The sequence below is a fragment of the Anastrepha obliqua genome, chromosome 6 (genome assembly GCF_027943255.1).
Source record: "Anastrepha obliqua isolate idAnaObli1 chromosome 6, idAnaObli1_1.0, whole genome shotgun sequence".
NCBI lineage: Eukaryota > Metazoa > Arthropoda > Insecta > Diptera > Tephritidae > Anastrepha > Anastrepha obliqua.
In genome coordinates this window covers 53,065,991-53,117,848 of record NC_072897.1, presented here as the reverse complement: position 1 = coordinate 53,117,848, position 51,858 = coordinate 53,065,991, and the positions used below count along the sequence as shown (strand labels likewise).

Here is a 51,858-nt window from a genome sequence, read left to right as displayed (position 1 = left end):
GTTTTTTTTTATTAAAACGATTTTTTTTTAAGATTTTTTTATTTTATATTTTTCTTAATTTGAAAATTAAAGATATTTTAGGAAAATAAAATTGATTTCAACTGAAAATATTTTTTTTTGCTTTTTTAAGATTTTTTTTTTTTAATTTTTTTATATTTTTATATTTTTTTTATGATTTACTTTTTTTTATCTCTTTTGAGGAGTGGCCGTTACTCTTCACTTCGCGGAACCTCTGGTAATGCGAGTAATGCAATTACTGCAGATGGAAGAGGCAATTTTTTTCGTTTTTGTAGTCGTGAACTCAAGCTATGAGACGCTATTAGTGGATCTGAGGAATCCATAGAACGCAAGAACATATCTTGCATTGTAGCTTCTCGACTACATTTCCGACTGTGCCGCTCACGGTAACACTTATAATTTTTATTGCGGGCTTCAGAAGCTTCTTCTGCAAACATTCCTACAGGTAAAATACTATTTTCTATAATCGCAGAGCCGTGAATTAATATTTTATGAACCGTCGCAGGCATAAAATACCAATTGTAGTTCGCAACATAAATTCTTGCAGTCTGATGGCACAGTATATTGAATTTATTAGGATCTATCGGCAGATGGCAGGATAAAGCCATTAATATTATTGAAAAGTTGGTTACTAATTCTGTATTCAACTCTAAACAATTTGCAAAGACTTCTGAATTTTGAAAAGCCCGACGAGCTGAATTGCCATCATTACTGTTTCCGCAACCTCTATCCTTGGGCATGTCCACTTTCAATCCCAATTTCTTCCACAAAATATCTTGTATTTCTGCTTTTCTGCGCGAATATTCTTTTTTATCAACTTCGTTTGAGACTCTCCACTTTCTTATATTTTTCCTGTATGAAATATTTAAACAGCATTCCAAAATTTTAATCCAAGCGTGCAATGGACTTATGCCATGCTGCAGGGAGCCAGTAATTGGTAAGAAAACATCTGTCGCAATATTGGAAAGACCATTGAATTGTTTTGGTGTCGCGTGGCAAATTGGACATGACTGTGATGATGTTGTGTCAGTAAGTGCATTTAAAACTTTACCATCTATTAGAGTCATATGCAAAGAAAAATGTAAACGTATACGAAAATGTTGTACCTCAATTTCCAAGCACTCGAGCTTATTAATTTGTTCGTCCATTATTTGCTTTTGTGATTTAATAATTTCAGTAGTTTCTTTTATCCATTTAAGTGAAATTGGGCGACAAAATTTTTCAGATTGAGAAATAGCGTTGTTCCACAAAATGGTCCCATTTGACGTTACTAATCTTAAAGGAATGCATGTACAAGCAAGTAAATTTGTATCAACTTTTTCTACACTTGATTCAGAATAAGGTTGTTTGAATGATGGAAATCCACTGGTTCCATCAAACCCCCAAGAAAAAATAAAAACAGCTTCAATGTCGCAAAAATTAGACTTCTGTGCATATAAAAGTACTACTTCTTGCTGCAACTCGGCAATTCTTCTGGCAGTATGATTTAAAAGCGCTTGAAGATCGCACTTAGCTTCATTCTCATTTATTTGAATGAATTCTTTTAGAGGTCTACATTGCTCTTTAGCTTCCTTTAATCGATCGTAAGGAGGCCAAACATCAGCTCCGCTTAATTTTGTTGCTAACCTTATATTTGTATAAACTGATTTTGAAAGCCCATTATCGATCAAAAAAGCCAGAGCTTCTTCAGGAGATTTCACAATAAGTGAAAGCGTGGCTTTACTGGATTGCTTTATTTTCACGCAATACTCTGGGTTTTCTATGATTTTCTTCAAAACCGAACTTAATTCGCACTCCTGAGACTTTATTGCAGCTTGTCGTGCCGCCAATAATATTTTTAGAGGATCGTTTTCACATTGCTGGCTTATTTTTGCAATTGCCCGCCGCTTCGATCGATCTGACATTTTTTCAAATTCAACACATGGGCGACCACGTTTCAAGGAAGAAGAATCGGAACTAGACTTTATTCTTAATTCTGGAATGAGAAACTGTGAATTAATCCATTCGACATTTTTCTCTGTAAATGATTTATTATTTTTTTTGGTTTTTTTGTATTTAACCTTTCTTTTAGAAATAAGAGACGCAACCATCTTAACTAAACGCTTAAGATCCTCAGAATGTACCTTATTTTCTTCAATTAGTAATTTATTTAAAATATATTTTACACCGCTTCCTTTTTCAGCATCATTGGCATCTAAAATTTCCTTCTTCGTGAATGTCGCCATTATAATGAAACAGCTTTGATTAAATTGCATTTAACAATGAGCCGACCAACTAAGTTTCGAATTTTCTGAAATTTATTTTTGATTTAATGCCTACTATGTTGTTAGAAGCAAAATTCTAGACATTTAAAAAAACCTTCCCCCAATCAGAATTACGTTCTCCCAACGATTTTTTTAATTTATCATGGCTACTTTGTTACTTTTGTAATGTAAACAAAAAAAACATTTCTATTGGCTGTGTAACGATTTTTTAAAAATATTTTTAATATATCAAAAATGACTCAAATCTGTCAATTCAGTAAAACGTTATGGGCATTTGAACATAGACACAGTACAAAAGCTGTTCAGAGCGCACATACGTTTTTACCGTTATCTCTGAAAATACTAAAAAGCGCACATTTGCGCATTAATAGGTAATAATAGATACTTCAAAGAATATTTTCATATTGAAATTTTGTTAATATCATGGAGTGCCAAAAGTTGCCAGCATTCGACGGCTAAAACTTTTTGGTAAAAAACAACATTTTAAGAATAAAATTAATTTTTTTTCGTCAAGTTCCTTTATTTCAAAGCTTTTTCAGTATAATCTGTGTTGGAATATTCTAACTGAATACAAAAACGTAAAATTTACCAAAAATATTTTGAGCGATATTCGAATTTCGCACTGTTTTTAACTATATGACCAAGTGCAAAAAAAGCCGAAGTATGAATGGTTATCGCCCTTTAATGGCAAAACTACTAAACGAAATTCTCTGAAATTTTGCTCATAGCTGCTCTAAAGTGTATAGATATCAAAAATATACTCCATTGGTCCCAGTTCCAAAACCGACTTTTGGCCACCTTTCTTGATGCCAGCCCATAGTGCTCTGGTTTCAAAGTAAATTTCTAACTTCACAGCTAAATTAGTTATTTCGTACATTTTTGTTAATTGGATAATCCCATACGTGATTAAGCTAACGGCAGCTTTTGTTTACATCATTAGTGTATTCTTCTGCGGGCACTTGACACGATTCGCTACGTCTGTCGCCATTCTGTAGCGCATTTATAAAGTATACATATACATACATACATATGTATGTAAGTGAATAAAACTCTTAATCCTTTTATTAATATTAATATATATAAATTTATTAATCAAATATAATATATTGGTGTCGCTACTTCACGTTGTACGACCTGCGTAGTCCAATTGCAACCATACACTAATTGGAAAAACGATCCAACAAGAATAATCATACCGCCTACTCAATCTCCGCTGTTATCCGCAACAGTAATTACTTATTCAATTCCAATAAGAATCCGGTGATCGTTTGCTTGCTCTACCAGAGTAACTCAGAAGTTAAGTTCTCTGACTCTGCTCAACCAGAGAATGTTAATGCAATGAGAAGGTGCAAATGTTACTGTGAGCTTTTTTTAGTACAATTGAGATTTGAAAGATTTGAAGTAAGGGAATTTAGCACACCGAGTTTATAGACACCTCACTGACTTTTGCCCACACAAAAATTAGAAACACCACACATCTTTCACCTCAACACACAACACATTTCTCACCTCGACATTAAACCAATTAAATTTTTACTATTATCGTATTTTTGGAATAATAAGCGAATACGTAAAATTTATTACATAATTTTTTTTTTCAATTACATTAAAAAAAACGATTTAAAAAAAAAAAAATTTATAAAAAAAAGTTTGCGCTGGGAATTGAACTCGAGTCTAACATGTGACGAGGAAAAATAGGCGGTGCGTTTATTTCTTCGACTGCTTATTTTTTACCATTTTGTTACTTTTGAAATGATAAGCGGATACATAAAATTGATTACAAATTTTTTTACGATTACATTAAAAAAAAAAAAATTAAAAACGAAAAAAAAAAAAAAAATTTCCACCGAGAATTGATGGCGAGTCACGTGGGGAGGATAAATACGCAGAGCGTTATTTCTGCGCCTGCGTTGTGAACAAAAGGTTTTGTGCATGCGCGCGACGCTAATAAATTTTAATAAAGTTCTGAAAGTAATTCATGAAGTTTTTCATTACACACATATGTACATAAATGAACGTATACTTTATATGTAAACTAGCGTACCCTCGCCCGCTTCGCTAGACGATAAATTCAATGATTTGATGAAAGAGAATAAAATTAATACGAAACAAAGCAAATCTTTGATACAATTTCATTCGAACTTTATTGTAACACTTTTTGGTAGACAACGTTTTTGGTTTTTTCATCTTTCGCGTGAATAATGACGATGGTTTGCCAACTCGTGAGCAAGCTACATACAATTGTCCATGAGAAAAAATTGGGTATTCTAAATTAATACCGCACATTTGTAAAGACTGTCCTTGCGCCTTATTAATTCTCATAGCGAAGGCAAGGCGAATAGGGAACTGCAAACGTTTGAAATCGAATGGTAAATCCGCCGGAATCAGCGGAATTCAGGGTATCAAAATGTCTTCTCCTTTGTACTTCCCTTTCAAAATTGTTGCTTCGATAACGTTACCCATTAGCTTCTTCACAGCGAGTCTGGTACCGTTGCAAAGTCGGGGCAGCATAATAATCGGTGCTCCAATTTTTAATCGTAAATTATGAGGTGGTAAGCCTGGCAAATCGAGTGAGTTTTAGTTGGATAATTTACGACCTCATCTTGATCAGTGATAGTGTCCATTGACTTATACGCAACTATGTCACCAGGTATTTGATCCTTATTTTCCCCAGCTAAAATTGCTCTTTCGCTGAATCAATCATGGTTTTTGTAATGTTGAACTATGTTTGGAAATACACTCTGTATCAATGCCTCTTTAGACTGTGCAAAAGTGCAGAAATTGTTAGGCAATACTATCATTCCTGTTGTTTTTGAAAAAAGGTTTATTTTTTTTGGTTAAAAAGTGTTTTTTGAAGTTTTGAAAAACACTTCGCTCGAACAAATTTCTTCTCAGTTAATTGCTGAAAATTAAATATTTTGAAATAACTATTTTTTTTAAATTTAACGTTTTTGAGAAAATTTTGTTCTTGAAAAAACTTCATACTTTTGTAAAAGTTTAAATGGATTTGTTAAAAAAGATTTTTTTCCGCTTTGAAAAACACCCCCTCGAAAAAATGTATTCTCTATTAATAGTGGAATATGAAATGCTTTGAAAACACCATTTTTTTTTTAATTTTGTTTGGTTTTCAGAAAATTTTGTTTTGAAAAAATGTCATAGCCTTGAAAAAGTTTTATTTTATCTTATTTGTTTAAAATTTTTGAAATTTTTTTTTTTTGTATTTTTAGAAAAACACCTCTTCGAAGAAATTTCTTTTATCTTTTTGAGGAAAATTTGGTTTTGAAAAAATTTCATGCTTTCGAAATTTTTTTATTTTACTTTATTTCTTCAAAATTTTTGAAAACAATTTTTTTATAATTTTCGAAAAACAGCCCTTTGAAAAAATGTTTTCTATGTGTCATAGTGGTATTCCATTAACTTTTAGGATTATAGTCAAATACTTAAAAATATCTACGCTTTCACAAATAGCAACAATAAACAAATTTCCTCAAAACCAAAAAATTTACTTTTTTTCTAAAAAAATTCTAAACAAACAACGTAATTAATTTAGAATTTTGTGTTCACGAAAAAACAGTATTGTTTTTATTGTATATTATTAACTGAAAACCAAAATGTTGCAAAAAATCAAAACAAAACTAAATTATTTTTTTGTGTTCATTTGGTCCATATGTTCCATAAAAAGTTGATATGGTAAATAATATGCAGGGTCTGATACACGCAAATTTCCATTGACCATTATAGTGACAAAATTATCGATCACCAATTCCAACAGGATTTCAAAATCAGAGTTGGAATGAGTTGTTGTGTGGTGTACTTCTGAAAAAATTAGAAATAAACAAAATAAATCTAAAAATTCGAATTCTAACTTTATCTTGTGTATGTTCTTATTACCTTTGAATTTTTCCAATGAAGCACCATTCATTTTAAATTTTCCAAGAATTTTTTTAATCATTTCGCGTTTCTTTCCTTTTTCATTCGATTCCAACATTTGTTCATAGCCGAAAACATCGTTTGCAAACGCATTCATTTCCATATAGAATTGGTCAAAGAAAGCATTACTCAATTGAATTGAAACATTATTTTCATAAATACTTAGGACCTTAACTAATGCTCCTTGGTACATACCTAACGCAGATATTCATCGCGACCTTGACATCGATACTATTGATAAAACAATACAAAGCGCTAGCAGAAGACACATAAATAGACTATTAACGCATACAAATCCTATGATGAGAAGACTACCAAATAAAGAAAAATCTACCCAAAGTCGGCTTAACCGTCAAACACCAACAGATCTTGCAAAATCCTTGTAATCAATTGTCAACTAATCGTATATGTCATTGTTTGTTAACCACTTGTTTTTAAATAATATGTATATATTTCTTCTAAATGAGCTTGGGGGCATTGGCCCTTCAATATCTCTCTCATTTCATCTTTTTGTAAATCAAATTACTTATTGTCTAACGACAGGTGTAATATTTTATGGAAGAAATAAAAAAAAAAAAAAAAAATTTCATTCGAATCATTTGAAATTTCGTTTACAATAACGAAAAATTCAAAAAAAGTTGTACACATAAAATGAATGTCGATTCGAAACTTACTTTAATCTAAGAATCGAGCAAGTTTTGTTTTGTACAATATTTTGATTTTTTCTTTTTTTTATATGAAGAAAATATTTAAAAGAAATTTTTTTTGCTAAAAACCTTCCCCTAGTGGATCCCTATAATATGAAAAAAGAACGAATAAAATTGGCCTCGTATCGGCCCAAAAAAATGCGTACAAACGAACATCATTTCATATTTATATATATAGATAAATGATGGTATATGATAATATACATACATAAGTACATAATATGTGTGTACATGTCAATAGGAGGTATTTGCATTCAGAAAAAAAAGAGGTTGTCTGTAAAGTCGGTTTACTGACGATAGCTTAACGTGATAACGTCATAAGAAAATACTGATTGAATGGTTGCATTTTCAAAAGAAAATTTTAATTTTATTTGTTTGATAGATATTTTGTATGGATATAGAGAATGAGTTAACATTAACATAACATAATATACTTTAACATAACATAACATAACATAACATAACATAACATAACACAACACAACACAACATAACATAACATAACATAACATAACATAACATAACATAACATAACATAACATAACATAACATAACATAACAAAACATAACATAACATAACATAACATAACATAACATAACATAACATAACATAACATAACATAACATAACATAACATAACATAACATAACATAACATAACATAACATAACATAACATAACATAACATAACATAACATAACATAACATAACATAACATAACATAACATAACATAACATAACATAACATAACATAACATAACATAACATAACACAACACAACACAACATAACATAACATAACATAACATAACATAACATAACATAACATAACATAACATAACATAACATAACATAACATAACATAACATAACATAACATAACATAACATAACATAACATAACATAACATAACATAACATAACATAACATAACATAACATAACATAACATAACATAACATAACATAACATAACATAACATAACATAACATAACATAACATAACATAACATAACATAACATAACATAACATAACATAACATAACATAACATAACATAACATAACATAACATAACATAACATAACATAACATAACATAACATAACATAACATAACATAACATAACATAACATAACATAACATAACATAACATAACATAACATAACATAACATAACATAACATAACATAACATTACATTACATTACATTACATAACATAACAAATTACCCCGTATTAAAGCACTTATCAACAGCTTTCATTTGATACCCATATTGTACATACACAAGCAAAGGTTACCCGGGTCCACGTTTTGACCTATATCTCGAGACCCCAGTCACGGAGCGGCATGAAAAATACTCTGTACTAAAGCATTCACCAACAGCTTTCATTTGATACCCATATTGTACATACACGTCCGAAGGTTACCCGGGTCCACGTTTTCACCTATATCTTGAGACCCTATCTACCAATAGGTATTCAAACTATACGGAAATCATCTTCAATACCTACTTAACAATGTGTGTAAGTTTGGTTTAATTCGGTTCAAAGACACGGCGGGTCCACGTTTTGGCATATATTTCGAGACCCTAGTCATCAATAGGTATGAAAACTACCCCGTATTAAAGCACTTATCAACAGCTTTCATTTGATACCCATATTGTACATACACAACCAAAGGTTACCCGGGTCCACGTTTTGACCTATATCTCGAGACCCCAGTCACGGAACGGCATGAAAAATACTCTGTACTAAAGCATTCACCAACAGCTTCAATTTGATATCCATATTGTACAAACACATTCTAGGGTCCACGTTTTGGTCTCTATCTCGAGACCCTAGTCACGGAGCAGCATGAAACATACTCTGGACTAAAGCATTCACCAACAGCTTCCATTTGATACCCATATTGTACATACACATCCGAAGGTTACCCGGGTCCACGTTTTGACCTATATCTCGAGCCCTATTTCCAAAATAAAATATAATCCATGTTACTCGTGGATGATGTAGCTTTCGAATGGTGAAAGAATTTTTAAAATCGGTCCAGTAGTTTTGAGCCTATTCACTACAAACAAACAAAGTTTTCCTCTTTATAATATTAGTATAGACAACATATCTTATAAGGTATATGGTAAATATTACCATACATTTTTTCCTTCATATATAATAAAAAAATTAATAATTATAACATTAAAACAACAGGTATTATTAACAAACTTGGTTTTATTTTAAATTCTTCAAGTGAATCAAATTAATAAAAATCAATAAGAAGGCATATGCAAATACAAATACGTGAATTTATATATGTACATTTGCGCATATACATACATACATATATACGCTCACTTAAGTAGGAGAGAGAAAGATATCGAACGTTGCCGTTCGTTTGCTTTGTTTGCTTTGTTTGCTTTGTCGTTCGTTCCGCCCTTTCGCTTGCAGTTCATTCAATGCAATGAGCAAGGTAACGGCAATGAGCAAGGTAACACTAATATGAGCAAGGTAACACTAATGAGCAAGGTAACACTAATATGAGCAAGGTAACGGCAATGAGCAAGGTAACACTAATATGAGCAAGGTAACGGCAATGAGCAAGGTAACACTAATATGAGCAAGGTAACTACATATGAACAGTAATGAGCAAGGTAACACTAATATGAGCAAGGTAACGGCAATGAGCAAGGTAACTACAGATGAACAGTAATGAGCAAGGTAACGACACATTTTTTCGTGCGTGCAGCCTGTTAAATCGAATTATAAGACGTTATCACGTCAAAAAGAACGGTTTAAGATAAATCAACACTTATTTTATATTGTATGTCAATTTATAGTTTATGGATTCGACAGCATTTACATACATATGTATGTATGTACATTTGTATATGAAAAACAATAATGCAAGTTAACACGCGCTACACTTATTTTCTCTTTTTCCTTTGCTTTTGCTACTTTTACTTAATTGTTAATTTAATAACACATACAAGTCGTAGACATTAGGTAAGCAATTTATTTCTAAAGCGTGCCGGAAATGCAAATAACAGAACAATGACCTGCAGGTATTAATTGAGCAATTCTTTCCAAAGAATAAAAAATGCAATACTTGCATTAAGATTGTAAATTTTCCAAAGAATAAAAAATGCAATACTTGCATTAAGATTGTAAATTTATCCAAAGAATAAAAATGCAATACTTGCATTAAGATTGTAAAACTTATTATAATTAATAGAATTGTGAAAATAAACCTTTAGTCTTAATCTGGAGTCCAATAAAGCGGTGCATTAGCTCCGACCCTTTTTAAAAAACAAAATTCGACTTTCGAATTAAAAACTTGCACAAGCGCAAGAACATCATATCACATATGCAAGTATGCCCAAATAACCTTGACTTATGTATGTACACATGTCACAGCACATCACATTCTTACAAGAAATCAAATACATATACGCACTAGTGAACGAGTTTCTTCCTAACAAGTGCAAAAACAATTCTGCTCTATGTATGTATATATACCCACTTTATGTCCAAGCATATATATGTACATACATATACGAGTATACCTACTTGCCTTCTAAACTTCCTACAAAATAATTGTATTCATATGTTACTACATTCATGCACGTTCATACATTCATGCATATATGCCCGATCACAGCGCTCCCTTCTTGCTTCCGTGTACTTTTGTCTTTCACCAGTCGACATTCCTAATATTGTACTTACAAAAACACAATACTTTGATAGACGCAAAAGCAATAGCAAGCGCAACGCGATGGCCGCTTTGCCACCACACATTCTAAAATGTTCTAGAACACAACAAAAACACATACCTCACATGCGCATGTCGCCCAAAGCTAAAATCTAAACCTAGCGACTACAAAAACAAAATACATTCGTAGACGCAGTCGCAGCGGCCATGATTCTATCAGCGACGGCGCTGAACAATTTAGAACAAAAACAAAAAGTTCATTCATAAGTTAGAGCTCATATTTCAATTTCATTCATAAAACGAGCCGCCCATATGCCAATTTTCGCGACCATTCGAAAATAGTCAATATTGGAATATTTCGCGTGGAATTATTTGCCAATATTTGATAAATCTTAAATTTTTGTCATGTCGAGTGGCCGCGGCTCCGTATGTATGTATGCACCCTTATATGTATGTAAATATGTCTTCTAACTGTGCGACAGTCGCGAGTTAATGCGACTTCCAGCGAATCACACATTGCTGTCCGCAAAGCCGCATATATGTACCTTATGATCAGAAAGTACCGGGAATGTTTAAATTAAACAAAACAGAGTTAAATTTAAGGAAAATTTATATTATCTCCTTCAAAATATGACCCGTCTGAAGCAACACACATGTGCCAACGCTTAACCCAGTCCTCCAAACACTCCCGGCAGGCCGATTTGTATTCTCTTTGATCAGTGCGATGGCGCGTTATCATCATACAAGATCTGAGAATTGTTTGCTCACATTTCCGGCGGTTTGCAACACACAGCATCTCTCTAAGGTTTCAAAACGGATAAATAATATTCTCTATTGACTGTCTGGCCCGATGGAAGGTACTCATGGTGGACTATGCCTTGGCAATCGAAGGAAACAGTCAACATCACCTTCCCGGTTCTTTTTACTCATAGGGTATACATATCCCATCTTTTCACTGACGGACAAGAAGACGGTCGCAGTTGTTTTTTGTATGCACACATTTTGCGTTCGTTGAAGGTTTGTATGTATATATTTATATATATTTATATACATATGCGTGTATGCGCGTTTGGCTTTCTGGAGGCATCCATGGATATTAGAATATTTTCTCATCAATATGTGTATGTAAGTAGTTCAGATTTGACTGAAGAGATAAAATATAGGAATGCATATTCATATGATTGCCTTTATGGCTGTTTTACATATAAATTAATTCAAAAGAAGTATGAATAATGTTATATAGAAAATAAATTTCTAAATAACAGGTATTAGAAAAACCTTAATAAACTATTTTAAATCAATTCTAATTAAACCAAATATAAAAAATGAAATAAAAATATCGAACAAAGAAAACTGTGTACAGGACTTGAACCTGAGTCAAATATGGGACGATGTACTGCATACACGACACGTCTTTCACGATTGCGATAAACTACAATTACTAATAAACTTTTCTAAATCACTCATTTATTCGATTCGCAGTTTTATATGCACATATTCTGCGTTAGTTGAAAGTTTGTATGCGTAATTATATGCATATGTATGTGTGTATGCGCGTTTGGCTTTCTGGACGGATATTAGAATGATATTTTCTCATCAATATAATTTGGATTTGATGAAATAGATTATAGACATATGTACATATTTTCTGTTTTGATTGATTTATATAAAAATTAGGTCATATCCAGTATGAACTATTTTATACCGAAAAGAAATTTCCATTTATGAAATACAAAAAAAATAGTATTTTAAAGAAATTTTAATCAAAAAAAAACTCAACAATTTTACCAAACTTTCCTGGTTTGAATTGTAAAAAAAAAATGTGCAAGAAAAAAAATATGACTTCAGGACTTGAACCCGAATTAAATACATGCCAAAAAACAAAACGAATAATTCCGCCGACTTTAGCTTCTGCACCACAAATTAACTGCCGCGCGGCTTTCTTAATCGCAAATTTATTCGCTTCGCTGTGGGCATGAAATAAGTCGATTTCCTTAGTAGTGTGCCAAAAAATCTTATGAACTTCCTCAGTAGTTTGGTAAACGCAGAAAAAATCTGAATTGCTGTCCTAGCGTGGTAAGTAAATATAGAAACCCTCCACTCGCGTCACTCGCGTGGTAAATATCTGCAATTCCCCACTCGTTGAAAGTTGAATTTGAAATTACCTTATTATGAATCTACAAATTAGAACTCGAAAAAAGCTCATTTAACATTTGCTCCTTCTCATTGCATTAACATTCTCTGGCTCAACATACCAGCCAAACAACTCTCTCGCTTGCAAGTGTTGGCGATGCTGCTAGGTGTTAATGAGTACAGAAATAATTACGAGGGTGGCTGCTGGACTATTGTGGCTTAACTCCTCCCCTTCTTAAAGAGGGACGTCCTCGGTCCTGGATATCTTGTGTGTTGATTTGTCTTTACAAATAATATATTTATTGCGACATAGTTAAATTGCGTTACAAAAATTTAAATCTACAATCTGATAGAACATGTTGCCTCCAATGCGTATGAGGGAGTAGCAGCTCAATGTGGCCAATAAAACTGAATGCAGAGTAATAATTTACGATGCAGCAAACAAAGTTTCCTACGTCAAACCGTAAGACCTCTTAATGATATACCCGTATGCATTGGGTATATTGATTTAAATCATTAGTGAGTGGAGTAAGCGGTAGAGGTTTCATACAATTTTCCTTACTTACTAGATTACTTATCGCTTACACTATTCTTTGAAGAACTGAATTTTTGAGTACCAAATGTGTATTAAACTTTTTTACTAAATGATTTTTAAATGAAAACAAAAATGTGAGATGCTCAGCTTAGGGCCGTTGATTTGAAATTTTTTCTTTATGGTTTCAGACCGGATAAAGCACACTTATCTTAATAATTTAATTATAAGGACAAATTTTGTGTTTCTGATTCAGGAAAAACTATACCTATTTCAAATTATCCTTGTGAACCACCCTCCCTTTAATAAGAACTGTAGTTCCCAAGTCTTTTTCTATTATCTGTTCATCGTAAAGGGGGGTTAATTTATTACCAAGTATGGTGTTTCTTTTTACCAGTACCTTGTCACCTGCATGAAATTTACGTTCTATTCTGTTTTTGTTATGAGTATTTAACTTTAGTTGCTGTGCGTGTTTCAAACGTGCCGGTATTTCCGTGCTTATATTTGTATTTTCGGTCATAGTTCGAAATATATCAATTGGCCTTTTGTTGGTTACCGAATGAATTGTTTTATTGTATTCGATAGTCGCCAATAAAATTAAATCCCGCGTGTCCTCAATGCTCCTTTCCAATTTAATGCATCTAGCAATCTCTATCAATGTGCTGTGGAACCGTTCCACCTGCCCGTTAGATGCACTGTGGAGGGGTGGGGCATTAACAATTTCAATACCAAAACTGTTGGCAAGGAGATATCTGACAGTATTGGAATTAAATGATTTCCCATTATCACAATAAATGGTTTTAGCATTAGCGAATATGTTCAAAAGTTGCATGAGCTGAGGCTTTATATCTACAATAGTTCTAGATTGTACAGTTTGCACAACTGCAAATTTCGAAAATTTGTCCAAACATGTTAAAAAAAATGTTGAATCCGTTGAAAATACATCAATGTGCAATATTTCTTCTAAATATGAGGGGATTGGTGTTTCAGCTATTTTATGCCGTTGATGATGTCTATTATATTTTGATTTTGAACAGATTTTGCAGTTTCCTACCGCTTCTTTTGCTTTTGGAAAAAAGTAATCGTTTAAGGAGCTCCCTTTCGTTTGTTGCAAAATTGAGCTCATTACCTTTCAAGGTTCTAGATATCATGGTGATTGGCCTGCCATCCTGAGACAGAACAGCGCCCAGACCATGGTTAGAGGCATCGGTAGTCAAATCAAAATGTTTTTTGAAATCAGGGTAAGCGAGCATAACATCTTCGGATATTAAAATACGTTTCAAAGTATCAAAAGCTTGGTATTTCATTGAATGTAATGTTATTTTTACTTTCTTCGACTGATTAGCGCTGACTTTTCGATTCTCACCTTTTAGAATGTCAACCAAAGGTTTGGCTATGCTGGCAAAGTCTTTGATGAAGCATCTGTAATAGCTTGCCAGTCCCAAAAATGATCTTAGAGAGTATAAATTTTCGGGGGCTGGGAAGTTCAGCATTGTATGTACCTTGTCTGGGCACATTTTAATACCTCCTCTTGAAACGATAAACCCGAGATACTCGATTTCGTTTTTAAAGAACTGAGACTTTCCTACTGAAACCCTCATATTGGCATCATATAAGCTCTTTAAAACCCAGTTTACGTCCTCAACATGTTTCTCTTTTGTTTGCGAAAATATTATGACGTCGTCTACGTAAACATAACAGCTTTTGCCTATTCGTTCCCGTAGCACGTCGTCTATGGCCCTCTGGAATACGCTTGGAGCGTTTTTTAAACCGAATGGCAGTCTGCAAAATTCATATTTGCCATTGCTTACGGAAAATGCTGTTTTCTCCCTATATCGCTCTGCGAGTTCGATTTGGTGAAAGCCCGATTTTAAGTCAAGTGTTGAAAAATATTGCGACTGACCCATGATAGACAAGATCGATGTTACATTTGGTATTGGATACTTGTCATCGATGGTAACTTCATTTAACTTTCGGAAATCTACCACCAAGCGCTTTTTCCTGTTCCCTAACTCATCGAAGCCTTTTTTGTCCACCACCCAAATTGGATTATTATATGTAGATCTAGAGGGTCTGATAATGACATTATGCAAAAGTTCTTTTATTTCATTTTTCACAAAATCTGCTACGCCTAATGGATAAGGGCATAACTTAGAGGATATGGGCTCTTCGTGTTTTGTACGAATGGTTGCGACTATATTAGTGTTATATGGTAAAGACTCATTTGGATCAGCAAACGCGTTTGATCGTTTACGTATCATTTTTGAAAACTCATCTTTCACTGCGAGCGGTACGCTTTCATGTTTAATTTGTATAATGTTTATGTTTTCACATTCAGTAAATAATAACTTTTCTATACCAAAGTCGTGGGTAACAATACCTTTTTTAGGTCCACAATGGCATTAACCTGCCTTAGCAAGTCAAGCCCAATTATCGCATCAAAATTTATTAAAGTTGGCAAAATAACAAAATCAGAACTTATCCCAAATAAATGTAGATACTTTACATTTTTCACTTACTTTAGTTTCGCCATGAATTGACTTAACTAAAAATGGTTTGGCTAAAGGTACGATTCCTTTTAGCTCCTTAAAGGGTCTTATATAACTTTTTGAGGCCCCTGTATCTATTAACATTTTTATAATTCTTTTCTCATCTCCTGTTGTTCTGCTAACCCAAGGCAGCAGTGACCTTTCCCTAAAAAATTTATCTCTTCCTCAATATCCTCAACTTCACTCTTTACCAAGTCGTCGTAAGAAATTTTTCCAGCCCTATCTTGGGTAATATGGTTAATTCTTTGCAATTTAGGCCCGGTACTCCTCTCAAAATCAGAACGACGCTTAGTTTGTTGTCCTGGGTTACCAGTATTTTGAGGAAATTGTCTTTGCCTAGACCTTTGAAAATTTTTGGCTTTGGTTTGATCTAAGGTATCGTTCGGCGAATTTTCGAGCTCAAAGTTTGATGGACGACGAAAGCGAGACGTTGACGGATCTATTTCCATCGGTTCAGGACCTTCCTGCGTACCGTTTTGAGTAAAACTACGTTTTTGTTGCCTATTGTAATTATGCTGGAAATGTGGATTCTTATGGGTATTCAAATATTCCGACTGACCATTGTTGTTTTCAAGAGACCTTCTGTCAGAAGGTTGGCTTCTGCTATTATCATCAAAACGCTGCGAAAAAAGTGTCGCGAAGGTGTAACATTCATGATTCGCTTCTAGTTCCTGAGCAAGTGCCAAAGCAGACGTAGAAAATAAAATGTCGCAAAGGGGTTTTCTGAGGCCAGAAATAAAAACGCGTAACGCATCCGTTCTGTATTTTTCATTTATGGAATTCGCTAAATTGCCCTTGTAGGGCATTATGGTTTTATTTGTAAGAAGTGTGAGCTTTCTCTCCACTTCATCATAAAATTGTATAATCCTCAGATTCCCCTGCCGTAAAGTACTAAGCTCCTGCTCAATCAAATAAATTGGCCGTTTATTGGCATAGGTAAAATCTAACCTGGCTATAATGGCCTTGAAATTTAGCACAGTATTGAATGAAGCTAGAACATTGTCTGCCGGACCCCTAATTTTGTTCCGAATTAGTGCCACCGCTTGGTAGTGCTTTGCGCTTCCCTCATACCTCTCATAAAGTTTGTAAGCCGTGTGCGCAGCCTGCCTCCATGAAACATAATCCTCTTGTTTGCCGTTAAACTCGGGTAACGATTTGACAAGGTCAAAGGTTTCGTCACATTGCACATTTCCTACAATTCTAACCTCTTCAAATGGTTCTACGTTTCCAGGCAATGTAGTAGCAAACTTTTTTGTGATTTGTTCTAATTTTTTATCAAACTCTTCTTTCTGCGATTTTAGTGCAGCCGAAATCGCTGCAGTAATTATAGCCGTCAACTCATTAGAGTTCATACTTACTTCGCTTTTGTCCTCTAAAATTAACGTGTCAAAAAGGTTAGCTAATTCAAGGTCGGACATAAACTTTTAAGTATAACACGCGGTTTTAAAAGGGATTCTTTTGCATAAGCGAATGCTTTAATAGAAAAACTGGGAAAAGAGTTCGAGAAGGGAAAAAGTTCCCCAAAAATTCACAAAGATAATTTTTCGAAATAAGCTAATGCCTCCTTGAATTATTTTAGTATTTCGTAAAATAACTGAGCATATCACTTACATATGTAATCTCCTTTTTTAAATTAATTATTCTTTTGTTTGTTAATGTTGTACTCAATTAAACGTGATATTCCATGTGAGTAGTTATTATGCCCTTTAGATATCAACCAAGGTTACACCGTTCAATCTCAAGTTAAAGTGCTGTACTCCACCGATTTTACTTGCAGTAGCACAAAAATATGTAGTAATAATTTTCGTTGTTTAAGCTTTGTTCTTCAATGTTGTATTTAGTAGACGTGTTGATTAATTAACCACCGTTGCTTGGCGGTTCTATTAAGTCCCTTTTTTCCAATGTCAGTAAAGGACAGCAGCTATTATTTCATTTAAGTTTTGCAGTGCTCCGTCTGATTGAATAAGTTCTTGGATGTTTTTTTTTGACGAGGATATTAATTTCAATTATTCTTAAACTTCCCATACCCCACGTTGGGCGCCAGTGAATAAAACTCTTAATCCTTTTATTAATATTATATAAATTTATTAATCAAATATACTGGTGTCGCTACTTCACGTTGTACGACCTGCGTAGTCCAATTGCAACCATACTCTAATTGGAAAAACGATCCAACAAGAATAATCATACCGCCTACTCAATCTCCGCTGTTATCCGCAACAGTAATTACTTATTCAATTCCAATAAGAATCCGGTGATCGTTTGCTTGCTCTACCAGAGTAACTCAGAAGTTAAGTTCTCTGACTCTGCTCAACATACCAGCCAAACAACTCTCTCGCTTGCAAGTGTTGGCGATGCTGCTAGGTGTTAATGAGTACAGAAATAATTACGAGGGTGGCTGCTGGACTATTGTGGCTTAACTTGTATATATGGGCTCATCTTGTGAATTTTCAAGCCTTGCTTTGAAATATGCGCTTGCGTTATAGAATGGTGTTTCTCCACTTATGAAAGTATTTAGTTTTCGTAAGTAAGCAAAATTGCATTAAGTAAATAATAAATAAAAAGCATATAATTTTATTAAACTTAATAGATAAATTCAAATATGTACATGTATACATATGTGCATGTATGTACATCTATAAATCAATATTAAGTTAAATCTTTGATCTCTTGATATATACGATTCTCTGTCTCCTAGTTGGAGCACAGAACGTTTAATAGGTTTAATAGGTATACAAAAAATCCTACAAAGATCAAAAATAGGCAAATCAAAATTTTGCCATAGCGTCAAATATGATACATTAGTGCGTATATACAAATGCATGCATGAATATATATATGTATATATGTTTACCGTACGCTTGCTCAGAGCTTATTGTTCTCACACTCGCCAAGGTAAACGTACGTTCTGTGTCAGCTGACACAATGAAACTAATGGAAGCCCCATGTAATTGATCATCCATAGTATCGTAGATGAAATGAAAAGATTTAAAATGTTCCGTAAAAACGTATCAGCTGATTGCTCTTTCACCTCACAGTGTTGCCAATCAGCACATTTCGAACTGATTAACAAAAAAAAACTTTATTTATAATTTTTATTAAAATAAGTTAAAAACAATGTTCAATAATGTTAATTATATAATAGATAAATAAAGTATTTGCATTTGTTGGTTTTTGGCTTTGATTTATTAAACAATGAAAAAGTATAACTGACGACGGGATGACGCCCGTGAAGAGGGAACTCTCATGAGTACTGCTATACCGGTATATATACAACTACAGGGTTGGCCATATTAAACTGACCCATTGAGTAACCCTATAACTTTTTACTGTAATTTGAAATCTAAGGTTTACGTCAACAAGCCAAAGACACTAGGCGCACTCAAGGCCAATATCCGACGGGAAATAGCCGCCATATCGGCCGAGACGCTGGCCAAAACTATGGAAAACGCCGAAAAACGGGCACATTACGCTATACGAGCTAAGGGCGACCACTTGCGCGATATCATATTCAAAAAGTGATGTAAACGAATCTCCTTGAACTAAATTAAATGTTTTTCACAATGAAACACAAAAAAATGTTTCTTTTTCCATATTTTTTTAATAATCACATGGGTCAGTTTAATATGGCCAACCCTGTACTTACTAAACACCTCTCCACTATCTACCACTCTCCCCGCGGGACTGCCCAAAAAGGAATTACCTCACGGGGCTGGTTAGCTCATAGGCTGCTACTTATTTCGTTTACGAACCTCCGCACGTCTTAGATCATTGTGGATATATTTTACATGCGCGCAGATTCGCTTCCAGTTATCACTCGATTTCGGGAGCATAGCGTATCCCTATACGTACAGATTGGGCAGTATGGGGAACTGTCATAGCCGAATCTATGGAAATATTTTCGAAATACTCCGTGCCCTGAAAGGAATTGGGTTAGCAAAAGATGATAATATGTTGCAAATAATACTCTCAAGAATTTTTCCCATTGTAGTCTAGTAGAAATATTGGTCGGTAACACTCGGCCTCGACAGGCTTTTTGTTGCCCTTGGGTAAATCACAAGTGTTTGTTTCTTCCACCTCTTTGGGAAATTGCCTTCATTAAGGCAGGTTTGGAATACTGCTAGAAATATGTCTGGACGTTTGGAAATCGCTAATTTCAGGGCTCTATTTGGTTTACCATCTGGAGCTGGATCTTTCTTAGACTTTATTTTGAGTTCTTGTTCGGTGACACGAGCGATGCCTACTGCTTCGTGTTGTGTGCAAGATGGCAAAATATTTTCAAATCTTTCAGGAAAAAGAGTAGTAACAATTCTGCGCAGACTTATTGGGCAAGTAATTTAGGGTGTGTGTACGCTTTTCGCTTTGGATAATACCATCCGTTACGCGGTGCCCCAGGGTTTGATATCAACTTCCTCACAAAGCTTCTTGAAACTTTCTTGCTTGCTAGTTTTAATTGCTTTTTTTAGCGCCTGCCTGGCTGATCTAAGATTTTGAGCATTTTCTACAAAATCAGACCTGCCTCTACTACGCTGCATCTTGCGTCTAGCGCGGAGGCATTGAGATCTAAGTGATTTTATGTTTTCGTTCCACCAGTAGCATGAATATATATGTGTTGGCACATTACTCGCCTGGGCATGGAGGCATCGCAAGCTTCTCTTAGTCCTTCTACTAAGAGTTTCGTCCTATTTTCGGCAGAACCAGCAGGGATTTGAAGTTGCCCAATCATATATTTAAGGACTTCGCTATCAAGCTTCTCGTCCTTCCACTTTGCACCTGTCAGCACGGGTGCGATTTTAAGCCTGCATTCAGTAATATCCATTACGATAGCTTGATGGTCACTGTGGGAAGCCCTCGCTCGCCCTCCATTTGATCTTTTGAGCAAGGGAATAATTTGCCAGTGCAATGTATATGATATGATCTCATCTTACGGTAGGTAGGTTGACACGCTATTTAGAACAGTAATGTGGAATGGAGCGAATGCTTCAAGCAGCATCTCTTCTCTTTTGTTCGTGCGCCGGCTGCCCCATTCGGTTGCCCAGGCACCAGGTTGAGATCGCCCGCTTTGATTAATGGCGATTTCCCACTAGCTTCCAGTAAATGGTTTTGAAGAAGCTGTTCGTACTGCACTGTTGTCAGACTGGGTCTTGCGTAGCAACTGACGAAGTTCATTCCATTTATTCTAGATCGCACGAACCCTTCACCAGCACTATGATTCTCTTGGAAAGCGAGCCCTCCACAAAGTAAGATGGCCGCGCAGTTTTTGCTGTCGGAGGTCCATGTGGTGTGGTTTTCACACTTGTAGGGCTCATTTATAATAGCAATATATGGAACCACTGTGAGTTAAAGTTTATCTGATACAGTTTAGTTACTTTTATTTGTTAGAGCTCTCCTGAATGCCGGGCACCTATAGCTCCCGGTAATATGATTTATGTTCTCCCTTCTGTCGGTCTCGCAGAGCACACATTTTGGACTATTTTGACAATCCTTGGCGAAGTGACCGTCAGTACCACATTTCCTGCACTGCATATATCTATCAAATGCACTAGCACTCGTAAGCGACAGACGACCCATCCAGTTTTGCTTTGCCCATCTCCATTAGTTTTTTAGCTTTCATAGCTGGCAGGCTAATGGTGGCCGTTTGAGTGCCCGCATAAGTTGTTCGGAGTCCAGTTATATCGGCCAACTCCACATCGTCAAAACCAGGCAAAGATTTAATCGCGTCGTGCACCTCTTCCTTGGAGGTCACTTCATCGATATCCTTACATCCTATTATGATGCGATGAGTAAGCGGCCTCACTGTCGCTTCGCTACCTAAGGTGGCACCCACAATAGTAAATTAAAATCTGTAGATTTCTGGCAGGATTTCGTCAGTTTGATTAAGAGACCGCCTTTTCGTTCTCTTTATTTTCGAAACTGAATCAGCGAAATTCTTAAACTTTTCGTCGCTTTTCACTTTTTTTATAAATGTCAGCATAGGAACTACATATCATCCGTGTTTTCAATTATTATAGCGTCGGGTCTTACTCTTCCCGTACTGTTTTTATTAATAGCTTGGTTGGCCCTTTTTGGGCTTTTTTTACCAGTGTCCACACATTTGTTGAATTCGGCTAGACTGGGTGAAAAGAAGCTGATACATGAACCTTTCCAACCGGTTGCATTTTTGCCACTGGTTCTTTTTGAAGTGAAAACTTCTTTAGAATCGTTGGGAGTGATTTGAGGAAAAGTGAAACGAAAAAGCGACCCTCTTGGCTACGAAGCGTTATATTATATGTTGATATAAACGTAGCGACGAACTAAATAAAAATAACTTTTATTTTGTCTTGTGATTCGAACCAAGAATTTTGGATCGGAAGCTCACATTGCTAGTCGCTCGGCTACCGCGCCATGCTGTCGTCGCTGGCCTAAAAGTTATTTAGTTACGAAGCGTTATATTATATGTTGATATAAATAATTTTTGGGAGCGTGTAATTCTCAAAAGGTTTATTAGAAAATCTATTGAAGTAGGTAGTGTGGTATCTGTTCGTATCAGCTTAACATCTGATAGATCCTCCGTCGGAGGACAACAAATGTTAAACTGATTTTTGGAAATGGGCGGAGTGTTTTAGGGGCTTGCTCCACCTCTGCCACGGGTTGACCCGGTATTGCAGTACCGCCGGGATTTCGGCCTTGAATAAATACAAGAAGAAATATACTAATACATTTAGCTTTGGTGGGAAGAGCCATACATTTTTATTTGAATATATGTAGACGAAAATGGAATTTGTTTTTTTTTTTTGAAATTTGCATTGTAGGACATTTCTGATTATTTATTGAAAACAGTTTTTTGGTTTAGATACTGAAAGTCAGTTTAAGTGAATCGGTATAAATATTTCGTACATTAATTTTTGTGAGCGTGCAATTCTCAAAAGGTTTATTAGAAAATCTATTGAACTAAGTAGTGTGGTATCCGTTCTTATCAGCTTAACATCTGATAGATCCTCCGTCGGAGGACAACAAATGTTAAACTGATTTTTGGAAATGGGCGAAGTGTTTTAGGGGCTTGCTCCACCTCTGCCACGGGTTGACCCGGTATTGCAGTACCGCCGGGATTTCGGCCTTGAATAAATACAAGAAGAAATATACTAATACATTTAGCTTTGGTGGGAAAAGCCATACATTTTTATTTGAATACATGTAGACGAAAATGGAATTTGTTTTTTTTTTTTAAATTTGCATTGTAGGACATTTCTGATTATTTATTGAAAACAGTTTTTTGGTTTAGATACTGAAAGTCAGTTTAAGTGAATCGGTATAAATATTTCGTACATTAATTTTTGTGAGCGTGTAATTCTCAAAAGGTTTATTAGAAAATCTATTGAACTAAGTAGTGTGGTATCTGTTCTTATCAGCTTAACATCTGATAGATCCTCCGTCGGAGGACAACAAATGTTAAACTGATTTTTGGAAATGGGCGAAGTGTTTTAGGGGCTTGCTCCACCTCTGCCACGGGTTGACCCGGTATTGCAGTACCGCCGGGATTTCGGCCTTGAATAAATACAAGAAGAAATATACTAATACATTTAGCTTTGGTGGGAAGAGCCATAAATTTTTATATGAATACATGTAGACGAAAATGGAATTTTTTTTTGAAGTGAAATTTGCATTGTAGGACATTTCTGATTATTTATTGAAAACAGTTTTTTTTTTATTAAAATTGATTATAGAAGAAAATTGAATTTTTTCCAAGGTGAATTCATACACTAAGCTATGTAAAACGTTTCGTAATTCAATTTTGTGTTGACAACCAAATGTACACGGCGGAAGAAAAAAATAACAAATCAGCTGTGTTATTGCTACCACCTTCAAAAGATTCGCCTTGATTTTTCATATAAAAATTATACATATCATCTTGTGACAACTGTACCCAGTCGGTCGACAGTGTGTGAATCATCTTTACATTCTGCAAGAATACCCCAACCTGCGCAGCGCACAGTAAAATCGACACAAAGCTGAGCGCAGAGCACAATCGTACAAACACACTAACGTACATACATACATATATACGCTCGAATACATTTTCTTACTGTGCTCAGCCAAGGCTAGTAGTCATGCACTGTGGCGATATGAACGCACAAATGCACATACACAGGCACGAACATGAAATCAAACAGCTCGCCGTGTTTAAGTGAATCGGTATAAATATTTCGTACATTAATTTTTGTGAGCGTGTAATTCTCAAAATGTTTATTAGAAAATGTAATGACAAGGTAGTTTGTTGGTTGTGTATGGTTATCGCTTCTCGTCCTTATGGCTAAGATCAAAGTGTTAAACTAGTTTTTGGAAATGGGCGGAGTGTTTTAGGGGCTTTCTCCACCTCTGCCACGGGTTGGCCCGGTATTGCAGTACCGCCGGGATTTCGGCCTTGAATAAATACAAGAAGAAATATACAAATACATTTAGCTTTGGTGGGAAGAGACATAAATTTTTATATGAATACAAGTAGACGAAAATGGAAGAAATTTGTAAGTCTGTTTCTTCGGTCCGTTTGGGTATTTTTTTTTTATCATAAGCCACTCGTATCATTTGTTGAAATTGAAAACATTGAGGATGAATAATAATAAAATGAAGAAAATAAAATATGAACTTTATAGCAATATTATAATGAACCTATAATTATCCCGCTCCTAATGCTGCTTTCGTCTCAATCTCTCTCAGTTTGTTTTACGGAAGGTTTCACTTCTATCGCGTCTAACCGTTAGACACGTATTTTCTTTTCATTTTATTTCTCGGTGAATCCTTAGTGCCTGACTTTTTACGTCTATTCTCTGATGCAATTAATGGCTTGGGAGACGTCTGTGTTATACTCTGCTGGCAGGGTATCCTGCTTGAGTTGTAACGACACATTTCTGAGGCAGCCCGGTGGTAGAGGGATTTTATGTTAAATATAACGTCCCTCATTGGTTGATCGATGGTGCCGCGCTCTCCTTCGTTTTCATTTAGCATGTTCACGAGGGCTCTTACTTGTTCCAGCAGCTTGCTAAATGAGTTTTTTGTTTCCAGATCTTGATTCTGCGCTGATTTGTTAACGGATGAGCCAACACCCGTAAAGCTATGTGGCTCTCCGATTCGACAAGTCCAATCCGTGGGAGATCTTCCTAGTGAATGAACGAACCGTGAGCTTTTCCTGAAGGGACCTATGTCCCCCGAGGCGAGCATATTTTCTTTTTCTCTATTTTTTTGTTCATTGGTTTCGTTTGTTTTTTTGTATTTAAGTGATCCATTTTTTAGTTTTTGGGTCCCCACTCAGAACCGTTATCTTTACTCGTATGCGTAGTTACCTATTTGATCCCATGGTTGTCTATGTAAACAGGGAGGCCATGCGAGGGTTGACACAATCTATTGTGAAGAATTGTGTTCAGAGCCAAATCAGTATTAGTCAGGATTAAATCAACTGAGCCTACGCGGCCAACTTAACGAAAAATGGGTTTCCAGTATACCATTAAATTAAAACCTTACTGGACTCGGTTCTAACATGTTAAAATATTTGTGAAATTTTGGTTATTAGTTTAATCTATTATAATATATTACTAATAACAGATCTAGCTTATTTAAATAACAGTTTTGTCCGTTGCTACTCCTTCTTCTTTTCCCACTGGGTTGTCGTGCACGATTCCTACTGGGATACATTTAATAAGTAATAAGATAGAGTCACAATCCCTCAATTTTTGGTAATCGGGTATATTGACAAGAATGATAGAAACAAGATTGCGGCCATCAGAGAGTGCGTGACGTAACTATTGCCAAGTTGTGCAATGTTACAACCATTTGCTCTTCACAACAAATTTAGTGCTTTTTTACCCAAAATGTGAAAATTTTTAAGTTTGGTGTTTGTTTCTTTTTTTTAATTCAAAGCTACCGAAACTGTAAGTTAAAAAAAAACTGTATTATTAAACAAAAGAATGTTAAAAAAGGTCAATCTGAGAAGATTTTAGTGCTAATGCAAATTTATTGATTCAAATAAAGTTTAATATTTTGAAAGTGCAAATTTAATTTTTTGCTCCTTTTATTATAAGTTAATGCAAGAATATTAAATCTTCTTCTCTCAACTCATCTTAAGATTGAAAACCTTTTTACACATTTTAAAAAGCGTTTGAATTTACTGAATGCCAATTAAAACCATAGAGGTGTAATCGTTTCGTCCGGTCATCAATCCTTAGTGGGACATATGGCATCAAGAGGTGTATTCATAGTAAAAATAAGCAAAAACATACCAGAAAATACTGAAAAAACCAAAATGACATTTTTACAAAATTATATAAATTTAATTGTACATATCCATAACGCATTTATTAAAAACTAACGCACATTTTAAAGACAATTTGTCACGCACACAAAGTTCTTTAAGTAATTCAATAAAACTTGGTATATTAGTATCTTTAAATGGGCATTTTAGGTCGTTTTTATATCCAAAGTTAGGGAACACTGCAGTAGCGAGAGAGATATTTGACTGCTGAAAGCAGAAGAACACCAACAACAATTGGAACCGCGGGCAATGCGAACAGATGTTAAAAAAAGTAAAGCTAAAAAGGAGTTAATTATTGAACTAATTTTTAAAAAATTTACGTTTTACAAAATTGTAAAAACTAATTTTAATTAGAACTAGAAAAATGTCATGAAGAAAGAATAAAACTGCGAGACTAAACAACAAAAAAAAAATGCTAAATCAAGTTACGAAAATGGTAATCTGGCCATACTGGTGCTAAAACGACGTAACTCATTGTCAAATACACTGAGAGCAAAGTAACGGTACCAAAATAGGCGCCATCTCATTATTCTTTCCATCATGGGTATATTGATACAATCAGTCGGGAGAAAATAAGGGGAAGGGCATCGCGACAGTGCGTTGTCGATTTGTCTTTGTCTAATGGTGCTCACACTCGCCAACGTAAACGTACGCCTGTATCAGCTGGCACCATGAAGCAACGAATTGCGATACTACGGACGGAACTGTGGTGAGAATTCATTTACATGTGGCTCCACTTAGTTTCATCGAGTCAGCTGATACGGGCCTACGTTTAAGTTGGTCAGTGTGAGCACCATAAACACTGAGCAAGCGTACGGTAAACTTATGTATGTACCTACAGATGCACATCTATTCCTACATACATTTGTATAAAAGAGGAAAACGCAGAAGAGTAAAGCCATGTCAAGTGATCCTCGAAAATTTCGCTAAGTCACGGATTTTGGGGCAAGATATCTCGTTGTGTAGTCAAAGTAATGTTAACGCTATTCTATAAATATTTCGCGCAAATTCTAATTTTAGCAATTGTTATTAATAATCAAAGTTTTAAGCAAGATTAAATTGAAAAATTAATTACTCTAAAACTACAATAGATAATGACGTGAAATTTTGCATATCATTCAAGTATTGTCTGTACTATTTTTCAAGTGTTAATAACTCTTTTTATTGTATCAAATAGATAAATAAACAATAACTTTTTGTAATCAGTTGCATTTTTTCATGTTTTCTTCACCCTGTAAAACAATCGGACTTACGCATAATTGTGCGGAAAACGCTTACCTTCAATAATCTGAAAATAGAATTTTGTATTTTTACTCCATTTCCGAGATATTGACTGTTTTGTAACTTGATGCGCTCGACGGTGGCATTGCTGCCATCGGCTGATCGGTCGCGCGGCGGCTTGAGGGACCGCGCAAACTGAAGCAGCGTGCACGTTTGAATATGCTCGCACAGGATTTATTGCCTATTGACTGAATTCGACACTGGTTTGTGTCAGTTCGATTTAAGTGGTGACTGGTGACAAAGCATATTTGCATATTTCAATATTATTATAATTATGGTTCGACCGAGCGAATGCTGTAATCAGTTTATGAAAAAATGCCATAATTGTGTCCGACGAAATTTATTTTTGGTGACATCTAAGTGGAATGATAAATTTGAAAAATATATTGGTCAATATGTTTGTAAAATGTGTCGCAAAGAATTATATCAGGGTGCGAAAACTACTGCGATCGCACTAGGTGAACATTGTCAGAACACGAGGTGAGCTGTAATATTTATTCAATATTCTTCGAGTAATTATTTAATTACTATCGCTTACATTATCACATTGGAAATTAATATGTCACATACTGTAAATAAACTATTGTAGTCTGCTGTTGCAAACAAGATTTGAATTTCGATTGAAAATTATTTCTTTTGCTTGTATAATCTGCATTTCGTTAGATATTTACATACTGTCCAAATTTTTGAAGTGAAAACTTCTTTAGAATCGTTGGAAGTGAAACGAAAAAGCGACCCTCTTGGCTACGAAGCGTTATATTATATGTTGATATAAACGTAGCGACGAACTAAATAAAAATAACTTTTATTTTGTCTTGTGATTCGAACCAAGGATTTTGGATCGGAAGCTCACATTGCTAGTCGCTCGGCTACCGCGCCATGCTGTCGTCGCTGGCCTAAAAGTTATTTAGTTACGAAGCGTTATATTATATGTTGATATAAATAATTTTTGGGAGCGTGTAATTCTCAAAAGGTTTATTAGAAAATCTATTGAAGTAGGTAGTGTGGTATCTGTTCGTATCAGCTTAACATCTGATAGATCCTCCGTCGGAGGACAACAAATGTTAAACTGATTTTTGGAAATGGGCGGAGTGTTTTAGGGGCTTGCTCCACCTCTGCCACGGGTTGACCCGGTATTGCAGTACCGCCGGGATTTCGGCCTTGAATAAATACAAGAAGAAATATACTAATAAATTTAGCTTTGGTGGGAAGAGCCATACATTTTTATTTGAATACATGTAGACGAAAATGGAATTTGTTTTTTTTTTTTGAAATTTGCATTGTAGGACATTTCTGATTATTTATTGAAAACAGTTTTTTTTTATTAAAATTGATTATAGAAGAAAATTGAATTTTTTCCAAGGTGAATTCATACACTAAGCTATGTAAAACGTTTCGTAATTCAATTTTGTGTTGACAACCAAATGTACACGGCGGAAGAAAAAAATAGCAAATCAGCTGTGTTATTGCTACTACCTTCAAAAGATTCGCCTTGATTTTTCATATAAAAATTATACATATCATCTTGTGACAACTGTACCCAGTCGGTCGACAGTGTGTGAATCATCTTTATATTCTGCAAGAATACCCCAACCTGCCCAGCGCACAGTAAAATCGACACAAAGCTGAGCGCACAGCACAATCGTACAAACACACTAACGTACATACATACATATATACGCTCGAATACATTTTCTTACTGTGCTCAGCCAAGGCTAGTAGTCATGCACTGTGGCGATATGAACGCACAAATGCACATACACAGGCACGAACATGAAATCAAACAGCTCGCCGTGTTTAAGTGAATCGGTATAAATATTTCGTACATTAATTTTTGTGAGCGTGTAATTCTCAAAAGGTTTATTAGAAAATGTAATGACAAGGTAGTTTGTTGGTTGTGTATGGTTATCGCTTCTCGTCCTTATGGCTAAGATCAAAGTGTTAAACTAGTTTTTGGAAATGGGTGGAGTGTTTTAGGGGCTTTCTCCACCTCTGCCACGGGTTGGCCCGGTATTGCAGTACCGCCGGGATTTCGGCCTTGAATAAATACAAGAAGAAATATACAAATACATTTAGCTTTGATGGGAAGAGACATAAATTTTTATATGAATACAAGTAGACGAAAATGGAAGAAATTTGTAAGTCTGTTTCTTCGGTCCGTTTGGGTATTTTTTTTTTTGACAACATCGAAACCAAAGCATTTGTATCATATTTTATCTATCATAAGCCACTCGTATCATTTGTTGAAATTGAAAACATTGAGGATGAATAATAATAAAATGAAGAAAATAAAATATGAACTTTATAGCAATATTATAATGAACCTATAATTATCCCGCTCCTAATGCTGCTTTCGTCTCATTCTCTCTCAGTTTGTTTTACGGAAGGTTTCACTTCTATCGCGTCTAACCGTTAGACACGTATTTTTTTTTTCTTTTATTGCTATTTTTAACCTTAAAGGACTATTGAATGAATTTATAGCGATAACTTATGAATAAAAACACTTCAATTTTTAATGTGAAAGTTAATAAAACATTTAAAATTGCTGACTCCGCTATAGTAAATCGCCACGTTTCTTTTTTCAGTCCTACTCAAAGTGCAGAAAATGAGACGTCGGATAACTCTATAGATTCTTTTGACGATTCGGAGGGTGAAAATTTCGAAATAAAGAACATTGATCATTCTTTGAAATTCGATAAAGTTAACAAAATTTTGCAAGACCTAGGCGAACCACCAATTAAAAAAAAAAAGGTGTTCTGATTTATGCGATAAGGAACTCAAAGAAATTGTTGCAGACGTCTTAATTCCGGAAAAGGAACAAAAAATGCAGAATTAAAAAAATCAGAAAAAAATAGAAAATCCAAACTCAGCTTTTGTGAAAAATATTATATTAAAGACGCTTAGCTTGAAAAGAACAGTATCAACCATAAAACAATCGATTTTCATTTTTGCTCTCAACTTGAGCATGGTGCTCATGAAAAAAAATATCAAAACCACATCAAAGGAGCTGTAGCGATAAAAAATACGTGGCAATATCACCAGTTTCAACCTACAATTGGAAAAAAAAATTCAAAGTCGAATTTTTTCAAAAGACTATTTTTTGTTTGAAAATACTATCAGCAAATAAAAGTAAGAAAAGTAAATACAACTGTCATATTATGGTAAAAATGTACTATAGTTGGAATCTTTCGGACTTTTAATACAATATAATTATTTTAATGAAATTAGTTGTACGCTGCTTCAGTTTGCGCGGTCCCTCAAGCCGCCGCGCGACCCATCAGCCGATGGCAGCAATGCCACCGTCAAGCGCATCAAGTTACAAAACAGTCAATATCTCGGAAATGGAGTAACCGTACAAATTTCTATTTTCAGATTATTGAAGGTAAGCGTTTTCCGCACAATTATGCGTAAGTCCGATTGTTTTACAGGGTGAAGAAAACATGAAAAAATGCAACTGATTACAAAAAGTTATTGTTTATTTATCTATTTGATACAATAAAAAGAGTTATTAACACTTGAAAAATAGTACAGACAATACTTGAATGGTATGCAAAATTTCACGTCATTATCTATTGTAGTTTTGGAGTAATTAATTTTTCAATTTAATCTTGCTTAAAACTTTGATTGTTAATAACAATTGCTAAACTTGCGCGAAATATTTATAGAATAGCGTGAACATGACTTTGACTACACAACGAGACATCTTGCCCCAATCCGTGACTTTGTGAAATTTTCGAGGATCACTCGACATGGCTTTACTCAGAACTAAAGAAGAAAGCTAACCAAAATCTGGAAACCATTAAAATAGCTGCCGAAGCAACACCAAAAAGGCCAAGGCGATTTCTATACGGCGAAAGATGCCCCCGAAAAGGGGCAAAATATTACATGAAATGGCCAGAAAAGCTCACGTTATTCCACTCTGCGACAAAGAAGATAAGAGCCCATCTAAAACTGAGAGAGTTGAAACGTTAAAAGATGAGAACTGGGTGAAAGTCAAGTTATGACTCAAAAGAGCAAAAACAAAAACAAGAACACAGACAGGGAGTGCTCAGGAATATAAAGAAGGGGTTGCTTAATTACTGGGAAATCAGTCGGAAGTGGAAGCGTTAACTCATGAGCTGTCATTAAAAATTCGGTACCTAGGCAAAATAACTACGAAGGATTATACAGTCCATGCCACCCGCTCGCAAGTCAAGGAACTAAGAAACTATTACATACATATGCAGGCACCTAAACAGGGTCTATAAGCCTTCCACCGCTAGAAGTAGGGTGCAGAAAAAATGAATATTGGCTGGGTTGTCTGCAGAATTCGTGAAAAGTTGAACCTTATGAAGTGTTATAGATGTCTAGAATACGGCATATTGCAGCTAAATGTACAAGATGCGAAACAAAGTCAAGGAAAGAACAAGCTTGTTAAAAAAGTCCAGACAAAAGAGTGTAAGATCGAAACTATAGACCAAGAGATATTTAAGCTAAGGCTAACACTCGCCCAACTAGACAAAAGACGCAATGAGCAAACACAACTACTGGTAACACGCGTTACCAAAGCCTGCAATGATAAGAAAAAATACACATACGTGTGGAAACCGGCCTACTGGTGATATAGCTGAACTTAAAGGCGCCTGCTACATAGCTAGACGAGAATATCAAAGAAGAATTGAAAAAAAGGGTTACGGGAAATTTTCAAAAAAAAAAAACGCAAGGCTCTCAAACATGCCAGGGCATACTGGTTCTGGAAAGTAAGAGGTTATATGACAAAAACCGAAGCCTTGGGAAGCCATGTCGTTAACAGCTGATGAACGCAAAGAAGACAGGCTCGAGAGTCTATCCAAATGGCAATTACGTTTACACCTTACAACTAAAGGCCTGGGTCGATAGAAAACTGGATAATGTTGACTTTGACTATGACGCAGGTTCTGACAAGATATGGTTGTTTTATAGAATATCTCCACAAGTATGGCCATGAAGATGGAGTAATATGTTCATTTTGTGCCAAGGCAAAAGAAAATTCGGAGCATGTTTTTTAGTATCAAAGATATAGTAAAGAACGAAAGGTTTTAGAAAACAAAATAGCAAAAGGAATAATACCAGATGATATTATTCCACACATGTCACTAACTAAAGATGTACGGGATTGTATTAAAGAATTGTCTGCTTTCGTACTCAATGATTTGAGATATATGGAGAGAAAGCGAAAAAGCGAATGCATAGTAGTAGTAATTAACGTGCAGTAGGACTATTATTCAATTGATTTATTTGGATGTAGGCAAACTGACGATATCGGACATATGTAGAAACTTACCTTTCTATGGTATTGAAAGGAACTTGGTAGGTGGGGGCGTACTGTTATTACCTCCCTCGTCAAATGACTGACACAATGGGTGGTAACAACCAGATTCTACTACCGGATTTCATCAAGAGAATAACGGACGTTGAGTTTAGTGCCCAAACCACCTCCCGACGAGATACCTAACGGTAGTACGATCCTCCCGTACTTTGACGGTGCGAGATTTAGTTCGGGTTTAAGTCCCATACTGACCGAGTTAGGCTTTTGTATGCTTGCTCCTCGTACAGAAAACACATATGTATGTACGCACATATGTAAAATATTGCAATGTTTTGATTTGTCTATTTTTAGATTTTTGTAGGATGTTTCTATAAAATATTTTTTGGGTATTTATATATATAATTGGCGCTTACACCCTTTTTGGGTGTTTGGCCGAGCTCTTCCTCCTATTTGTGGCGTGCGTCTTGATATTGTCCCACAAATGGAGGGACCTACAGTTTCAAGCCGACTCCGAACGGCAGATATTTTTATGTTTTACCGAGATTCGAACCTACGTTCTCTCTGTGAATTCCGAATGGTAGTCACGCACCAACCCATTCGGCTACGGCTATAAAATATTTTTTAGGTATTTATTTAAATATTTATTTCACATAAAAGTAGCTAATTTTATACCCACCATACATTACCATTAGACTACTTACTAGAAGTTAGAGGATATTATATTATATATACACAAAGAGCCATATACAGTGTACTCTCTCCTAACGGGCACCTCTCTTAAACGAACACCTCCCATAAACGGGCAGTTTTTTCAGTACTAAACAATTCTTTTGAGTTTTTGAAAATTCCTTCTTGAGCAGACAACCCTCTCATAACAGCAGTCGGGCACTTGTTTTCTACCCCAAACGGTATTTTAATTCTACATAACCGAACAGCCAAGAATGACAGAAACAAGATTGCGCCCATCAGAGAGTGCGTGACGTCAAGTTTGCCGAGTTGTGCAGTGTTACCAACCATTTGCTCTTCGCAATAAATTTAGTGCTTTTTTATACCCGAAATGCGAAAATTTTTAAGTTTCGAGTTTGTTACTATTTTTTAATTCAAAGCTACCGAAACTTTAAGTTAAAAAAAACTGAAAACTAAACAAAAGAAGATTAAAAAAGGTCACTGTGAGAAGATTTTAGTGCTAATGCAAATTTGTTGATTCTTATAAAGTTAGATATTTTGAAAGTGCAAATTTAATCTTTTGCTCCTTTTAAGTTAATGCAAGAATATTAAATGATCTTCTCCCAACTCTTCTTATCCTTTTCGACCCGAATGGTACACATGTGTTAAATGTCACAATAATCACTCAGTGAATTTCTGTTGGTTTATGCTATTCACCTGATCATCTCTACTCTTTTCTAAACACATACTGATAAGTTCCGTTACAATTTTTGTTGTATTACTAACGGAGTCTAGTTTTTTGCATCGACAAGCAGTGAAATTAAGATATTCAGTGCTAAGTTGCCAAATATATAGAAATTACAATAAAATAAAGGTTTTTAAAAGTGTTTACAATTTGTGCATGTAAGTATTTATAAAAAAGTATATGGTTTTGCACTTACTTTAGCATATAATACTTATGTGTACCATACGTCCAGTGGTACATATGTATGTGTACCATTAGTCTTATAAATACTAAATAATGTGACTCCTCGTTTGGTCTGGTTTTTTGCATCGACAAGCAGTGAAATAAAGATATTCAGTGCTAAGGTGCCAAATATAATATATAGAAATTACAATAAAATAAAGGTTTTTAAAAGTGTTTACAATTTGTGCATGTAAGTATTTATAAAAAAGTATAAAGTTTTGTACTTATTTTAGCATATAATACTTATGTGTACCATTCGTTTGGTATAGTGGTACATACCTATGTGTACCATTAGTCTTATAAATACCACATAATGTGACTCCTAGTTTTGATCAAAATGTATATTATCCTTAGAAATGGACCCTGCAGATATCCGAGAAATCCTGGAAGACGAAGCTGCTAGTACCAGCGACAATTTTCTTCCAAGTGATTGCACTACTTCCTGTGATAGCGAAGATTCAGTAGACGAGGAGAAGGAGGATGCTAACGAGAGATTCTTACCTAGTGGTGTCTTGAGCTCTAACCGCGATAACGTCGCTTCGAACCCCGTCGCATCGAAAATAAATATTAATTAATTAATTTAATATATGGAAAATAACAATAAATTATTATTTTACAATAAAAGAAAGAAGCACTAGCTGCCAGGGCTTACGGCTCAAACATGAAAATATCACTTGTAATTTACTTGCACACAAATTAATTTACATTTTTACATTCCGCCCCCATCCTCGTAATCCGCAGCATCAGTTGGCTGTATTTTTCGCGATTTTCGTGATGTCACCTCGTCTTCCTCCGAGCTGTACGCGCTCAATTCATCCGACATATCATTGTTAGCATCTAAATCGTTGTAGTTGTGGTTGCTTTTATGAGTATTTGTACTCGTATTGCTTTTCGTTGTTTTACTCATTTTTTTAATTTAATTTTAATTCAATTTCCTATATTTGAAAAATTTAATAAAACGAAAATAAATATTATTTGGAATACTCCTGATGAAAATTTTGTACCAAAAAAAAACCGTTTATGGACTTCGGAATTCCACAATATCAAACCACATACCAAAATATTCAAGTATCGATGAAGTGAAACTTTTACCTATATCAGTTTACATATACATATGTAGCACAATGTACAAATGAGCGCATTGAGATTTACGAAAAGGTACAAACTAAAGCCAAAAAAGCAAAAATAACTAGAACAAATGCTGGCGAAATTAAAACAGTTGTGGGATGCATGTTCGTAATGTTCTACAACCGACATCCATCTCTAAAAGATTACAGTTCGAGCCATAAAACGCTCGGCAACCAGTCATTAAAGGATGCTACCACGCGCGATCGATTCTCTTTCATTACTTCAAAAATGTTTTTTTCGTCACCAGATAAGCCACAGAGTAGTAACACCACACCTCAGTATCTTGAAGACTTAGTAGAATGTTTGAAAAAAACATTTCAAAAATGTCGACAGGATAGCATAGATGAGTCAATGACAAAGTTAAAGGGTCGCAGCACATTGAAACAATACATGCCTCTTAAGCCTGTCAAACGAGGTATAAAAATGTGACTTCGATGCGACGCTGTTACCGGCTATACGTATGATTTCAAGATTTATCATGGATAATAAATAGAGCAATCGGTTGGAACGCTAGGAGAAAGAGTTATTTCTAAACTAGCCAGTTCCATCGCAGAGAAAGAGGTTGTTTTGTGCTTCGACCGCTTTTTTACTTCTATGCAGTTATTGAACGCCATTTCCCACCCAGCCCTTGGTACTGTTATGACAAACAGAAAAGATATGCCAAAATTTTCTGGTCAAAAACTGAAGCAAGGTGAAACGGAGTTTAAATGCACAGCAACTAGACTTCTATGCGCAAAATAGCAAGACACGAAAGAAGTATTCGTATTGAGTAATTGTCATGAACCTTCTGTGACTAATGTTACAAAAACTTTGGAAAAATAATTCTAGTCCAATTCAAATAAAATTTTATAGGGAGATCATGGGAGGAGTCGACTTGGCTGATCAGATGTCTGGGCTTTATGAATACGATAGGAAATCGGATAAGTGGTGGAAGAAACTGTTTTACCGTCTGATAATGATGACAGCAGTGAACGCTTGGGTTATTTATAACGACCTCAACAGAAAAAAAATACCATTCCAATCGTTTTTAGTTTGTTTAGCTGCGGCATTGATTCAGGACGGCTTACAATCTACAGCCATTCGTCGGTCAAAATCTGCACAAAAACCACAAATTGTCAAGGCAAAACACTTTCCTGTTGAAGGTACTACACGACGTCGTTGTACCAATTGCAGTTCTCAAAAAATTCAGACTCGCACTAAGACGATATGTAAGGAGTGCCAACTACCGCTTTGCAAAAAGTGCTTCGCACCTAACCATACATGAATTTTATGTACAGTGAAACAAAGTTCTCAGTGCTATAACTTGAAAGTATAAAAATATACAAAACGGTATTTTCTAATGTATTTATTTATTACGTGTCTGAACAAAAAAAAAATTAATTTCGACTTAGGTTTACAAGCTCAACCTTGAAAAGTATAAAAGGCACAAATTCACATCAAAAACGTATTGGAACATTCTTTATGTTAGCTTATGCTTTTGGCGTTATAACGGTAAACTCCCGTTATTTTCACTCTTGCTTTTTACTTATTCGAACGCTTTAGGAATTGCATACGGTCGCAATCACTTTTGATCGTGATTTCGACGGACATAGACCAAAATGGGCCGTAGTGCTGAAATTTCTCTAGAACTACGTCAATTAATGATAAAACTCTATTTTGAATAGAAAAAAGTTATAGCACTGAGAACTTTGATTTTCCGAGTGTGCCAATACTTTTTTGACTCACTTGTATATTTTTTTCACTAAAATTTTCTTGAATAATATAACAATTAAAAAAATATAAATAAAAAAAAACAATAAATAAAAAAGGTATACATTTTTGTGTATATAATTTCTTATTTCTAAAGTCTATTTTATAGCACGGCTGGTACTTATTTGTACCACATAACATCCCGAGTGGTACAACGGTTTACCACCCCCCACTGTGCCACCCTGTTATTGCATCACAGATTTTTAATAATTTTTATAGAATAAGGGGTACCTGAAATATAGCAAATAAGTCGTTCCGTTAACAACAGATTTTCTTTCAACAAAAAAACTTATAAATTAAATTCTACATATCCATAACACAATTATTTAAAACAAAACGCACAAAGACAATTTGTCACGCATACAAAGTTCTTTAAGTAATTCAATAAAAATGTGGTATTTTATTTTCTTTAAATGGGCATTTTAGTGCGTTTTTATATCCAAAGTTAGGCAACACTGCAGTATCGAGAGAGAGATTTGACTGCTGAAACTAGAAGAACACCAAAACTGCAATCGCAGGCAATAGGACCAGATGTTAAATAAAGTAAAGCTAAATAAAACTGGTTGCATTATTCAACTAATTTTGAAAAAAATGTATATTTTACAAAACTATAAACATTACTTTTAATCTGGCCATACTGGTGCTAAAACCACTTAACTCATTGTCAAATTCGCTGAGAGCAAAGTAACGGTACCACGATTGGCGCCATCTCATTATTCCTTCCATCATGCCTAACAGCCTACACCATTGTTTTTACGTTCACTCTCTACCATACTCGTACAGTTGTTGCTTATCCAATAACAGTGCAAGAATGATAGAAACAAGATTGCGCCCATCAGAGATTGCATGACGTGTCATTGGCTGAGTTGTGCAATGTTGCCAAACATTTGCTCTTCGCAATACATTTTATATATAATATATCAAAATGCGAAAATTTTTAAGTTTAGTGTTTGTTTCTTTTTTTTAATTTAAAGCTACCGAAACTGTAAGTTAAAAAAAAACTGTATTATTAAACAAAAGAAGGCTAAAAATGGTCACTCTGAGAAGATTTTAGTGCTAATGAAAATTTGTTGTTTCTTATAAAATTTGATATTTTGAAAGTGCAAATTTAATTTTTTGCTCTTTTTAAGGTTATGCAAGAACATTAATCTTCTTCTCTCAACTTTTCTTAACATTGGAAACCTTTTTACACATTTTAAAAAGCGTTAGAATTTACTGAATGTGAATTTAAACCAAAGAGGTGTAATCGCTTCTTCCGGTCCTCAATCCTTAAATACCAAAAAATACTGAAGAAACTTTAAAGATATTTTTACAAAAAAAGTACCTTATCTTGTTACATAACCTGAAATATAGCAAAAAGTCGTTCTCTTAACAAAAGAGTTTCTCTTAACAAAAAACTCATAAATTAAATTGTATCATACATAACTATAACACATTTGTTAAAAACAAAAACGCACATTTTAAGGACAATTTGTCACGCATACAAAGTTCTTTAAACAATTCAATAAAAATTTGGAATTTTTTCTTTAAATGCGCATTTTTGGGCAATTTTATATCCAAAGCTAGGCAGCACTGCAGTAGTGACTGCTGGAAGAACACCAACATAACCGCAATCGCGGGCAATGTGGCCAGATATTGAAAAAAGTAAAGCTAAATAAAACTGAGTGAATTATTAAACTAATTTAAAAATAGGTTGTCTGTAAAGTCGGTTTACTGACGATAGTTTAACGTGACAACGTCATAAGAAAATACTGATGTAAGGGTTGCAATTTTCAAAACAAAATATTAATTTTATTTGTTTGATAGATATTTTGTATGGATATAGAGGAGGAGGTAAATGGAATTGCAATGGAATAGGTAAAGTTACATTTACACAAACGTGAACAATGACGAAACATTTATCAAATTCATGAAAGATATGTTCAATTTCTATTGTGCATCAGACGTTAATAAGTCAACAACACTAAGAGGCACCATCATCGATTTGCCTTTTTCAAGACACTTTACACTCGAAACACTCCCTTTCATTTCCTACTTTTTCTATCATCGTCCTATTCTCAACAGAGAAATGGTTCATTACCATGCACACAGGAAGAAGGCATATGCAAATACAAATATGTGAATTTATATACAAATGCGCATATACATACATATATATGCTCACTCAAGTAGGACAGAGCCAGGTGTCGAACGTTGCCGAACGCGGAGGCCGATTGTGCTCCTTGTCGTTCGTTCCGCGCTCTCGCTTGCAGTTCAAGCACATTAGCTTACATTTGCTTGCGTACGGAATAGATTCGTATATTTGATATGTCCATATGATTTGTATGCATCTTTACATATAGATTTGTTCTTTTGGAAAATTGCGCGAAATTGTATATGTATATGCATGTTTATATACATATATTAGTATACAACATATCTTATAAGGTATGTGGTAAATATTCTCTTCTTCTTAATTGGCGCGATAACCGCTTACGCGATTTTGGCCGAGCTTAACAAAGTGCGCCAGTCATTTCTTTCTCGTGCTAACCGGCGCCAGTTGGACACACCAAGTGAAGCCAAGTCCTTCTCCACCTGATCTTTCCAACGCAGAGGAGGCCTTCCTCTTCCTCTGCTACCACCAGCTGGTACCGCATCGAATACTTTCAAATCCGGAGCGTTTGTATCCATTCGGACGACATGACCCAGCCAACGTAGCCGCAGGATCTTTATTCGCTGCTCTATGTCTATGTCGCCGTAAAGCTCATACAGCTCATCGTTCCATCGCCTGCGATATTCGCCGTTGCCAACGTGCAAAGGTCCAAAAATCTTACGCAGGACGAGCATTATGAGAGTCTTGTAGAGTGTTAGCTTTGTTCGTCGAGAGAGGACTTTACTGCTCAGTTGCCTACTTAGTCCAAAGTAGCACTTGTTGGCAAGAGAGATTCTACGTTGGATTTCAAGGCTGACATTGTTATCGGTGTTAATGCTGGTTCCTAAATAAACGAAGTCTTTTACAACCTCGAAATTATAACTTATAAATTATAACAGTGACGTGGGTGCCGATACGCGAGTGCGCCGACTGTTTGTTTGAAGACAGGAGGTACTTCGTTTTGTCCTCGTTCACCACCAAACCCATTCGCTTTGCCTCTTTATCCAGTTTGGAGAAGGCAGAACTAACAGCGCGGTTGTTAAGGCCGATGATATCAATATCATCGGCATACGCCAACAATTGTACGCTCTTATAAAAGATTGTGCCTGAGCGATTAAGTTCTGCGGCTCGTACGATGCTCTCCAACATCAGGTTAAAGAAGTCACACGACAGCGAGTCACCCTGTCTGAAACCTCGTTTGGTATCAAACGGCTCGGAGAGGTCCTTCCCAATTCTGACGACGCTGCTGGTGTTGAGCAACGTCATCTTACATAGCCGTATTAGTTTTGCGGGGATACCAAATTCAGACATAGCGGCATACAGGTAACTCCTTTCCGTACTGTCGAATGCAGCTTTGAAGTCGACGAAAAGATGGTGTGTGTCGATTCTCCTTTCATGGGTCTTTTCCAAGATTTGGCGTATTGTAAATATTTGGTCGATGGTAGACTTTCCAGGTCTGAAGCCGCACTGATAAGGTCCAATCAGTTGGTTGACGGTGGGCTTCAGCCTTTCACACAATACGCTCGCTAGAACCTTATAGGCGATATTTAGAAGACTAATCCCGCGGTAATTGGCACAAATTGCAGGATCGCCCTTCTTATGGATTGGGCAGAGCACACTTAAATTCCAATCGGCAGGCATGCTTTCATCCGACCATATTTTGCATAGGAGCTGATGCATGCACCTTACCAGCTCCTTGCTGCCATGTTTGAATAGCTCAGCCGGCAGTCCGTCGGCGCCAGCGGCTTTGTTGTTCTTTAGCCGTGATATTGCTATTCTCACCTCGTCATGGTCGGGTAACGGAACGATAATTCCGTCGTCAGCGATTGGGGTATCGGGATCTTCACATTCTCTATGACATGCGCAGCTGTCACTGTTTAACAGGTTCGAGAAGTGTTCCCTCCATAATTTAAGATTGCTCTGTACGTCAGTCACCAGATCGCCGTTTTTGTTCTTACAGGAAAACGCCCCGGTCTTAAAACCTTCTGTAAGCCGCCGAACTTTCTGGTAGAATTTTCGGGCGTTGTTCCTATTGGCCAGCATCTCAAGCTCCTCGCACTCACGTATTTCGGCCTCTCGTTTCTTCTTTCGGATAATACGTCTCTCTTCCTTTTTCAGCTCTCTGTAGCGATCCCACATGGCTCGCGTTGCGCCCGATCGCAGCGTGGCTCTATAGGCGGCATCTTTTCTTTCGGCGTCAGCATGACATTCCTCGTCGTACCAATTGTTTTTTCGGGCTCGCCGGAATCCGATTTCTTCTTCGGCGGCGGTACGTAGGGAACGAGAAATGTTGCTCCATTGCTCGCGCATGCCGGTGTGTTGGGCAGTGCTCTCCGAGAGCAGGAGTGAGAGTCGAGTGGCGAATCTTCTGGCTGTCTGTTGTGATTGCAGCTTTTCGATGTCGAACATTCTTTGCGTAGGTAGATGCACGTTTTTTGCTGCACAGAGGCGTGTGCGCAGTTTGGCTGCAACAAGGTAATGATCCGAGTCGATGTTGGCTCCTCGGATTGTACGTACATCTAATACACTAGAAGCGTGTCTTCCATCTATCACAACATGATCGATCTGGTTTCGCGTTTTTCTATCAGGAGACAGCCAGGTAGCTTGGTGTATCTTTTTATGCTGGAATCTGGTGCTGCAGACTACCATGTTTCGGGCCCCGGCGAAGTCGATCAGCCTCTGTCCGTTACCGGATGTTTCGTTGTGTAGGCTGAATTTTCCGACTGTGGGACCAAAAATTCCCTCCTTGCCCACCCTGGCGTTGAAGTCGCCAAGCACGATTTTTATGTCGTGGCGGGGGCAGCGCTCATAAGAACGTTCCAAGCGCTCATAGAAGGAATCTTTGGCCGCATCGTCCTTCTCTTCCGTCAGGGCGTGGGCGCAAATTAGCGAGATGTTAAAAAATCGCGCTTTGATGCGGATTATTGCGAGACTCTCGTCCACCGGAGTGAACGATAGTACTTGGCGACGAAGTCTCTCTCCCACAACAAATCCGACACCGAATTTGCGCTCCTTTACATGGCAGCTGTAGTAGACGTCGCAAGGTCCTATGTTTTTCTTACCTTGCCCCGTCCATCGCATCTCTTGGATGGCAGTGATGTCAGCCTTTACTCTCACGAGGACATCAACCAGCCGGGCAGAGGCACCTTCCCCATTAAGGGACCGGACATTCCAGGTGCATGCCCCCAAATCGTGTTCCTTATTTCGTTTGCAGGGGTCGTCATCAGTGTTGGAAGTTCTCATCCGAGGCTTTGTTGCTGTTTTCATTGGGGGGGGGCTTTTTAAGTGGCGGGTCCCAAACTCAGCGCACAACCAGCTATGCTGGGATGCTTCGCCTTCTCACGTTAGCTCACTCCCGAACGGGTGTTCGGAAGCTAACCAGAGGATACGTGGGCTAATCCCGGACGTTGTGAGCTGCTTGAACCATATGTAGAAGAATCGTCCTGGCCACTCCCAAGTGAATGGCGATCAGTAACTTTCCCCACTTGCGTGGACTTCTACATTTACATTTTTTCCTTCATATATATAATAAAAAAATTAATAATAATAACATTAAGACAACAGGTATTATTAACAAACTTGGTTTTATTTTAAATTCTTCAAGTAAATCAAATTAATAATAATCAATAAGAAGGCATATGCAAATACAAATACGTGAATTTATATATGTACATTAGCGTGGCAGTTATTTGACCTGTTTTCTTATATACAATATTTTTTCGCGGGCTACCCTCCAGTTTGGTTCCATTCTATATAAAAATGACCTCTGTGAAATTTGGTGCCAATCGGATAGGGGAGAGGTGTGCCCCCGAGCCTTTCAATATGCAAAATTTACCCCAAAATGACAAAAAGCTTTAATTTCATTAAAAGTGTGTTTTTTATTTTACATGAGTATATATACAGCGTAAATAAGTAGTAAAAGAATTTAATTGGTAAAGTATATTAAGTTATACATATATAAATTGAAGAAGGAAATTATTATCCATACAGTATTTATCAAATATATGTAGGTAGTTCCGTATGACGCTTACTTCATTGCAATTTAGTTTAATAACAACATAAAAAAAAACAAAAAAAAAAGAAATAACTCATTGAAGAAAATAAAATAAAAATGAATTTAAAGTCTTTATTTTTAGATATAGTTTGTTTATTGCTGTCTGGGAACTTCTGTCGATAGTCACTTACAACTTGGAGCACGTACTGCATTTGTCGCTCGTTTTTTGTATATAACTTATTAAAATCCTCTTCTAGTTTAACACCTCTCTCCGCCGTATCATTTGTTACTTTAAGTTTATTAACTACTTTTAAATCGTCATGTTTGTGCCACCGGGCAGAATCTGTGCACAGGAATTCGTCATTTATGTTAAATCTTGCAAAGAATCGTTTTGTTTTGTTCGAGACAAATTGTACAAGTCCTTGGTTTAATAATTCAGGAACTTGGCTTGTTTCCACGGTTATTCTTTTAATACTTTTTTCACATTCAGCATCAGTTTCACGATTCAACGCCTTTACCATTTTTATTTTTGATTCTGCCGTCACATTTGGGTCAAAGAAGGCCAAGGCGATGGATTCAGGATATAAATACCACAAATGATTTTTGATTTTTTGTAAAGCCACACGAGAGATGTCTTCGTCAACTGTCCGGTATTTATAAATTTTGGAAAGAACACTGAAATCCAAAAATGGTGCTTTGGCTGCAGAAGGTCCACAAAACCACGCTTCGATATACATATATACTGATAAGGAAAATGCAAATATCACAAATTGCATTTTCCTCACGCGGTGATAATTTAAATTCATCGCGAAACATGAATATCTTAAAGCAATAAATAGCCTTAGCCATCCACCTTGCATGATGGATAGCTCCTGGAGGACGGAAGGAAAAATAGCAGCCAATTGTAAAAATTCTCGATAATCCTCTCTCGGTTGTTGTTCTTGCAACGTGATTCGTATAAAATTAAGAACTCGGGAAACATCGACCGGATCCAAATGTTTTCTGATCTTCTTATTCACGATTCCGGTTTTAAAATTATTTACATTTATTTTAGGCCAAGCAGTTTGGAACTTTTTTAAGATTGGTACGGTTGGGCCGGTAGTTTTACCCATCTTCTCCTCGAAAACGGCTTTTAAAATGATTTCGTATATGTGATGGCAGCAAGGCAAATATAAGAGATCTTTTTCTAGAAAGCTTTCAATCAAAACACACGCACCATTAAAAGCGCCCGTATTAGAGGCAGTAGCGTCAAAAACCAATGCTTTTACGAAGTCCTGAAGGCCCCATTCCGCAAGGGTTTCGCAAACAGCTGTTGCCTGTTCTTTTCCACTCCCTGATTGCAATGCAGGTACACCAAGAAGTTGATCAGCACCGCAATTTGAAAGAATAACAGGAAGTCGGTCTACTGTCTCTTTACCTGTTAGTGATGGCAGTAAATTACTATCCCAATGTATCGTAGCGGCAGACAATTCCTTATCCTTAAAGATTCGGTAACTTTCTTTTCGCGGAGTTTCTCACGAGAATTGTTAATAGACCACCTGCTGAAGTCTACACATCTTGACCAAGGGCCTCAAGTGTAGCTATAAGAATATGAACTGCATTCCTGTCACTGATCTTGCATTTATCAAAGCAGCAGCAAGGTTAGGAGTTATTATTATTTGTCGTCCTCTTTTTTGTTTTGCTGGTACAGCCAAATGTTTTGAGCATTGCGGAATTTCCTCTGAAGCACGCGCTTCTAAATCTTCTCCGCTGCTTGAACTCGACGTCATCAGTATATCAGATTGAGCTAGAAATAGTATTAACAATATAAGTATGATTTAGTTCGATATACATAAATATTCATGTTAAATAGGTAGCTAGAGAAGATGAAGATATGTAAATATATACTTACTCAATTGAAGAACTTCATTATTGCTTCGTTCTTTTCTTTTCTCCTCTCGTAATTTTCGCTCAGAAACTCGAGTCTCTTTCGCACTTAGCTGGTAATCAATTCCATACATAAACCCCGGGCGTCCTTTCATCCGCTGATTGTTTAAGAACTGCTTATCTTCTTCAATGGATGTGATATTCAATGCATTGGCGTGTGCAATATCGAAGAGATCCTCGAGTTTTTCAACGAGATCTTTTTATTTTTTCAGCATGCTTTCGAAGTTTCCGCCACTGCTGATAGAGACCTTCTAACTTTGGTATACAGTTCTTTAGTTGTTGCGTCGGAATCCGGCTTTCTCCCAATATATCATCACTTCCCGCACAACTAGTGAAGCACTGCCTCGTATTGTTAACTTACACACCCGTAAATTGAAAAAAAAACTTGTAACGTTTGTTTTACAGATGGAAGTTTGTTTCCAAAAATTTCATTTGAATAATACCCGAGCATATAAACTTTTTCTCGTAATAGAGGTCGCGACATTGTACTACCGAATGTCTTCACTTCAAATGTTGTACGCAACTAATGATTTTTTTAAAAAACTTGAATACAAAACTTTTTTAGCCATAAAAATTTGAATTGCCGTTGTTATTTCAGAAACGAAATGCTCGCCTACTTTATTTGATACTAGTACTAGTTTTTGATATTGATATTATCCAAGACACGATGTGTAGTCAAAAAGCTAGGGTCGAACGACTTAGTAGATTCTGCATTGAATATATATTTTTTAAGCGTAATAATTTGAATTATCATTGTAATGTGATAAACTAAGTGCTCGGCTACTTTACTTACTACTAATATTAGTACTTATACTACAAATTTTCGGGTTTTTTGAAACTTTGAAGGCCCGGGGGCGCACTTTCCACTTACCAGATTTACTTCATACTTTTTTTCCACCATTTTTATATATAAAGGAACCAATCTGGGGGGTAGCACCAATAACATAATCTTGCAAAATAACTGCCACCCTAATGTACATATGCGCACATACATACATATATACGCTCACTTATGTAAGTAGGAGAGAGCAAGATGTCGAACGTTGCCGTTCGTTTGCTTTGTTTGCTTTGTCGTTCGTTCCGCGCTTTCGCTTGCAGTTCATTCAAGGTAACGGCAATGAGCAAGGTAACGACAAATGAGCAAGGTAACGACAAATGAGTAAGGTAGTGACACATTTTTTCGTGCGTGCAGCCGGCTAAATCGAATTATAAGACGTTATCACGTCAAAAAAATATATGTATATATTTTACAAAATTATAAACATTACTTTTAATTAGAACTAGAAAAATGTCATGAAGAAAGAACTAAAACTCCGAGACTAAATAACAAAAAAATGCTAAATCAAGTTACGAAAATGGTAATCTAGCCATACTGGTCATTAATTGTGCTAATACGACGTCACTCATTGTCAAATTCACTGCGCCATCTCATTATTCTTTCCATCATGTAACACGTGTATGTATAGAGGGGAACCCCCTAAATACGGAGAACTTTCTTTTAACGCAGTAAAAACATAAATATGTATTTACATACATACATATACACGTAATTGTAATTGTATGTATACATGAATGAATCGCAATGCCTAAAGCAGTGTTGAGTTTAAAAGACAACGTTAATGTCATTTAAATTTGTAAAAATAAAAACTTTGTGAACGCGACTTGGCAAAGAAATGTAAGATCAGCAAAACTCAAACTGCTCGCATCATCAAAAACAAAGTCCACATTTTATGCGTGTGGAGCACTGATGTCGATCCGGAGAGAAAAAGGAGTCTGCTAAAGCCCAAAGGTCTTAATAGTGACCAGCCAGATGAGACTGGCTTGTTTTTTAGAACATTACCCGATAAAACATTTAAATTAAAAGGGAAAATACGCATAGGTGAAAAATGGCTAAGGATAGGCTCACGATTTTACACTGCGTCAATATAGCTGCGCCGTTTTGTTTTTGGGAAATCTGCAAGACCTCGGGCGTTTTGCAACATAAATTTGAACAATTTCCCCGTTAGGTGGTGATCAAACAAAAAGGCTCGGATGACGTCTGATTTGATGACAGATTTTCTCGTGCAGTTCAATAGAAAAATACAATACATTTGTCAGCCCCTTGACCAAAGCGTTATAAAAGGCTTTAAGCTCATATGTAGAGGCAAATTTTGCTATGGAGTTATCAAAATCAATGAATTTATTATATGTTATTTATTTCGCACAAAGCGTTTGAGCAAGTGAGTCCACAGACAATACAAAATTGTTTCATTAAGGTTGGGTTCGGAAAAACAGATATGCTCAATTACGATAGCGGCTGGAACGCAGAAGATGAGCTTCCGCTATCAGCACTTGCTCAATTCTCCAACGTTATTAATCGAATTTAGAGCGAAATTAAAGCTGATATGAAAAACTATCTTAATTTATGTAATGAAATATTCATTAATGATGAAGATTTGGAAAATATCAACACTGAAGTGATAACTGTTTCCCAATAATCGATAGCCATCTCATCTAAAGGTGAAGTAGAAAATGGGGTTGACGACAAGTTAAGGGGTTCCGGCCCGTGTGATACGGAGGTGGAAGCCTTGGCATCACACGAGTGGCCTTCCGGGTACGTTCAACACTCGTGTGATGACACACAGTTGGCTAGGGAGGCGTCCCGAATAAAAACCATCCTTGGTAATGGACAACAAAAAGGATATTACTCCAGGTGGAATCCACACAAGTGGTCTCAATTACCCAAGTCTCTCAATTCTAATAGCGAGGCGCATCCTGAAGGAGACGGGGGTTGCTATCGCAACCTCCTCAGAGACTGAAAAACGTTTCCCAGTTTCGGAGGGCCTGAGTTGTGAGGTCGCTTCGGTGGCGGCACGGCCTCCCAAAGAAGCCAGGAAATCGAAGGGCGTAGCAAGGAGTGAAAAATCCTGATGTGGCTCTTCCGGCCTTTCTGCGTCTGTGTCTTCCAAAGACCTCGGTCGGTGGAAGTGACACCCATGGAATCTACCGATTCCTTGGTGGGCACGGCGCTCCCAAACTGTCTCGCTCTCGAGGTGGACGGTAGCTGAAAGCAGTACACCTTCCTACCCTGCAGCTGCCGCTAATGGCCGAGCCACGACGGCTCGACAAAAAGTCCAGCACATCTGTCTGTCCGTTGAAATTTTCGTCAGTGGAGGATGGGAAGCTGGACTTTCGCCCAAGCATATCCAACGGTGCAGCCAAGCCATCCTATAGCAAGAAGGCTGCTGGCCCACGACCTGTGGCTGTGATTGGAAAACTGGGGCCTGACCATCAGCTGACGGATGTAGAAATCAAATACTGCAAAGGTCGACTGATGCGTCACGTTATTGCCTCCGGTCCTGAAGCCAACGGGAAGGGCTATGGGACAAAAGATGGCACCATAAGGGTGACGTGCGCGTCTCTGGTAAATTTCGTGTGTGGATCAGGACCGTGGTCAATAACGTGCCTCCGTGGGGACCACTCGCTTCTGTAAGCGGCGTAATCTGGGCCGTATCCTATGTTGCGATGCTTATGCCCAGCATATAACCTGGGGCAGCAGCAAGTGCAATGGACGAGGCTCTCGGCTATTCGAATTTATCGCGTCCTCTTGCCATTGCGCTCTAGAAACCCCAAAAAACCGACTGACAGAGAAACTCAACGCTGCCCTAACTGAATGTTTTGAGTCAGCCTGTCCAATTCGACCTCTCCCTGACCAGACACCCGTCCTTGGTGGAATCGAGAGCTCCAGATGTTGAGGTATGAGTCGAGAAAAATTGCGAATTTGCCTAGGATCCGGTTCGCCAAATATTTTTGTCTTCCTCAAGAAAAATAGGCTTATGGACAGAAAATGCTTTCAGAAATATGCGTTAACGTTTATGAATGAAATAGTTTTTGTCGTATTAAAGAACATTATAGATTGTTGCTTCTGCGCCTATGAAGGTATTTTGTTTCTGTAAGTGCAATATTTGGAACATCGCCTGGGGGACGGCAAATTGAATTAAGTAAATTATATCATCATCATTCACACCATTACAACGCGGGGTGCGTCAAAGCTTCCTTCACAAAACTCCTCCGAAGTGTTCTATCGCTTGCTTTTCGTCTATCTGCGTGTATCCATCGGTTTCTCGGTCTTCCCTTCGCCTTCTCACCAATTATCTTTCCAGCCAAGGCTTTCCTTACAGCGGATTCTGCAGTCAAACGGAGCACGTAACCTAACCACCGCATCCGATGCGCCTTTACAAAACGCACAGCTGTCTCGTCTTGGATAAGTTCGTTCAATTCCGAGTTGTACCTAATTCTGTAGCTGCCATCTTCATTTTTTATGGGTCCGAACACTTTCCTTAAAATTTTCCTTTCGATGTTAGCAATAAGCGCACTGTCATTAATTTTCATAGTACACACCTCGCAACCATATGTCAAAATTGTCGTATAAGAGTTTTTTTATATACAAAGAGCATATACTTTAAAACCTTTATAGATAAATTCAAATATGTACATGTGAGGATATACAGAAAAAGGAACTGCTCTTCAAATACTCAGTGATAAAAGTACCGTTGGAATACCTTTGGCCACGAGTAAGCTAATAATAAAAAACAACATTATCCAGGAAGCTAATAGGTCATGGAGAAATGAAGATACATGTGTAACAAGTAGGCTTATATGGCCGCAAATAAAAAAGAAAACAACAAAGGAATTGCTTAGTCTCTCAAGAGCCAATATCTCGAACGCAGTGGCTTGTTTAACCGGTCATTGGCTATTTGACAGGCATTCCTCAAGACTAGGAGTTTTTTCCCATGAATATTGCAGAAGTTGCAGAGATGAGGAACAGGAAGAAACAGTACAGCACTTCTTTTGCAATTGTCCAGCCCCAGCTAAAATCAAAGCAGGTTGTCTAGGTAAATACTTTTTTAATTTTCTTACAGAGCTGTCTGGCGTGGGGTTGGGATCAATTCTACGTTTCATAAGAGCCACAAATTGGTTCCACGAAGGAAGGTAAATGGGGCTACCGTGCAGTACAGTGGTATCAGAACGGACCGGTAAGGCCTAAGTGAGTTGGTCGTGCAGACGGACTACCACCATAACTTAACCTAACCCAAGTATATAATATACATAAGTCAAATCTTTGATCTCTTGATACGAACCTCTAAGTCCTAGTTGCAGCATAGAACGTTTGATGGTAATGTATGGTGGGTATACAATTATCTACTTTCATGCGACATAAATATTTAAATAAAATATTTTATATAAAAACCCTACAAAAATAAAAAATAGGCAAATCAAAATTTATACATAGTGCGTACATACAAATGTATGCTCGAATATATGTACATATGAACAAACGTTTACCGTACACTTGCTCAGTGGTTAGGCACAGGTTTAAACAAAAAAAAACAATACATGTTAATCCCGAACAATAGTTTCTTCATTCAAATGCGTTTGCCGAAGATAAACGCTTTTTCAAGACGCATACATACTTGTGTACATATGTGTGAATGTGCAGTGGCGGCGCTAGGCGTCGGCGACGTCGGCCACCGCTGACGGCCTCGCGCCTGAGGCGGCCTCGCAGATAAACGAGTTACCTATTTATTTTCGTTTCGCCAATCATCCTGGCTTCGCTCTAGTGAGCTGGCCGACACGATATTTGTATTGGGTGAAAATGTTTGTAAGTAATGTGTGTGGCATTTATCATTTATTTATTGATTGAATTCATGGGTGCAGGTAAACCTATGAATGCAATAAATAAATCAGTTATACGTGCAAAAGATCTTAGTTTAGCATATATACAAACATAATGTGTGTGTGTCCGCTTCATTATGAACGTCCAATACCAATATCGAGCGCTCGATTTCGCGCACGGCTCACAAGACTCTGGACGGGGAATCCCCGTGTTGTTTATTTATCTATATTTCATTTGGCGTGTTGTGAGAGTAATTTTCTTCATACGTCAACTTGCAGACTCGCAAGCGCAAAGTTTCTTTTTATTGTATTGTATACCTAATGTTAAGGTAACTCAACGTCAACTTTTTAACGACTTTAACGATAGTATATTACAACCCAAGGCCAGAAAGTTGGATTTCCTGGCGGGTGTGAGATGGTGGCCGAGACGAAGACGAGCCGACCACGAAAGTCTTGTAATCCGCTAGAGCGCGCTGCGGCTCGAGAAGGCCTCAAAAGTCGCTCTTCCTGGAGTCAAATGCGACCAGAAAGACCGTACTTTCGGCAGAGTGATCATGAAAAATTGTTTCGTCAAAATCAATAGTTACCTATATCTTTTATAAGTCATAAATACTCGTAATATTAATAAAGAAATAGATTCAATTTTATATTTACCTAGATACGAAAAGTACCTACTTACTTATTTTTAAACCTGCGCTAGTGTTTTTTCTCGAAATAATAGAAATATTTCGCCTCCCGACCAATGCCCTCGAGTATATTTTGTATATGTCAAAATTCGTAACATTATTTTCACAGAGTTCTTTTTTCATACATACCTACATCTCATGCGGTGTTCCTACAATAAGTACAAAATCATATGAATGAATAGGTACCTACAACGAATTATTTCACTTTTCCATAGAAAAACCTTGCTTATAATAATTTGCTTCTGCATTACGTATTCAACAAAATAAGTAGGTTGGTA

The 51,858-nt window shown here is 36.4% G+C and overlaps 2 non-coding genes and 4 pseudogenes across 2 annotated transcripts; all 6 read left to right on the top strand.

The window, feature by feature from the left end:
- The first annotated feature begins 22,316 nt into the window (after nucleotides 1-22,316).
- LOC129250889 (U2 spliceosomal RNA) lies at nucleotides 22,317-22,502 on the top strand (annotated as a pseudogene).
- A 234-nt stretch (nucleotides 22,503-22,736) lies between these two features.
- Nucleotides 22,737-22,932, top strand: LOC129250883 (U2 spliceosomal RNA). The gene has a single exon (XR_008582832.1). It is a non-coding gene; the product is annotated as a U2 spliceosomal RNA (small nuclear RNA).
- Nucleotides 22,933-23,165: 233 nt separating this feature from the next.
- Nucleotides 23,166-23,361, top strand: LOC129251116 (U2 spliceosomal RNA). Its single transcript, XR_008582923.1, has one exon. It is a non-coding gene; the product is annotated as a U2 spliceosomal RNA (small nuclear RNA).
- A 737-nt stretch (nucleotides 23,362-24,098) lies between these two features.
- On the top strand, nucleotides 24,099-24,237 carry LOC129251011 (U2 spliceosomal RNA; annotated as a pseudogene).
- Nucleotides 24,238-28,374: 4,137 nt separating this feature from the next.
- On the top strand, nucleotides 28,375-28,560 carry LOC129250888 (U2 spliceosomal RNA; annotated as a pseudogene).
- Nucleotides 28,561-29,298: 738 nt separating this feature from the next.
- On the top strand, nucleotides 29,299-29,437 carry LOC129251015 (U2 spliceosomal RNA; annotated as a pseudogene).
- The last annotated feature ends 22,421 nt before the right edge of the window (nucleotides 29,438-51,858 follow it).